A 59,041-nucleotide genomic window follows, 5' to 3' on the forward strand; every position below is an offset into this window, starting at 1 on the left:
CTACTTTGGTTTGTGGCTTTAGCTGTGGGCTCAGTCTCTACACTGCCTGGCCTGTGGGAGTACTTTCACTCCTGGATGGAAGTGGACTCGTGCAGAGTTTTGAGGTTGCTTCTGCTAGTCAGCTGAAATTATGACAGACCCAGGTCCACTGAAAGTGTTAGACCACACAAGCAGTATACACAGAACAGAAACCTACGCCAAACACAACTTGCTAGACATTTTTAAGTAAAAAATGACATTTCTTCCACCAGGGTCAAGATGCAGAAAGGCAAACTAGTTTGTAATAGTTCACTGATTTATTTAGTACTTACCCACACTAGCAGACATCATGTTTGGAAGGAGCTGGCTTTGTGAGAGATTTCAGCTGAGACCCCTCTTCCTTGAGCATCCCATGCCTGACCTGCAGTGGCTCACCTCAGTCTTCACGCCAGAAGCTCACTGGGGCTTGGTGAACACTTTTAGGACAAAAGATGCCATTGTCTATTTGCCTCCCATGGAAGAAATCCTCTTAGTCTCTCTCTCACGCGTGCACGCGCGCGCAGACACACACACACACACACACACACACACACACACACACACAATTTTAAGCGCTTGTAGACTCTTTGCTTTCCATTCAATCCCCTGTGCATTTAGGAAGATTTTCTTTTTCTTTTTACTCCAGTGGATTAATGGTAAAATTAACTCCCACAAGTAGAACAAGTCAGTAGCAGGAAATAAAATTAGCATACAAAAATCAATACCTTTTATATATAGAATTACAAGTTAGAAGATACAATGGCAGAGAAAACACCTTACTGGCAACAGTACTTTGATTGATAGATTGGGTCACAAAGTCATCTACTGTGTATGTCCCCTCCTATAATGCATCTGGTTTTAATCACATGTACACACAATTATGCAGAGCTTGGTAACAAATGCCTTTCACCTGCTGAACCATCACCACTTTTAAAACTCCCAATTGATCTGCATGTGCACACAGGGCTAAAACCCCGCTTCAACAAAAAAACAGAATTTAAAGACAGAGTAGGAGCCATACTTCAGTGGTGGGCAGTGGTCCAGAGTTGAAGGAGGGGTATTTTGTTTGAAGGGGGGGTAGTTTCTGAGCATATTAAAAATGCAAAAATGTCTATAACAAGAGGCTATTTATAGCTAGCCCGAGCAATGCAGAAAACACAAGAACTGAGGGCAACAGACCTGGGCAAGACAGGTCCACAGGTACTCGGGTTCTGAGAGGAAGTGTGGTTGAGAGGGAGGAGGATGCTCTGCTGAGTAAGTCATGGGTGGGAGGGCAAGATTAGTTGCTGAGAGGCTGAGGTTAACAGGATTTGGAATGGCTGCTTTGCAAAAACCGCTAAGAGGAAGGGCACTGGCTGAGATCCTGGACAGTAGGAACTAAATGTTACCATGATGCTGGGGTGGCTTCAGCTCCTAGTTAAAAAAGCTACCCAGAAGCTAGTTCAAAACTATCTTCTGGGCTGGAGAGATGGCTCAGAGGTTAAGAGCACTGGCTGCTCCTCCAGAGGTCCTGAGTTCAATTCCCAGTAACCACATGGTGGTTCATAACCATCTATAATAAGATATGGTGCCCTCTTCTGACTTGCAGGGATAAATGCAGACAGAACACTGTATACATAATAAAATAATAAATAAATTTTAAAAAGTTATCTTCTTTCATTCTGCAATTTTAAACATCTGAAGATTCTACAAGGATCAGAACTACCTTTCAGAGAAAGAAAATATTTGTATTATTAAAACCTTAGAAAGCTTTTCCAATTGTTTGTTAAAAGACAAAACTTGCTATGTAGTTCAACCTAGAATCTTCCTGCCTCTGCCCTGCAATTCTGGGATCACAGGCATGAGCCACCATAAAGACACCCCTTCCCCCAAAGGCAGGGCTTCCCTGTGTAACAGACCTGGCTGTCCTGCTGGAACTCGTTCCATACACTAGGCAGGCCTCAAACTCACAGAGATCCACCTGCCTCTGCCTCCCAAATGTTGGGATTACAGGCAGTGGCCGCTGCTGCCACCACCACCACCGTCGCCCGGTGCTACAGGTAGTTTTAATTAACCTTTAAGCTAGGAAAGAGGACACATGCAGAGTCTAGGGATCCAGTGCTAGGCAGTTTTCAGAACACCTTCCCGAATACAGTGAACTCCTTCATTACACATCTCTCTGGAAGGGAGAATTTGGGTTTGTGGGCTCTGGAGTAAGTCAGGACCCATCTTAATTACTATGAATAAAATCATCAAGTACAATGTCCATTTTTTACGAAAGCTTCAAATGAGCTTATCATACTCTGAAGTGCTGACGCTGTAACCCAAACAAATCAGTGGGGCATTACTGTCGGGTTTCCAGCCTTCACACCCTATTAGTTGGGTGTAAAGCAGACATGAGAATGTGGGTGGACTGATATACTGAGATTACCAACCTCAGCAGATGCTTATGATATGCCTGCTGAAGTATTGGTTCTTTTAAATTTTTTCTGAATTATATATTAAAATGTACATCACTATGCTAGAAAAATGTGTAAGGCTTTTCCTTAAACTGACTTCTGAACACATAAAACTCACAGGTGGCTGTATATAAGTACTATCTTATACTGATAACTGAAAAGTGACGGTCACTCTTGTTACACTTGGACTCCTGTGTCAAGTCACTTCCATCCTCCACTCATGGTCTCTATCACCCTTTCCCAGGCGTTTGCGAGGGAAACCCATGGGAACAAAGCCATTTTTTGAGTTTAGGCAAGGAATCACACACAAATCTGTCTTTGCCAAGGAGCCTGCTTCACTGGCAACACCTGTGCAGCCAAGGCTTCAGGCTGCATCTGGATCCCCTGCAGGGTTTGTTAGGCTTTGCTGTACCTCATTCCCAGGCACTGACTCAGTAGGTCAGACGCTGCTCCCCACGTAAGCATCTTCAACATGGTCCTCACTGCCCGGCAAAGGACCAGTCTGGGGCTCTGCTCAGAGCACCCCTTTCCTTCCCTCTGCCTAGGATGGCGCCCCTTTGTATCTCCAGTGTCAGCCTCATCTTTATACCACAGTGGAAAACTTTAGTTCCAAATCTGCTAATTTACCAAGAGATTTCCCCACATCCACGAGTATATTATCCTGCTTAAATTTACACTGTTAGGCTCCTTTTATAAAAACCTTACACTCCACACTCTTCAGCACTATTGTTCTTTTTCTTCCACATTGCCATTTCCAGGCTTTCCTCTTCTTCAGATTCTAACACAGGAGCGAATACCAAGCCATCTGTGTTTAGCACCTGAAGTCCCGCTCCTTGGCTTTGCTTCTCTTCCAAGGGGGTAGAATCACATCCTGACTATTGCTAGAAGTTGTAACTCTGCTAACTGCAGCAAAGGGAAATAAGGACATGGTGACGAGCAAAACTGGCTTGAGCAAAGGAAGAGGCTGACAAGAGTGAAATGCTTCCACTTCCCCATTGCCTAAGCTATGCCCCCAACAAGATGGCAGTCGTGTCTGCTAGAGCCAGCCGCTCCGCTCTCAGTTCAAACAAAGCTCTTAAGACACTGAAGACAGCTGCTGCTGAGGTGTATCCATAGATTCTGCCCAGGAAGGGGAGAAATAAAGCACATTGCTCAGAACCACAGCAATTATGCCAAAACAGAGCAAAGACCTTAAATGAGCCATGCATCCCCATAATTCTTTACCCAGAGCTGAAGAACCAGCTATGATCATGATGGCCTGGCAGTTCCTCCTAGTACCTACAACTCTTAGTTCTTAGTGGCTTTGTGTTAACACAGGATAACACAGAACTTCCTAGACCATGGAAGGAAATTTTGGAGAGATTGATAGAAAGGTAGATATAGATAAATGATAGGCAGATAGATAGATGAATGATAGAGATGATAGGTACATACATAGGTAGGTAGATATAGATGGACAGATCTATATATGCTCAGCAACTCTCATCCTCGAATGCAAACCTTAATAAATCCTTTTAGGACAGATAGTTAAATTACTCATTATACACATTGAACTTAAAAAAAAAAGATCTCATTCAAAGGACCAAAGATTGAGACACTTTATTTACTTTGGGTCATCTGCTGTGAGAACTGGTCTTGTTTAAGAGCCAACGCCAACGTCTCTCACTGCAACTGATCTCTAGAGAACTCAAGGCTTAACCACATGCCACTCAGGAAAACGATATTCTGTCCCTGTAAATGTAGCGTCACGAAAACAGCAATGACTTCCTTTTCCCAGCAGTTCTGACCAAAGAGCTATGCAGAGGTTTGGATACAAATGAAGCTCCTCCTTTAACTGCTGCATCTTAAAAGTAATCTCAAACCCCTTCAAACTCCTCTGCAAAGCTAACAACTTGTGAATGGACGTCATGCAAGAAGATAACACGTTTGTCTGTTTTAGAAAAAAACACAACAGTGAAATTCAGAAACATCTGTGTAGTCTGTAAGGATTTAACAGAACTCAGAACCGTGGCTCTTGGCTTCATTAACTTCTCATATCCAGTGCATCCTTAAGGTCTGTCTGGTGATCTTCAATACTGACAACAAAACAGCACCTCTCCTTGAAAAGCAGATCTTAATTTATGGCATTATCCACTGTGTCATAAAAATGTTTAAATGTAAGGTTTAAAATACAGCTGATACTAGTTAGACTCTGAAGCTGGTTGACAGAGAAATAGCAGAATAAATGGCTTCCCTAAGCATGTGTACCTTAAAACGAGCGTAATTTACAACCCTGTATTAGAAAGTATTTGTGCACTTAATATTCTATTTTCTCAGGTAAATGACTTTATTCCCATTCGTTACAGGTAGATACTATAATCTTGGCTGATCCCTGTCAAAATTATTCAGAAATGTATAGAAATTCATGACCAAGAAAAATGAAACAATCATGAAAAAACATTATTGACATGGGTCTCAGACTGATCAGGGATACCAATGAGAAACACAGATTATATAACCCAGGGCAGAATAGCATCTAAGTCTATAGTTTGTTTGGGCTTACTCATGTGCCTGAATACAATATGCAAGTCTGCCTTTGCCTCTGAAAATTGGCATGGCTTCAGAGAGATATTTAAAGTGTAAATAAATATGTATATATAAACTACTTTAAATCCCAGGTAGGAGAGGATGACCTGGCAATGGACCACAAAGGAGAGCTACGGGAATATCTTTGCACCTAACCGTGGCAGTCTCAAAAGCCATCATCATCAATGTCTGCATGAAGTTTAGGAACTGGTTTAAGTGTCATCAGTAGATCTCTTCCTTGGCCCAAGCCAGGATGTCAGAACCGTGTCCCACAGGCCACTGCAGAACTAAGTCTAGGTGAGAACGCACAACACAGCCCACTTTCATCACTGAGCCACCAAACAGTGCCACATTCCCTACCTTCTGTGGACGTAGCTGTGACACCCCATAGGACAGTCACTCCTTCCAAGAATCAGGGTGATTCTGGGGGACTGGAGGCTTCGGTGTTACCCTCCATTATATGATCTCTATCTGCATCTCCCTTCACCATTCTCTTATGGCCAGCTGGTACGTTCTCAGCCTTCCACAGAATCTATAAAACCAGCTTCAGAGTCCCCTTTCCATACAGACTCACACTCTGACCGCCTGCCCACCTCACATTAATTACACTGTGTGGAAGGGACAATTACACTTTGGGAAAACGAGGCACCTGTCTAAGGAAGAGGTGTTCGGTCCCATGTGACCAAAGCAGTGAGGGTTTAACATCAGCTCCTGTGTATTTCAGAGTAGAAGCACTCAGTTGATACAAAGTAAGAGCACCCTGTCAAGCAGGCCCCTGAATGACAGGTGCTCTTGAGAATACTTTTGGGAAATGTGGCTTTTCCCCAGCAGCTCCAGGCAGTCACATATTCCTCACTTTGACAAAGTAGCATTGACTTGAGGCACAATCGTATATACAGCTCTACATGCAGCTGAGCAGTCATAAACACGCCACACAGAGGCATGTCCCAAAGACATTTTCCTTCTCAGATAACAGAGCATTATTCTATAGAATAACGAACAGCGAAGTCCCACTCAGAATATAATTAAGCCAGGATCAGAATGCTAGAGCAAACACCAGCCACTGACTATTCTGCTGCGCACCTAAACCTCCATCTGCATTTTAGTACACCAACCTCTGAGCTTAGATGTGCCCTCTGCCAGCAGAACACAGACCATGAAGATGAGGTCAAGGACAATGCAGCTGCCAGTGATCCCTCAGTTCATGTGCAAGCCCAGTGGAAGAAGTTCCCAACCCCTCATGCTGGTGTCTCTTCTGAGGCCCCAAACTGAGAACCTGGTCGGTGTATTTTACTGGCACAGAGTAAATAAAGGCTTGATGGCAAGCCGTACTGCACAGACACATCCCGTGGAGGAATGTGTTTGGAATTGGCTGTGAATTTGGGACTTCACTGGTGATAGTTAAAAGCTCTATGCAGAAGGGATGCCAATGCTGTTACTAGAACAAAGACACAGCTGCCCAGGAGCAGCAGCTCTAGGAAAGCAGCGAGGGTGAGCAGCGGGCTAACAACAGAGTAAGGGATACAACAGAAGATGCCCCGCCCCCTCAAGGAAAACTTCTGCCCCGCTGCTTTACAGAAAAAGATTCCCCAAATGAGATCTTCTAAAAGAAAGAGCCACCGCTGCATGTGAAGAGGAGTGAGTCCTGGTGGTGCAAGGACCAGGGGTGCCAATTAAGACACCAAGGCTGTATAATATGAAGTTTCAACACCCATCAGCCACTGGGCTCTAGCTGCATCCAGAACTCTTCTCATGTGGCATTTTGAAAAACGTGGCTGGAGCTGAGGCAGTAGCTTTCTCTGCTGCAGAGGTCCCGTCTAACCACTCAGAATGGGGAGGCTTCTGGGCTGGGGTGGCTAGCTCCAACACATCTGGGTGCACTGTGTTTCACAAAAGAAGAAGGAAAGAGAGACGAGTTAGTGTAAGAAATTAGGGTAAGAGGGACATAGAAATACATTTCTTAATCTTTATATTTCATGCCCTATTCACCTAAGTGGCTTCATAAGGTTTACTAATTTCTTCATTTTAAAAAAAAAGTGGAATTTACAAAATCATTTCTCCAGAAATGAATTCAGTAGAACAGGAAAACACTAGAGCACTTTACTCACGGAGCACACATGTGCCAGGCACCGTGCTGTTGAACATCATGTACTCAGGACTCCCTACCTCACTTCCCCCACCCAGTATGTACGTGTAGTTTTAAAAATAATGTCTTACAATGTAGCCCAAGCTGGCTTCAAACTCGTGGTCTTCTTGCCTTAGCCCCTGAGCACTGGGATTATATGCATGTGCCATTACACCTGTACAATATCAAATTTCTTAACAACTGTTAGAAGTAGGCACTGTCATCCCCATTTTATGGATCAGGAAACTAGAGCGATCAAAACTAGCAATTCAAGCTCAAATACTGGGCTACATTTCCTCCTCAACATGATGATGTTAGAAGTAAACACAATAAGGAGAACAAAAGGAAATAAGCAGCATCAGGCATGGTATTCTAATCAAGTTTCTCAAGACACTCTGGACTGGACAGTCAATGAAGGTACAGAGCCGTGCTGTGTACCCAGAACACTCAGCACTCTGGACCCTGTCTACCGAATGCCAATAGCACCCACTTCACCTTTCCAAGTGCCCCTGAGTGGATCAGGACAAACCACCATTCACTCTGCCAAGGGTAAAAATATACTTAGATATAGTAAAATACAGTAGATTCCAGACTTTTCTTTTACATCCACTAAGTCTACCCAATAATATAGCCTTGGTATTTTTCTACTAGTAACTGGGTCACAAAAACAAATACAACAAAAACCACATCACAAGAATAGGAAGGACTTACACTATTTTATCTTATATCCTCAAATAAACTCAAATGTCAACTTTGTACTGGAAGTTAACATTAGAAATGCTTGAACAACATGACCCTACCTCAGCTTATATATACATTTCTTAAAAACAGTAGCTTTCAAATGTTTTGGCATCTCAACCACAGCAGCACAACACGTATCTGCACACACTTGCACAGTGGTAGTCAGTTGTTCAAGTTTAACTGAAAGGACTTCACAGAACCATCCCTATCCTTACTACATAATCAGAAACCTCAGTGACAGTCTATCCTTGAAAAGCTGTCGGCTGCTGTTGTTTTCTATGATGGTCATTGTTCAACAGCATGGAGCTCAGAGGTGATGTGGAAAGCTCTCATCATCTCCAGTGGAAGCTGTGGAAGCTCTGTGCACTGTCAGCACTAACTCCTCACCCCTTCTCCTCCCAGCCTTGGTAACCACCTCTCTACCTTCTCTTGTCATTAATTTACTATTCAGGTTGCTCATTAAAGAGGAATCATCCACTATTTGTCTTTCTGTGTCTGTCTGGCTCACTCACTGTGCCTTTATCCGAGACAGCAAGGTTCTGAGTGACACTCTATGTGTGCAAGAACCACATTTTGTTGCTCACTGGCCACTGACATCTGGGTTGTTCTACCGTGACCAATGTTGTTGCGCACACCAATATAGGAAAACCTCTGCTTTAGGGGCTGGAGAAATGGCTCAGCAGTTAAGGGTACTGGCTGTTTTTATAGAGAACTTGGGTTATTCCTGCCCCCCCACCCCCCGTGGAAGTACACAACGTTAAGTAACTCCAGTTCCAGAGTTATCCAAGACCTTCTGGCTCCTGTGGGCACTGCATGCACACGGTGTATAGACATACATGGAAGTGAAACAGCTATGCACATAAAATGATAATAATTTAATTTTTTTTTAAATTTCTGCTTTTAATTCTTTAGGTGATATAATGCAGTGCAGAGTTGGGAGATCTCATGGCCTTTTTATGATGGCTGTCTTGAGAAACTGCCATAGATGGACATTTTACATCTTACCAGAAAAGTTCAGGGATTCCAATCATGTCTATGCCAAGGTCCAGTATTGTCTGGTCTCTGAGACCACGATTAAATGAGTGTGAAGTAACCCAGAAGAATGCCTGCACCATCTTCTCCCAGAACACAGTGCTTTTGACAATGGTATAAAATAGGACACAATCCAGTACAATCACGATCACTGAGCTGTGGCACAGGCCTCCTCATACAAGGGGAAATCACGTGTGACAGTCAAACAAAGAGGATTTTTTTTCCGAGACAGGGTTTCTCTGTGGCTTTGGAGCCTGTCCTGGAACTAGCTCTTGTAGACCAGGCTGGCCTTGAACTCAAAGCGATCAGCCTGCCTCTGCCTCCCAAGTGCTAGGACTAAAGGCGGACGCCACCACCGCCGGCCAAACAAAGAGATTTTGCACAACAAAATCTCAGAAACAGAACTGGGTGAATCTTATAAAATATAAACTCTTTTGTGCAAGGTTCAGAAACATTTAAAAAAGCAGACAACATAGCCTTTAGAGATACATCTATCTGTTAAAACTTCTTTAAAGACAAAAGCGATGATCAAAACAAAACGAGACAAAAATGTACAAAAACTCTTCCCACTGAAGAGAGTGTCCCCATGGAAGAAAAATGTCCCCACTCTCTTCAGTGGGAACAGTTTTCGTACTAGCCGCATTGTTTTCTTTTACACCTTATGTATCAATATTCTTTTATAGCAATTAGATATTTTCCAAGGGGTTAGAAAAATATGGAGAATACTGCCACGACTTTAAGATAATTTTATTTAGATACATTGGAGCTAGACGCCCCATGGTCAGTTCTCTCACATTCTGATCTGTTAGTTTTGACTAACTGGAAACAGAGCTTCACTGGTAATGGCGGAGAGCGACACTTATCTGTGGGTAGAGGAAAAGTATTAAGAATGCACTGGTTACAGAGTGACAACAGTAGGTTCCTTCTAGGCTCCATGACCTCACCAGTCATGTGTAGTTATCTAGGTTGACAACACCAGGCCTTAAGACCAGTCAGACAGACAGCTGTTGGTTATTCCCAAGATATGAGCACCATTACTGCACTGCTGTGATATCTTGTAATGGTTACTATGTACAACACGACTCCTACATCTAAGGCTTAGAGACTAATGAGAAGGTGGAAGACCACAAGAGCTAGAAGACCAGGACATCTGCTGTGAGATTACAACTTCTATATAAGAGAAGGAAGCTACACCCATAAAATATCAGCAATATGGCTGCCTAAATAAGACCTGAACAATGACAACACCAACTGTCATGCCAACATGGATGGAAGCCAAAGGCCCTATCCCTAGATGAAGAACTACAAAATTAATGACTGCTGAGAGACGGATAATTAGTCTCCCCCAGGGATGAGACCCTTGAGTGGTTATCCAATAGCAAGTGATCAGTCCTAAAAACTTGTATGTATGAGCAACTCTAAATGGACTCAATTGGTTATAATATTTATATGTATTTTATTTTATTTATATTTATTTTATTTTATACATGTCACAATAATAACTAAGGAAACAACAATATGTAAAAGTAAGTGCTCAGGGGTAAAGAAGGGGAATGGTGGGAGGGAGGGAAGTAAATGATGGAGACTGAAGATGAACAAAGTGTATTATCTACAGACATGAGGTGTCATAGTGACAACCATTAGTTTCATAAATGCTAATAAAAATAAAAAAAGAAGTGAGTCTGCCCTAGTGTTAGGTGAATTTTTAGATGTTGGGAGATAGCAGTGAACAAACAGATTAAAATTCCCACCTATCTGAACATATGGCTGGCTTAGTGCTCAGAGACCATCTGTGATACAGCTTCTGAATGACGGTTGTAATCCTGGGGAATGCAAAGTTGGAAAAAGGCTTTAGGAATAGCCCAAACTATCCAGACTCTGAATGGAATCTTCAGTGGCCCCAGATCCCCTATTCTAAACACCAGGGTTTACCTTCAGGAGGAGAAGTCTGAATGTCAAGGCTCTGATGAAGAAAATCACATCAAGCACACTGGTTCAATATGAGCCTGAGTGCCTTACTTTTTTTTGAGACAGAGTTTCTCTATAGCTTTGGAGCCTGTCCTGGAACTAGATCTTATAGATTAGGCTGGCCTTGAACTCACAGAGATCCGCCTATCTCTGCCAGGATCCTGAGTGCTGGGATTAAAAGTGTGCACCGTCACCGCCTGGACTGCCTTACATTTCTTATAGCCACTTATTCTCAAGTTTTGAAGAAAACAGTCACACACCCGCCAAAAAAGAAATAACAGGGTGGCTGGAGAGATGGCTCAGAGGAATAGAGCACTGGCTGCTCTTCCAGAGGTCCTGAGTTCAAGTCCCAGCAACCACATGGTGGCTCACAACCATCTGTAATAAGATCTGGTGTCCTCTTCTGTACTGCAGGATACATGAAGGAAGAACCCTGTATACATAATAAATAAAAATCTTATTTTAAAAAAAACAAATAAAAAAAAAGAAATACATTCTTTAAGAGCCTAACACAGCTAGCTAGGTCACTTTAGCATGTGGTAGAGGCTTTCTGGAAATTCCTGTCCTGGGATACCAGTCTTAGAAAAGGTCTACACACTTACTCACTGGGATCCAGGGAGCAATACTGTGTGCTAAACCTCTGCATGCTATAAAGCCAGGGAGGGAAGGGACATGGAGACATAAACAAGAAAATAACAGTGCTATAGTTCAAGAAGGCACTACTTAAGGGCTGGAAGGGTCCTTTCCCCAGCCCTTTGTACTACTAAAGCAAACAAACAAATAAACCAAGGAAGACGTGTGTATCTCTTCCTTTCTTCACCCCCTAGCCTTGCTAAGATCTTTAAATTCAGTCAATTTCAACTCAAAACTTTCTACGGGTGGGGGAAGGGCAGAGATTTGTAGCTGCATGCTTAAGAAAGAAGCTGAATTCATCACAGTGACAGGGGAGAGTGTTGGCAGAGATCTGAGCTATTTATTCTTTTAGGAAAATCCTATAAAGAATGACACAAGGAAGCCTCTATCTGCAGTCTTGTTCATCACACTGGTGAAGAGCTGATAACAGATGTATGCAGTTGTGTGATTTAGTGCCAGGAGCTGGCCCCTGATGTGTATTAATACAGCGGCAAAGCGGGACGCACCTCTCTTCATCACTCATTTCTATAAAAGAGGTGGAATCGGAGATGGCCCGATGGTAGGCAGAGCAAGCCCATTTGTTCTCCTGACTGATGGCACAGGCTCAGGCTGTGTCCTTCACCTCCATGGGGCACTCGGGTTGTGAGCAGAAAAAAAAGAAAGTGCTCAGCGAAGCAGGGCTTAGTCAACAAGTGAAAGCCCAGGAGTGGGCTCCCGTGGAAACAGCTAATGTCTTCTTCAATACACTACATACAATTCCTGCTCTGAATGTGAAATCAGCTCTTCCCAATGGTTCTAATCTCGTCAAGCATTAAGTAGGGCTGGGGTTGTAGCTCAGAAGTAGAGCGTTTGCCAACAGACACGAGGGCCTAGGTTTGATCCCCAAAACCAGGGGGGGGGTGGAATAAGAGGAAAAAATAGGACCAAAGAGGGAAAAATAAAATAAAAGCTAAGAGAAAAGGTTTCGTTTTAATTCTTTAAATAGTACAGACTAGTTGAAGAGCCGAGTTTCAGAGTCTGGAATAATCAATCCTACTGTGCATACAAAGGACACCTGGAAGTTTAAAGGGCCAATCTAGAGCATCGGGGAAACATCTGCCCTGACCCTGGAACTAACACTTGACTTCAGAAGGTTATACCTCAGTCTGCTCATTTGTCAACGGAATAGCAAGAACTGCATCCACCCTGGACAGCTGAGGCAGAGGTGCACACAAAGTGCCTAGCTCAGAGCCTCTGCAGGTGGAAACCACTATAAAAATTCACACAATCATTAGGTCTGTGATTAAGATTGTTCAGATGAACCACCGATTAGCAGTCACCCCAGATAGAAGCTCGAAGAGGTCTATTTCAGGGTATTTGAACAATCGCACGGGGAAGGAAGGGGGTTGGGCCCACACTTGTCTGGTCTCTGCCTTCACTCAGCTAACTGACCTGAAATGTGTGATACGTAGCACAGGGTAAGTAAGTTCTGATCAAGCTCTTTAGGTCCAGAAGTGCTTTGGGTTTAGATTGGTTCGTTTCACAAATACCTGAAAGGTCACACACATGCTATTTTACTGTGCTTGCTTCTGACCGCAACTCACCCCACACAGTCAGGTAGAGAATCTACTCACACGCGCATGTCAGTACTCCAAAGTTTCATACGTTCAATTGCTTAAGATTTTGGATTTTAAATTAGGGATGTTCAATCTATAGTTTACCTAAGAAAAGTAATTTACAATAGGTTTGATACGTAATACCTTTGATAACCTTAAGTGTACAGAACTTTTACATATATATAAATGCCCATGTTACCCCTGCCTGACTTGTAATGGAGAACATTTCCAGAGACCCAGATTTTTCTGTGTCTTCTCTTGGTCACTCTCCTATCAAAGATAGTCACTATTTTAGCTTCTACTAACTGGCATGAATTTTATATAGAAACTAAAAAAGTTTAACCTGAAAATGTTTTTAATTAGACATCTCATGATGAGTAAAAATGAACACACCATTACACATAACCAATGAGAATACAATGTGCCGTATAAATCAACTAAGAAAGTGAACAGAGCCAGTTGTGGTGGTGCACGCCTTTAATCCCAGCACTTGGTGAGGCAGAGGCGGGTGGATCTCTGTGTGTTGAAGGTCAGACTGGTCTATAATCTCCACAGTGAGAGCTATATAGTGAGGCACTATCTCAAAATAGCCAAGAGAGGGAAAGAAGGAGGGAGGGACAGAGGCGACAGTGGAGAGATGATGGATCAGTGGTTAAGTGCACTGGCTACTCTTCCAAAGGTTTAGGTTCTATTTCTAGCACCCACTTGATGAATTCTAATCATTTATAACTATAGTCCTAGGAAATTCAATACCCTTTTTCTGGCTTCCATAGGCACCAGGCACACACACTGTATACAGATACACAAGCAAGTAAAACACTAATATATGTAAAATAAAAATTGCTATTTTATTTTTATTTATTTACCTTTGTTTATTTTTCAAGACAGGATTTCTGTGTTGCTCTAGCTGTCCTGAAACTCACTCTGTAGACCAGACCGGCTTTGAACACACAGAGACCAACCTGCCTCTGCCTCTTGAGTACAAGTATTAAAGGTGCCTGGCCATAAAAATTATTTTTAAAGCCGGGCGATGGTGGCGCACGCCTTTAATCCCAGCACTCGGGAGGCAGAGGCAGGAGGATCTCTGTGAGTTCGAGACCAGCCTGGTCTACAGAGCTAGTTCCAGGACAGGCTCCAAAGCCACAGAGAAACCCTGTCTCGAAAAACTAAAAAAAAAAAAAAAAAAAAAAAAAAAAAAAAAAAATTATTTTTAAAGCAGAAATTAAATGAACCCAGATAACCTCTGACTACTGAGCAAACTGCTATCCAGCTAGATGTTTATCAGCGTGGACCTCACCTGCTGTCTGTGCTACAGAGAAGGTTCACGTGACTGGGAACAGCTGGCAGGAATACAAAGGCCAAGGGAGAATGAAAATGCAGACTCCACAGTCAGAGAGAACTGGGGAAATTACTTCTCAGCATCTCAATTTCTTATGATAAGGAATACAGATCACTTATCATGATTCCATGGGAAGGTATATAAAACAATCATTTAGTGTTTAGTACACAACAGGTGCTCTACAAATGACAACTATATATAATCACCTGTCCTAGAGCTAGGTAAAGATGCTGAGGCCACAGGCTTCCGTTTCCTCTTAATGTCACGTGAACATGGTGGTCCCCAGTGTACCTTTGCCTGCCTGCAGAAACGAAAGGAGAAAGAAGATGTTTACTTTGTGGTACTTGTTGTAAGACACTGTACTGTCCAGACGAAATCTTTGACTCATATAGATGTATGGCAACAGAACAGGCATCATCTTTTGCCACTAATCACTACAGTCTCTGGACAGACTCGGAATTAAGCAAAGCCCACAATACATGGCACTCTCAACTTTTTACCAGATTTCAAAGAAGCAGATATTTAAGTTTCAATAAATATGTGTTTCATTATGTGATTTTTTTATACAATGCTTTCACATGAAAACTCTAACTGCAACTGAGCTAAATTCACTAATGAAGGGGCTGGAGAGATGGCTCAGTGGTTAAGAGCACTGACTGCTCTTCCCAGAGGACCCGGGTTCAATTCCCAGCACCCACATGGCAGCTCACAACTGTCTGAAGATCAGTTCAGTTCCAGGGGATCTGACACTTCACACCAATAAATTTAAATAAAGTTAAATAAACCATAAAAATATTTAAAAAAAAAAAAAAAAATTCACTAATGAAATACCTATTCCATATGATAATGCATCGAAAGGGTTAATGCCCTTCCTGTGAACACAGACGTTTACACAGAATCATAATAAGTTAATTCTGCTGCCACTAGACAATCTGGATTTAAAAATGTTTATTTTTTATATATAAGTGTTTTGTCTGCAAGTATATATGTATATCCTGTGTGTGCATGATGCCTGTAGAGGCTGGAGAAGGGTTCGGATCCCCTGGAACTGGAGTTCCAGACAGTTGTGAGCCACTCTGTGGATACAGCAAGTGTTCTTAACCACTGAATCAACTCTCTAGCCCTGATAATCTGGATTTGTAATATGTGTTTATATCACAAGTTAAATATTTGGTTCCTGTGACTTTCAAAGATATAAATTACGTATCAATAACATGTTTCACTGCTAGGATATTCAGTTTATTTCACAAGTAACGCACCCAAATGCTCTACCCTAGAAAACAGATTCTCTGGAAAACAACAAACTTAAGACTGAAATAGCCGACACAGTATCTTAGTTCCCCAAGTCCCTGACTTCCTCCTTTTCTGCAGTCTGGACAGACTGCCCCTGATAAAGCTGACTATCACTTTTATACAAAGCTTTCCTTGAACTCTGCAGGGATTACATGCCACGAATCATTAGCTGACTGGTGAACATACATCATGCTTCCCTAATGAGGCTTAATCTCCTTGAGATTAAGAACTGGAGTCCTGAGAGCAGGGGCCATGTTGACACTCCTTTCTTAATTATTCAATGATCTACCAACCTCAGCACAGGGAAGGAGATGGTCCTTATTAAGTATATGGCAGCCAGAACTTATAGGAATAAGAATTTTAAAAATCAAATGGTACGGCGGGCAGTAGTGATGCATGCCTTTAATCGCAGCACTCAGGAGGCAGAGGCAGGCGGATCTCTGTGAGTTTGAGGCTAGCCTGGTCTACAGAGCGAGTTCTAGGACAGGCTCCAAAGTTATACAGAGAAACCCTGTCTCTGGGAAAACAAAACAAAACAAATGGTAGAAAGAATGAACCCTAAAAAGTCGCTACAAATAGCAAATTTTATGTTATTTATATTTTGGCACAATTATAAAATAAACAGCTATAACCCATTAAAGAAACAGAAGTAGAGCTGGAGAGAAAGATCAGGAGTCAAGAGCACTTGCTATCCTTACAAAGAATCAAAGTTCTATTCCCAGTACCTACATTAGGTGTCTTACACCTGCCTGTACTTTCACCTCCATGGGATCCAGGGCCCTCTTCTGGCTTTCATGGATACCCACATATATATGTGTACATGTGCCCGCACACATGTCTGGTGTAGCAGAACACCAAAGGTACATAGGATTTCTGTCTGGATGGATGGACAAATGCCTTGATGCCAAGACTTAGGAAAAGGAAGTAACACTACAGTATTGTGTTTCTGATCCAGAGACATGTACAGGCCAGTGTTCCACCTCTCCACAAGCAAGGGCCCTAACTGGGTCATGCTCTGCCACAGGGACTTCGGGTGTGCATTAACCATCTTTTCTCTTCACTGTAAGCTTATTAAAAAACAAACACGACAGCACACATGAGGGACCTCAAAAATTCTATGAGGTAACTTCTACAGCTAAGAAATACCTTCAGTGAAGTGGCTGGATACAAAATAAACTAAAAAAAAAATTTAGTAACCCTCCTATATACAAATGACAAATGGACTGAGAAAAAAAATTAGGGAAACAACACCCTTCACAATAACCACAAATAATATAAAATATCTTGGTGTAATTCTAACCAAGCAAGTGAAAGACCTGTTTGGCAAAAACTTAAGTTTTTGAAGGAAGAAACTGAAGAAAATATCAGAAAATAGAAATATCTCCCATGCTCATGGATTGGTATGATTAACATATTAAAATGGCCATCTTACCAAAAACAATCTACAGATTCAATGAAATCTCCATCAAAATTACAACATAATTCTTTACAGAACTTGAAAGAATGATACTCAACTTCATATGAAAAAAACAAAAAAACCTAGGATAGCTAAAACAATACTGTACAATAAAAGAACTTCTGGAGGTATGAACATTCCTGATTTCAAGTTCTACTACAGAGCTATAGCAATAAAATCCGCATAGTATTGGCACATAAACAGGCAGGTGATCAATGAAACTGAATTAAAAACCCAGGCATAAATCCTCATACCTATGGACATCTGATTTTTGATAAAGAAGTCAGAAATATATAACGGAAAAAAAGAAAGCATCTTCAACAAATGGTGTTGGATGCCAGTATGTAGAAGAATGCAAATAGATCCAAATCTATCACCCTACACAAAACTAGAGTCCAAACGGATCAAAGACCTCAACATAAACCAGATACACTGAACCTAACAGAAGAGAATATGGGGACCAGCCTTGAACAAACTGGCACAGGAGAAAACTGAGCAAAACACCAACAAAACAGGCACTAAGATCAACAATTAATAAATGGTGCCTTATGAAACTGAAAAGCTTCTGTAAGGCAAAGGACACCATCAAAAGGACAAAATGGCAGCCTACAGAATGGGAAAAGATCTTTACCAACCCCACATCTCACAGAGGGTTGATTTCCAAAATATATAAAGAACTCAAAAAACTAGCTATCAACAAACCAGATAAATTCAATTCCAATAACACAATTCAAATCCAATTTCAATTAAAAAAATAGGGTACAGATCTAAACAGAGAATTCTCAACAGAGGAATCTCAAATGGCCAAGAAGCATATAAAGAAATGGTCAACATACTTATCCATCAGAGAAATACAAATCAAAATGACTCTGACATTCCATCTTACACTTGTCAGAATAGTTAAGATCAAAAACACAAGGATGTTGACCAGTCACTGCTGGCAAGATATAGAGCAAGGGAAACACTCCTCCACTGCTGGTGGGAATAAATGCAAACTTGTACAGTCACTTTGGAAACCAGCATGGTGGTTTCTCAGAAAATAGGGAAACGACCTACCTCAAGACTCAGCATATATCCAAAGGATATTCAATCATACCACAAGGACACTGGTTCAACTATGTTCATAGCAACTTCATTCGTAATAGCCAGAAACTAGAACAACCTAGATGTCCATCAACTGAAAAATAGATTTTAAAAAAAAAGTGGTACATTTACACAAAGGAGTATTACTCAGCTGTTAAAAACAATGAAATCATGAAATTTGCCAGAAAATGGATGGAACTAGAAAAGAAAAGATTATCCCGAGTGAGGTACCCCAGACCCAGAAAGACAAACATGGAATGTACTCACAGGTGGATATTAGTCATAAAATAAAGCATAACCATGTTACAATCCATGGATCCAAAGAAGCTAAGTAACAAGGGGGGAGGACTCAAGAGGAAACACAGGACTCTCACTGTGAAAGGGAAATAGAACAGACCTCACAGGTGGATGGGGGCGGGAGGCACATAGATGGTGGGGAGGGCATGGGAACAGAAAGAGGGGAAGGATGGAGGGAGAGAGTACTAGGGAAGACAACTGGAATCAGGAGCATCTTTGGGATGAGCTAGAAACTCATGTGCAATGGAAACTCTCAGGAATTTATGAGGGTAACCCCTGGCTAAGACTCCTAGCAATGGGAGATGCAGAGCCTGAACTGGCCATCTCCTATAACCGGGCAAGATTTCCAATGGAGGGACTGGGACCGCAAGCCGGCCCCATTATTTTTTGACTTATAATTTGTCTTGCCTACAAGATATGCTGGGGTAAAGGTGGCACAGAAATTATAGCAGTGATCAACCAATGACTGGTCCAGCCTGAGACCCATAGCAGGGGAGGAAGCCCATTTCTGACAATGCCAGGAGGGCCAGGACCCAGAAGCTGGATAGCCCAGAGACCTAGGATAGAACCAAACATGACCAGAAAAAAATAGTCAATAAAATGATTCTTAACAATATTCTGCTGTACTCATAGATCTGGTGCCTCATCCAATTGTCATCAGAAAGGCTTCAGCCAGCAACTGATGAGAGCAGACGCAGACACCCACAACCAAACATTAGGTGGACCTCAGGGAATCCTGTGGAAAAGGGGGAAGAAGGATTATGGGAGCCAGACGGGTAAAGGAAACCACAAGAAAATCCACAGAATCAACTACCTTGGGCTCAGAGGGGCTCATAGAGACTGCACTGCCAACCAGAGAGCTTGTGCGGGACTGACCTAGGCCCTCTGTGCATCTTACAGTTGTGTAACTTCTTCTTCTTGTAGGGCTACTAACAGAGGGAGCAGGGGCTGCCTTCCCTCCTCTTAGGTTGCCTCATCCAGCCTTAATAGAAGAGGAGGCGCCTAGTCTTACTGAAATTTGATACGCCATAGCTGGCTGATATACAAGGGGGAGGGTGCTGTCCTTTTCTGAAGAGAAAGGAGGAGTAGATGGGGAAAGGGACTGGGAGGAGAGGAGGGAGGAAGGAAGGGGAAACTGTAATCTGACTAGGAAAATAATTGATTATTTAACTTTAAAAAGATAAAAATAAAGTTTATTTCAACCAACAAACCTATCTCTGGTAAGAAAAAAAAAAACAAGCCAACAACAACAAAAAACTCACCAACTTCCTTCTCAGAGTAAGTATTGGGAGCAGTTCTTAGGCCAGGACAGTAGGGAATGGGAAGAGAGATAGGAGAGAGAGGGGCAAGGGATTCTGGGCTTCTTCCTGGCAAGGTTCACTTTTAAATCTTTTTTTCAAAAGATAACACAAAAAACATTACTTTAAAAACAGCATTTACAGCTAGGCAGTGGTGGTAGCACACACCTTTAATCCCTGAACCTGGGAGGCAGAGGCAGGTGGATCTCTGAGTTTGAGAACCACCTGGTCTACAAGTTCCAGGACAGCCAGAGCAATACAGAGACACCTTTTTCAAAAAAACTAAACAACAACAAACAAACAAAACAAACAATCCAGCATTTAGGGGACTGGAGAGATGATGGTTAAGAAGACTGGTTGCTCCTACAGAAGACAAGATTCGATTCTCAGCAACCATTTGGCAGCTCACTACCATTGGTTACTCCAATTCCAAGGAATCAGAAGCCCTCTTGAGGCCTCCACAGGTACTGCATACACAATGCACAGATACACATGCTGGCAAAAAAACCCCACACATAAAATGAACAGATTTCCTGAAAACTGCTGGCTGGCAAGTGTTAGGAGACAGATGCAGACTTTGCTGAGTGGCATTTATTTCTATCACATCCATCACTTTCCAAGCTCTGCATGCTTATGTCTGTAATATGATGAAAGGCCCAGATTGCCAACTTACTTGTCTTACATTTTCAAGGAATATGCTTTAAGTAAAAATATGAATTTGTTAATGTACCAAAATGCTTAAATTCTAACCACTTTAAATGAAAATATAGCAGTTATAAAAATACTTTTTTTAGCAAATGGAATTAAGTACCACTTATTAGAGTGTCCATTATATGTTGATAGGGGCTACTGTGGACTCACCGTAGACGTCAGAGGGGTCTACACTCTCCTGCCTCATCTCTGCCAAGCAACACAAAGACTTGAGGATAAATGCTGCTGCACTAAATGACCTAAACCTATCATTGCTGCTGCTGTTGTGAGAGACAGGGTTTCTCTGTGTAACAACCCTAATCCTTCTTCTAACTGCTACCTGGAACATCTAACTCCTTTAACTTCTGGAACTCTCTCTAGTTACAGCTGAGGAAAAAATAGAAGATTCCTAAGCAAACCAAGCAAAAAAATGTTAGGTGATCATTTTGCCTGATTATAAAGTTTGTTATTTCTCTATGAATTATTTCTTTTGACTCAATAGTTGTTTTGTGTCTTCCAACATTAGCTAAATTCTTACTGAGTGCCTACTATGTGCCACACACAGTACTAAACACTAGGAACACAGTGATGAGCAGACCTTACCTTCCAACCAAGTCTGATCTGCTTTTCTGGGAACAGAAAGTGAGTAACACAGAGACTGGAGTGTTGAGAACGAGAAGGCATGTGCTGTCCTAAGTCTCAGTATAAACATGCTTTCCCTCTTATAACACTGAAGCCCAGCCCCAAACTAGAGAACTGCTTCACAGGAGGTAGGCCAAAAACATGAGAGAGATTTTGCTCTATGCCCCTTCCTTATCAGGAGTTGAAGAAGGAACAAGGAAAGGTCAAACTATGACAAGAGGACAGCAAGACATGTTTCTCTCTTTGGTATTAGGGGCATACTGGCTTGGGTGTTCCAAGGTCCAGTGCTTGGGAAGAACATGAAAAAACGAAGGAGAAGGACCCAGAACAAGCCAGAGGAGGAGAAGCTGAGTGCTCTAACACAGGGGACCAGAAAGGGAACCCGCTGGCTCGTTTCTGGGGGGCTTGGGTTCCTCTGGAGACTGCTGGCAAGTGGACAGACAACTTCTGTTTCCTGCCCAAACAGTTCTGGGGTGTGTGTGTGTGTGTGTGTGTGTGTGTGTGTGTGTGTGTGTGTGTGTTCCAAAATAATTCAAGAGTGGATGTAAAAATATTTTAAGGGAGGAAATAAAAATAAAGAGACTGAGCTCCCACCCACATTCACTTATGGGGATCTGATTCCCGGCTTTTATGTGTTGCTTACCGGTGTGTGCTATTTTATTTTGTGACAGTCAGTCCCAGTCACTCAGAACAACAAAACATCACATCCCATTCACAGAAATGTGAGGTAAGAGTCAAGTTCACTGGCCTGCAGAGCCCCACCATAGTAAGAGAGGCAGAGGACTTACAAGACCTAACCAGAGACGTGAGCATTCCTGTGCTACAAACCGTATGTGTTGGGGAAAGGATTATCCCAGCCACTCAGGAACAAGGACAAAGTATTTGGAAGTTAGACCTGTGTGTCTAACAGGTTAAAACACCACTCCTGACTGTATGATAAATGGTTACTGGAACCATGTAAGAAGCTTTCGTAAAGTACACACATCTGGCTAAGATCTGCATTTAGTATACAGAACTGGTAAAAGTTTTATTTTGAAATGTGTTCCTAGGTAATTCTGACAGCACTGTGATAACCCAGTCAATAACAGAGGTTTAAATCTTAGGCTAGATGTTAATTAAATAAATATAGGTTTAAAATAATAAAAATATAGTTCCCAGTCTAGACACCAAGAACCCAAAGAGAGAGCCTGTCTCCTCTTGCTACATTTCATCTGCCTGGTCTCAGGACTATCTGCCTACAGGTCAGTGAGTACTTGGCACAGGCAGTTCTTTCACAGTATGAATGCTGGAATCCGTATTTCTCCTACTGGTGGCATAGTCTCCTACTGTGGATTGTGGCAGCATTTGCCACACTCACATAAAGACCAGGCCCAACACTTATATACCAGCACTAGGGAGGCAGAGACAAGTGAATTCCTACAGTTCACTGGAGGGTCGGTGAGACACCTCAATGGGTAAAGGTTCTTGTTGCCAAGGCTGATGACCTGGATTTGATCCCCAGGACCCACGTGGTGAAAAGAACCAACTCCCACAAACTGCCCTCTGACCTCAACATGAGTGCTATGGCACAGATGCCCCTCCACAAGAAATAAATGCCAAAAAAAAAAAAGTGGCAAGCATCTGAGGAAGACGCCAACAGTGATTTCTGGATTTAATGTTCAAGCAGTTAGACACACACACACGCACAAACATGCACACACACCACATAAACATGCAACCCTCCACACACAATACACCAAAGAAGGGAAAGGGTAGGAAAAAGGAATAATTATTAGTAAATAATACACTTTAAAAAATATATTCCTTCATAAGCAACCAGTAAATTCTTCTCCTGTGAAGGTGAATGGTAAGATTAACAATTAATGAAAAGAGAATTCGTTATATCCTCATATAAATACAGCATTCCTACTTTATTTTTTCTGCAGAGAATGAAGGGTCAGGTGAGCTGCCCAAACTGTGGCGTTACTTAGGAAACTGGGCGGATTACTATGTCCCAGGGGCAGGAATGTACTTTTAGGGGGAAAAAATACTTTGAGAGAAATACATGCATGTTTAATAGAACCAGTGCTGGCAAAAAAAAATAACTCAAGTGACTGCTTCTGGCTTAGAACAAAGATACTGCAAGTCGCTCAGAGGAGCAAAAGCAGTCTTTGTCTGCCAATGGCAAGCTAATCTAAGGAACAGTTCACCTTCAAACTGCTTGTCTTTAAAAGCTATGAAAAAGTTCATTTTTGGTGTTTGAAACAACAACAAAAAGAGGCATTTGTTTGCTCTATTTTCTCCTTAGTTAACACCTGAGGGATAATGGGTGTTAGTGAGCACCAAAGGTCATATAGCATATATTCTAATTATTCTCCTTAATTACAAATTCATTCACCTCAATCTTTTTTTCAACAATTTATGGAGGCTTGCCCTGTTAAAAGTCTATGCTCCAGGCACACAGGGCAGATTCGTGGTGAATGAATCAAGGAACAAGTCAAGCACTGGGTAAAATGAGGGAGAGGAAAATTACATGTGGAGAAGCAGGAAGAACCCCGTCTCACCTGTGATCGTATCTTCAGGGTCCTGGCATTTATTAAACACCTAGGTGGGGAAAGAATTTCCTTCACCGACCTGCACAGGCCTGTGACACAAAGGGGACAGACCCACTTCACAATTATACAAGGGACAACGTTCAACTAGCAAGAAGAGACCCTGACAACTCCCTGATGGCCTTCCCTTTAAGCCTAACCCTTAGCAGCCTGTGGCAAAGGGCTCACAGCATTTAAAACTGTCTCTAAGCTCTTCCCTTGGTGTGGTCAAGGCAGGATGTCACCCACAGGAGCAGAATCACCTGGCATCCGCTGGAAGATATATATTACAATGGAAGGACAAACAGAAACTGCTTTCATCACTCCACACACGCAGTAAGACGGCAGCCACCCAAGAGCCCCTGTAAACAAGCCCCTTCAAAAGAAGCAGAAGATTCAAGAACTGTGTGTATACAGCAGGAGGTTCTAACAGGCATGGACAACCTATGGATATATATGGATACCATTACAGAAAAACCCTTCCTCACACATGGCTGAAACCAAGACACTAAAGAGTTGAGCGGGGGCTACTGTGTGTCACAGCAGCCCAGACAGACAGAGGACTAATAAAAGGTTCCTTTCCCCAAGCCCTGGGGTAAAACCTGAGGCTGTTTATTATGGCTCCAAAGGTCAAAATTAATAGCATGAATTGAGTCTTCTTCTTGCTCTTTGAAACTCCTTGTCAAGTGGCATAGCCAGCTGGGCACACAACTCTGATATGCAGATCATAATGCTTGTGAACAGATAAAATGAATTACAATGAGCTAGGTCCATCATATTTCAACTCTCTAATGGGTAGGAAGGCCCCTCTTTCTACCCAAGCACTGTCCAAATGTCTCTTCTTAGAGTCAACTTGAGGCCACTTAAGGCCCTGAAATCTGTGCAGCATCTCATTAGCAAATAAGTCTGGAGCCAGCTCAAAGGTCTTAAAATTGAAATCACCCTAAGAATAGGATAGGGAAGTAACCCCAAAATAATGTTGATTGTCAGGCTGCTTAATATTTACATACATTATTTCATTTCAATCCTTGCTAGTCAAGTAAGAAAACCTTTGCACTTTTAACACGTGGAAACTGAGGAACAATGGAGGTTAAGCTTTGTCCAGGTAAACCCAAGAAACTAATCGGAGTCTACCGTACATTACTAATTCCCATGCTCTTAATGCTTTCTGCCCAACATCTCAGGAGCAATGAAAACAACGGGAGATGCTGAGACTTTTTGTTCTCTCAGTAAAATCCATGTTTATTATATGAATACATGCTTGGGAATCTGCTATCCTTACTCAGTTGAAAATAAGCTTTCACAAATGGAAAAGCTTATTTGCAAGGAAACTGGCTTATTTAGGGGAAAAAGGACACTAGAACAGTGTTTCCTGTTTCAGAACTTAGAGAATAATTGGAAATAGATGCATTTCCAAATCAGGGGGAAGGACAAAGGAATCAGAGAAATCTAAAACTGCCACAAAGCACTCAACTATGCAAGCCAATAACATGTGTCAGAGGGAAGTGACTGGTAGTCTCTACTTGCTTTCTGAAGGTAGTATGTTAAGGGTAGGTTCTTCACAATCTCATCTTGGGGAAAGCTGCCTATAGCTCTGGTCTCATTATGAATTTATCTGCAATACCACTGCCTCTAGCAGAACATCAACCACCCCATCTGGCTGTTTGCAGAGCAACGATTCTTAGTATTGCACACTACTACTTCAACAGCAAATGCCAACGTTAGCATGCTAGCAAACAAAACTAAACTAAAACAGCTGTATGGAGTTTACCCAGACAGTCAAATGTTTATGCAACCCTCCACGCCAATGAACCTCAGCCTGTGAATGAAACTTCATCAACTGTGTGCCACATGCCGTGCTAGATAACTCTTCTTCACCAGAACAGCATCTCTGGAGCTAATGGAATCCCAGTGGTCTGCCTCCATGAAGAATGATGCTCACAATACCAAAGCATGGAACCTGCGCCCGTTACACAATAGGTGCCCTATTAGGGCCAGTCATGAAACCACCAGGACTCTGGGCAACAGTTCTTAACCCTGGTTGCATAGTAGTCACCTCAGAAGCTCAAAGATCACATCAACGCCTGGGCTTTTCCCCAGACCAACAGCATTTGATCTGTGAAAGTCAGGCTCAGCATGGATGGTCATTACTCTTGTTTTTAATTTGTATGCATGTGAGTGTTCACATATGTGCTTTTCTGTGTACATTTACATCAGGTGCTCTTGTATGTGCATAGAGACTGCAGGTTGGTATTAGGCATCTTCCTCAATTGTCTTCCAACTTTTGAGACAGTCTAGGGCTCCCTGATTTGTCTAGAGTGTCTGACTAGCAAACCCCAGGAATCCTCTTGTCTCTGCCTCCCCAGTGCTGAAATTATAGATGCATACTGTGGTGCCTAGCTTAAGAAAGAGAGAGGCAGAGAGAGGCAGAGAGAGAGAGAGAAAAGAAAGGAAGAGAAAAAAAACGAGTGCTAGAAATCAAACTCAGGTCCAGTGCTTGTACAGCAAGTACTTTATCAATTAAGCCTTTTCCCTTAGTACCTATGAATACATTTCTTAAGGCTTCTCAGATGACTCCCAAGTAGTCAGGGTTGAAAACTACCACCAAACTGAAGTATTCCTAGAGAGGACCTACAAATTTATTGAATGTTATAACAACCACAAAAATCTCCCTCCTGCCCCTTTCACCTGCCAAATGACACATTTATACAGTCTTACTTTAAATTAGGTCTCATTATTTATTTGCTTATAGTGAAATGCTAAACTACAATACTTGAGGTCACTCACCACACCTTAGTGGCCTCAGCTTATTCTGAAATCCCAAGCTGTATGGTTTTGAGGTGGCCGTGTTCAGATGCTGAAGGCGAGCAGAGTGCAGACGACACTGTCCAGCAAGGAAGGAGCTCGGCTCAGATCCCTGACAGGAGGCACCCTTCAGAGCCCAGGCATGATTATCAGACTCTTTGTGCTCTTAAAGGAGAGTAATTATAGGCATGTGAAAAAAGGGAAGCACTCCCTGAGGAACTCTTCCTCACATGCTTCCCAAGAGGCATGAGGGCCATTAAAAATTCCATGATGAAGAGGAAAAACAGCCTGGGAACAGCCAGGAGGCAATACAGCAAATTAATACAGCAGCCCTCCTCAGGGAAAGCTGTGATAAAACAGGAAACACTCTCTCTTTGCAAAATAAAATTATACCACTAATGATAACACAGTCACCACACACGCGCACAAATCGTTCTAATGATGGGTGTAAAATTCCCAGTGCTGCCCAGATGCTTTGAAAGACATTTCTTCTTACTACAAATAAAACGGGACAAGGAAAAGATAAAATCTCCGTTCGAAACACTTTTTAATGCAGTCATTCAGCTGCCTCCTCTCCATCACTCTGCTCCTTACACCTCTTCTCGATGCAAGGCTTTTGCTAAATGGTCCACTCTTCTTAAAACGCACGGTTCCAGAACCTACTGTACACGTGCCCCAAAGTAGAGTTAGACAGGCCCTGCTCCAGTGACCCTGATGCATGAGGACCCCATCACTCTACAGGGTTGAGAGCTATCCCTAAGATCTCAGTGTCTCTCACGCATATTTTCTGAAACCTGCACTGAGGATACCTGCTCTGCTCATACCATAGAGTAGCACTTTCCAAATCTTCTTGTGTTTTTCACTGGGTGAAAACTGCGAAGGAGCAGGAGAGAGTATACATACAACACACACAGAATGTGCATACTTGTGGTACTAGGCCAAACAGAGATACAATTTAAAACAAAGAAAAATTTTAAGGATAAAATAATGAATGCTAACTCAAACATTTTTCCCCCAACTTCAAAGAAACTATCCAGCTTACTAATTTACGACTGCTACCTAAAGACAAGACAAAGACAACTAGTAATCACCACCATCCTCTCTTTTGCTTCTAGCAAGAGTTCAAAACAACAGCAGCACTCCCCTGAGCTGCGGGCACTAGAAGTTTTCTTAATGTTTCCAGGGGCAGCAATACATGCCAGTCAAGAGAGCAACAATAACAACAGAATAACAGGGTGCATAAGTGTCATGAATCGAGTTCTGGGTACTGGCCACAGGAGGGCTTCTAATGGAAGAAGACAGCAATGCTGATGTTGCCTTAAGTACAGTTCAGGTAGCAGACATGGAGGAAGGAGAGCAGAGGAATCCACTCTGTGCACTGGATTTATGTGGTACTGTTCATCTGTCTTCCCACAGAACATGCATAACTACTACTTTATTATCAAGACAAAACAGAGGCATGTTCTTCTTTGGACTGCGATCTAGAAAACCTCCCATGGGCCTGCATTAGGAGCCCCACCTCTGTGTGTTGGGGTGGGGGGAAGCTTTATCATAGCTGTCAGTTTCCATATCTGACTTTCTTTAGAGAGCTTCAGTTCTAAACTAAAAGCCTTGCACACAGTAGGGAGTCAACAAATGCTGAATGAATGAATGATAAACACACAGCATGATACTGGAGTAAAGGCCTACAGTGGAAGTTTGTATCACCTCCCAATTCCACATTCTTAGCAACACTAAGATCTAGCAGTAGGTTATGCTCATTATCCAACTCTTTGTAACTATGTCCAAGGAACAGCTACTTCTTTGTGCAGCTACAGCACAAGTCTATGAGCTCACTTACTTAAGAGCTGACTAATAAAAAAGTATCAGAAGCTGGGTGGAGTGCCATATCCTTTAATCCCAGCACTTGTGAGGCAGAGGCATCTGTGAGTTCAGGACCAGGCTGGTCTACATAGTTCCAGGACAATCTACACAGTGAAAGTGGTAGCCTGTCTCAGAAAACAAAACAAACAAAAAACAAAATAAAAGGCATCAGGACCTTGGGAAAGAAATTCTTCATGCTACTAAAAATAAGAAGACTATTAGCTGTTCTATGCACAATAACACTGCTAAGAAATACTATCATCAAACCATACCCACTTCCTTGTCACCTGAATTAAGAGAATCCATAATGAGAAATGTGTTATATACATAAAGAAAACCTAACAAGTGCCAGGTGCACATGCTGAGATTTATCAGGGAATTAGACAAGGTTTCTACACCCTAGAGAAGACAATGGGGTAGGGGTAGAATTTTAAATAAATTAGTTCACATATTCACTACAGACAACGGTAAGAATTAGGGAGGAAACAAACAGAGTAACCAGATGGTGCTGCAGATGACCCCTTAGTTATCCAGGGGTTCAAAGAGGATTCCAGGCAATGAGAACGAGAGCAAAGGTCCAAGGCAGGAAAGGCTACCATTTTTAAAGAAGAAAATGAAGCTCCCTAATACTGTTAATCTTTCCGCTCAGAGAATGGACGGAACTGTATGAAAGGAAGCTGGCCATGTTGGCAGAAATCAGATTATGCAGGGCTTTGCAGGTCATGGCAAGGGACATTAATAATGTTCTTTGAAGATGGGCTTTTAGAAGCAGAAATAATGCAAAATATGGGCCAGAAGACATATAAATTCCTCCACCCTCAGCCTGTTTCTGCATCTGTGAAACATCAACTCACCTCTGAAGGATCAAATCAGATCCTGTGCACATATACTATATAATCTCAAGGGTTAAGAAGAAGAACACAGCATTTTCTAAAAGAAAATAATCGCTACTGGGAGTCAATTACCTGGCAGAGCAGTGTGCAGGGGAACACCTTCGATGAGAAGAGTCAGCAAGAACATCCAGGGAGTAAAGGGGGGAGAGAGGATTAAACTGTAGGGATAAATCAGACTGTTTTAGTACGGCTTCACTGAAAGAGACCTGATTCCAAAGAGCAGCCTACATGCTCTCTTTGACTATGTCCAACCCTTCTACCATAAGCATTGGTATCATTCAATAAAGTTGTACATTTCTAGCCTTATGTCCATGATGTCCCAGCATATAGCAGACAAAACTATTTCATATCAAACAAACTGTTAAGCAATAATCACTTAAATGGCAAAATACAGTACTTCTTAATGGATAGTCCAGGAACTTACACCTAGTGATTATCCACTAACTATCAGCCTTTTCCCAAGAGGACTAGCATGACATTGCCCTTCCAAGGACACCCCAGCACACAGCGTAAGTACAGTGCAAACAGAAGGTGCCTAGACTTGAAATGCCGAGCTAACTGAATCACACTGATTTGCTTATGTTCAGAAGTTGCATCACCTCTGAATTTTGCTAGCCTTCTCTCGAGGGCCATCTTACCTGTCTTATGGGTTACTGGCAGTGCTAACTCAGGTACTGCTTTTCAGGTCATAAAGTAATTTCAGTTTCTCACCTATTGACCCTAAAAGGTGACTGAGAGGGTGAGAGTGCAGCACATATGTTAGCATACCATCCTTAGCAGCAAAATTACAAAGCCAAACAGGAGGCTGAAGATCAAACAGGGTACTGTGCACAAAGCACCTCACTTTATGTTTGCTAGCCTTCTTTGTGCTTTTCCTGCAAACAGTCCTTTGAAAAATGGGTACCTTAAGGACTTAAGTCTGAAAGAACTTGAGTGGTAACTTCAAACATAGTTTAAAAAACAAAAACAGAAACAGAAACTTAGCTAGTCCACACAGCTTTGCAACTTCAGGAAAATAGTAGAAACCCATGATGCATTGTTCCTCACTTAAGGAATGTGGAGCAAATGATGGGCGGAAGTCCTGCCTTTGCATGCTCTGAAGCAAATACAATCCACACTCTAGTTTAACAGTCCCCAAATCTCTTGCATGCCACCTCATGACCCGTTCTTTATCTGCCTACCACCTGCATTACACCAATTTCTTAAACTCAGCTTTATCCTGTTTCCACAAGATAAGTCTGACACAGTTACATTTTTTTCTAATGCATTTATTAATATATAACTTAAAATACATAAATTAAAACCATCTCATAAACACACACTGGTTTTATCTTCCACTGTTCTAGTTAATTGTGAAACAAAAACTTCCCAGTGAACTTTGCAAATATAAACTGTGTAACATAATAAAATGCTAAGTAGCCCCAAAATAACCAACCAGTCAACCAAAGAGCAAGAGGAAGCCTGAGAAATTTTGCCCATCAGTTTTCATCAATTTCACAGCTAAGAACTACCCTCACCTCTAAGCTGAAAGGGTTTCAAACATATATAAACCTAACAAGAACGACCATGAGTCACTTTTAAATCACAGACCCACTCAAGGTCTGAGTATATTAAGGCCTCCACAAAGGAAAAGGAAAAGACAAAGAGGAAAGGCTCTAAGGCCGTGATCACTTCCCCAGAAGGAGCTCAACCTCTGCATCCTGTGCTCAGAAGTCACAGCACAGGATTCGCACGGCAAACTAAACCAGAGACATGAGACTCACTTTACATTTTTAATCAAAGTTCAAAACTAAAGGAATGGACTCAAGGGTTAAGAGCAAACACTGCTCTTCCAGAAGACTCGAGTTTGGTTCTCATTAGCACTCATGTCAGGCAGCTCCCAACTGTCTGTAACTCCAGCTCCAGCAGATCGGACGCCCTCTGGCCTCTGAAGGCACCTGCGCTTACATGTACATATATCCACATGGACACATAAGTGTGTTACTACTAAGAAGCTGACAAATGCAGCTGAATCTAATCTAATCTAACTGGCCACAGTTCTTACAGGTGAGCAAGGGCAGTCTTGGAACACAGCTCTCAAAAAAGTCAAGAGTGATCGGGAAGTGATCTTACTCACCTCATGTGCACAAGCAGAAATGGGAGGAAAATCAGAAGCCAATGCCTTATTCTTTCTAAAGAAAAGGAAATTGAATGATAAAAGATGACCCAAAAAAGTTATCTTACCTGCTTTCGTTCTCTTTTTCCAGCTGATGGTAACCAGAAACTAAAGAGAGAATAACAGGAAAGAAAACAATGAAAGAAGTGATAGGAAAAGTATGAGGGAAGAAGGTAAAAGGTGGGATACTCAAGTGAAGACAAAGAAGGAACTGGGCAGGAAGCAGCTGAAGAAGGACACCCGTGTGAACGAGTCTCCTGAAGTGACTCTTCAGTGGAGAAGGCAGACAAGGGACAGTCAACTAAGACAACAGCCTTATCTCAGCTATGCAGTGAGAAAAAGACGTTAGATATGTACAGGACTGCCCTTGGGCACTGACCATAATGATTAAGGAATAAATTATACAAGTTCTTTAACATATACAAATATGGGGAACTTATTATTACATGGGTAGTTGTATATGATATGTGTGCAGGAGTGTAAGTTCACAGGAGCACGTGTGTGGAGGTCAGAGGTTAATGGCTGATGTCTTCCTGGCTTACTCTCCACTTCATTTATTGAGGCAAGGTCTCTCACTGAACCTAGAGTTCCCTGGGATCTACTTCTCAAGTGCTGATATTACAAGCAGGCCTACCACATCTGCCTGCTTCTTCATGTGGGTGTTGGGGATCCCAACTCTGGTCCTTATGATTGATCCCTGAGCCATCTCTCCAGCCCCAACATGTATGTATTTACTCAGCAGATATTCAAATTTTTGCCAAGGAAGACCCACAGGAAGGCAAAGCACACAGCAAAGCCAACCGTTTAGGAGACGAAGCAAGGCAAATGATTCCTGTGTAGCTACAGTCATGCTTCCGACTGCATTCACCATAGTAACAGGGACAGAAATAGTTCTCCTTAAAGAGGTCTGAAGGAGAACAGAAGCAATCAGACATTTGGAATGACCATTAAAAAAATTAGGAGAGAAAAATGCATTTAAATTATTGTATCTAGCCGGGCGGTGGTGGCGCACGCCTTTAATCCCAGCACTCGGGAGGCAGAGGCAGGCGGATCTCTGTGAGTTCGAGACCAGCCTGGTCTACAGAGCTAGTTCCAGGACAGGCTCCAAAACCACAGAGAAACCCTGACTCAAAAAACCAAAAAAAGAAAAAAAATTATTGTATCTAGTGGTGGACTCATAGTACCTAGAAATATAACAGGGAACAAAGTAAAAAAAAAAAAAAACTCTAGAAAGGAGAAAGAAATAACTGTCATCTTAAAAAATTTCTAATTATCGTGTGTGCCACAGTACACTTGGGAGGGTCAGAGAACAACTCTGTGGAGTTGGTTCTTCCCTTCCACCTTAGCGTAGGTCTGGGGATTAAACAACAACAGGTGGCAAGCACTTTTAGCCACAAGCCATCTTGCTGGCCTGACTTCATCCATCTTAACTGTGAGGAAATATCAATCTTTAAGATCCCCTCTTTTGGCTCTGAAGTCTAATAGAAAGATTGCTTTATAAAAAGCCTTCTCTACCGCTTTCTCCAAGGACCAGGCTAGGACAGCCAGCAGGCATTTAGGCACTTACTCTTTCTGGCCAGGGTCACTGATGATATGGCTTATCCTCTCAGTTCCTAGACTGCTTAGGCTGGTCTCCTAAAAGGATAAGAACAAGAGTGTCGTCAAACCACAGAAGCAAATATATACATTTTAAGCTGTCGCCAAGCTTAATTTTTTTCTAACTATCCCAGCCAATAAGGTTGTGTCAATCTTAAAATCCAACAGCAACTATTTTTTTTAATGTGAGTCCATCTTAGAAGAATCATCTATTATCTAGCTAGTTTCTGCTGACTCAAAACGACTTAAAAAGCCATTATAAATACTGTTTGTTGGACTTGGGATTCTTTCCTATTTTAAATTTAGTTTTGTATAAGCGTGTGTGCCGGTACATGTGTGGGCAGGCAGTAAGCGTGTGCATGAATGGCTGAGGTGCTATTCTTCAGGCATTGTCTACATTGTTTTGAGACAGTCTCTTGTGGCCTGAGCTTACCAAGCAGACTAGGCTGTCTGATCAGTGAGCCTCAGATACCTTCCTGCCTCCTCCTCCCCAGGACTGGGATTACAAGCATGCCACCGCACCTGAGGTTTTTTCCCACATGGTTCTGGGAAACACACTCAAGTACTCTGCAAGCACTTTGCCAGCTTGAGCTTTCTCTCCAGTAGTTTATTTTTTAATTAATACATAAGTGAAATATAAATATAACAAGTAATGTTTTAGCATGTGTATGTGTTGTTTACTGTTTAGATGTGTATGCAATTTTAATATAGTAATACTTCCTGGAGTACTAATATAATAATTATAACAATGGAACAAAAATATTTCCTAGAGTACTAGAGTATAAAGAAGCAGAAAAACCTTTTTGGAAGATTCAACACCATTTATTTATTTATCTATGAGGCACGGTTTCACTGTGTGGCTAATGCTGGTCTCCAGCTCCTGCTCCAGCTTCCTGAGTGTTGAGATTGGAGGTATGTGTCACCACACTCAGCAACAGGACCAGTTTTTAGCAGAAGAGCACACTAAGCTCCATGAACTATTTGACTGAGGCTCAACAAGCACCAAGAACAAACACTGACTGAACCCTCACTGAATATCTGCTGAATGCATGTCTATGTGTTAAAGAACTTGTGCTACAAACAAAATAAGCAGCCTGGCTAGATACACACGGTTCAGTGGTAGAGGGCTTGCCTAGCATGCACGAGGCTATGACACCACAAAGCACCACAACAAACAAAACCCACAAAGATTACCACTGTGTTCCGTCCCTTGAACATTATTTTAAAGTAAAAGCAGAAGGCTGTATAAACTGATTCTTAAATCCAGGGCTCTCAGGACTGCAGTGTGAAAGCATACCGGGAACACCACAGCAAACCAGACATCTCCACTGGAGGGTGGCAGAAGGCACTCACCCTTCCCTAAGGAGCACATACAATAATATCTGTCATAGCAACCTGCACAGAAACAACAGTCACACACAAGAGGAAGTGCTAAGGCGAGAGGACACAAGTCACAGGCATGAGTGTCGGTGCTACTCAAACACATCTGTATCCCGGCATTTGTACTCGACTATGTGTATGCGTTAGCTTGAAGAATAGGAAACACACCTGAACAGAACCACCAGCTTTAGAAAAATTACTCTGAGGTCAGATTCTGAAGATGGGTGGTGCTAAGGGGAAGGTCACACGTTACATTCTTCGTATTTTTCACCTCTGGCTATGCCTCCAGATCAGACACAGAAGGTAGAGAGGCCAGGGGAAAGATGGGTGAATAATGAGCTATTTGTTATAGCAGAAAAATTATTAACTTAAAATGCCATAATAGTTAAATTTATAGTTTATTACTGTGTAAATTACAAGCAGTACTTTGTGTAATTAGCAGCTCGCTGGCAAGGAGCTGCGAATGAAACTCATTATTTATGATCATTGTTTAGAGGAGAAGAGAGGGACTGGAGAGGGGCATGGAGAACAGAGAGATGACCTCTGCTAGAAATGACAGCTCTCCCTTTAAGGTGATGAGGACCAATTTAAAAAGTACATCTTACCCTATTCACTTGAGATCATTAGCTCTTGTCCAATAAACCCTAGGTTCCTCTCAAGCACACTCAAGAGAGCCTTCAGGATGAACTAACTCACATCCACGGAAGCAGAAAGCGCTTCCTTTGTTGAGCTTAAAGAAAGGCAGCAGGTGGTGGGGAGAACATTACTTTACCTATCAATGGGAGGGGAAAGTAAAACCTCACTGTCTACTCTCAAGCTTCTGTCTTCCTTAACCCCATCTACACAGAAGCTCCCTGTCAAGAGTGAGCTCCCCAATCCTACAACAAGGGTATTGGTCCATGGTCTATACATGGAGTAAGCCAAAACGAACATGGTGGGATTCTTCCAGTGATCCAATGTCTCTCTAGTTAGAGACTGGAATTGGAATTTAAAGATAAGAAATAAGAATCTGGCTGGAGAGATAGCTCAGTAGGTAAAGGCACTTGCTACCAAGTCTGATGATCTGAGTTCAGTTCCCAGGATCCATATGACTGAAGGAGAGAAGTGATTCCTGCAAACTGTCTTCTGAGGTAAACACACACAAAGTCATTAACCTCACCTCTTGGACCACCCCATGCCAAAAACTTCAGAAAATAGCTCTCTGGGTAGAATACAACACAAAGTAGTAGCCAGATGATTGTGACCGACAACCACACACACGGCTTGACAAACATTGTAGCAGGCATTCTAAATGTTTGACCAACTCTTCCTTATTACCATCTTCCCTGCCTGGCTAGGGAACCTTTGCCTTAGCCTATTTCTCAATCTCTGGAATACAATTTGAATCAAAAGCTAGGTGCATGCCTATAATACTAGACTTCAATAAGTTAGACAGAACACTTTCAAGTTGAAGGTCAATCTGGGACACAAAGTAAGTACCAGGACAGTCTGGACTTCATATGGAGACACTGTCTCCAAAAGGTTAAAAAATAAAAATAAATTTAGTTTAAAAAGAATAAAGTTACCATAGGTTCAAGTCTCTATTCTGCTACTTGGATGCAAAAAAATGCCACACATTTCTTACTTCTTTGAACCTAAGCTTTCTTTGTGGGCTGAAGGAAGAGTTAGGAAGAATCGATGGCCCTGGCAAGCACAGAACTGAAGAAAAGCAGGTGTCCCGGGGGCCAGGGAAGAGCTCTTAGACTACTGTGAAGCAGGCTTAGTGCTATTTGATGTGTAAGGGAATAGATGTACTCATTTGGTTCTGTTTGTTGTTGTTTAGCTTTCTCCTTTTAAATCAATTCTAGAATAAAAAGTCAAATGAGGAGAAAAATACATTCCTGAATTCAGGAGTTATAAAGAAGCCAAAAGAGATTTTCAAAACTTATACAATAATATAGGGTTAATCACAAGTGCAGACGAGAGAGATCAAATCAGCGGTCTATACGCAACAGAGGCGGCAGTAAGTACTTGGTCAGAACTTTTACGAGGATAAAGTGTTTATCTTTCATGTTTGAATCCATTCAAATCCCACATAACGTTCATTCACCCTTCTTAACTCCCAGAACATTTCAGTTGGTTTCATTAACTCCAGAGAGTCCTGTGATGCCTTCAATGTCAGTAGGGCATGCAAATCCTATGGGGACTACCACCTTCCCACAGCACTGGAGAAACCATGAGATCTGTCACCTTCCCTGCCAGCCTTCTCCGCCCCTTCCTGAGGCACCGAGCTGCAGCTCCTGGCAACCGATTCAGACGAGCATGGTATCCTGTGGAAAGAAAAGGGCCTCAGTTGTTGAACGTACAAGATCCATAAGCACAGATGTTCTAACACACTGGAGCCCTTACCTCAGCATCTTCACAAGGTTTACTGTGCCCATATCTTTGTCCTGAGCAGTATGATCACAGGTGTACCACTGAGAGCAACAAACATCAACAAATACCAGATAACTGGCTAAATGGTTGATTGCTACTCCCTGAGAGTCCTACATTTACAGAGCTAAATAAATTATAAAACAGTCTTGTTCATTGTCACACATCTTAGGCAATGGCCCAGACATTCCAAAAAGTGAAATGACTTGGTCACCATATGGAGTTAACTAAAGAGAAGTGTCACCACACTTCTGTCTCCTGTTATGGGTCCTTTCCACCCAATTCTGCTCCTTCAGAACTTAAACGAAGCAAAGGAACAGACACGCATTTGTGTCAAAGTACACAATAATAGGATCATTAAAACAAATACATTTAAAGAAGTATTTTAAAGCCATCCACTTAAAAATGCCATAATTTCTTGCATGTGAATGCTCCTTGTAAGAACCGATCTTTCAAACCTCCAACGAGCATTCCGGAAGTATTGTGTCAGCTTTGGAGCAGGATATGCTATGACGTGACTGATGCCAGGCTTCCTAAATGTGTCCCCAGAGTCCACATGCTTTGACCTAGTGGGAGAACCCTGAGCCAACTCTTCAGTTCAGAGAGCGATGCACTGTCAGAGGCAGGCAAGTGACTGAGCAGGGCATGCTGAGTCTTCACAAAGAGAACCATAAAGTCATGACCTTGACTTTCATCTCTCCAAACTCACCTCTTTGAGCTGGCCGGGAAGGTAAAAGGAATGTGGGATCTGAGAATTTATCCAGTCCAGAGTCCATTCTTTCTACTTCAGTGCAGTGATCAGGAGCCCACTTGGGCAGAAGGTTATGGACAGTGAATCCGGGGACACATTCTCCTTCATAAAACCAATCACTTTGCTCATCATCCCCTAAAGGAAACAGATCATGTCCTGAGCTGTCATGTTAAAATCCAAACACCAGGAGGGTTTCTTAATGCTATAGTTATTATACTGTCAAATAAACCAAAGCACAAAAGAACCTGTCCAGTCCCTCTTGACACACATTAAGATAAAAACTAAGGCACCAACCTAGTTCCACATGAATGCTGGACTATTTTTCACCTCTTAAATAGTAAAATCTAAGATCAAGCCTTCCAGCCCTTCAGAATCCATGTGGAAAACTCAAAAGTATGTTTTTCTCTCCAGAAAACCCCAAGCTCTAACTTACAGCGAGGCAACTCACACCCAAAAGTCAGGGTGAAGCTAGCAAATGAACAGAATTTGAACTCAGAACCTGACAAAGGCCAAGTGTTTTCCATAAAAAACAAACTGCCTTCCTTACCATTACCCATCATTTAGATAAACAGAGTTCAAAGCAATGTTTCTCAATTCAAAAATCACTGGGGAATTTTCATATATTTATATTTTATCATAATAGATCAGTAAAGAATTTATGCCTGAAGGAAGGGGAAAGGGGAAAAAATGTATAGCTCAATTTTAAAAAATTATGCCCATACTTTGTTTTGGTTGCTATCTCTTTGATAGGACAGAAAATCATTTTGAACTAGAAATCCAAGCTACCAGGAAAAAACTAACCAGAGAAACAAGCAATAAAGCTCTCTAAGACTTTTCAAAAGGGCCACATTGCTCATTAATGGTAAGGTCCCAACTAACCCATATATCAAACTCTTGGTTTGAACTTCCAATTACCTACCATAACAACAGCTCAATTTCTACTAGAGTGTACTCCTGCCAACAAGACAGGAATAAAGAGGCATCTTCATGTCTGCTACCTCATCCCCTTTCCAAACCACAAGAACAAAGTAAACTATTACAACAGCATCTAAGGTTCATGAGGCCTTCAACCTCCAACATATGTATATGTGTACACACAAACACACACACACCAGGTTCCACATGCCAAACACATGAAGCCACTAACACAGAGAATAACGACTCTTAAAATTAATTAAAATTAATGTGGAAATCCCAAGGTGGTCAATGGACCATACATTCTACAAATAATAGCTATTACTACCAAGTACCAAAGGACATGCTCTTTGGTGTATACTGGTGTCTCACTGCAAACAGTTGACTTGGAAACAGGGGTTCTCAAACTCCAGCAAGCATCAGAAGCACCAGAGGCGCTTGTGAAAACCAGGATGTTGGGGAAGTGAGGAGATGACAAAAGATGGGAAGGAAGATACATGTCAGGTGACATCCAGACCGCTGGGCCCTATCTACCAAAGTTTCTGATCTGAACCAAATACTAGTAAGTTCCCTCGTGAAGCTGAGCAGGTCTGGGGAGCACAATCTGAGAACAATGTGCCTCACCAGGCAGAGACACAGGTGGACTCAGAACAGGCACTGGTAAACATGGCCAGCTTCTACACACTATGACATGCTCGTTCCATTCCCATCAAGAAGCATTTCTCAAGACATGACTGCAACAGATAAACTCATTAGATTATGTTTTCTGACAATGAATTAATGCAGAATGGGAATTCACTCATGATCCAATAATAAATTTTTTAAAAAAGGACTTGTAGCTGGGCATGGTGCCACACTCCTTTAATCCCAGCACTCAGAAGGCAGAAGCAGGAGTATCTCTTGTGAGTTTGAAGACAGCCTGGTTTACATAGTTAGTTCCAAGACAGCCAGGACTATGCAGAGAGATCAAGCCTCAAAACCAAATAGATAGATAGAAATATGGATGGATGGATGGATGGATAGATGGATGGATGGATGGAATGAATGAATGGGAAAGAGAGGGAAGAGAGAGGGAGGGAGGCAGGGAGTGGGGGACTGGCTGAGGTAGAAGAGGTTTTGTGAGACTGTGAGATAAAATCCTGCCATCTTGCTTCTCTCTGCCACCCTCTCCTAGAGGCAGCCTTGGCTGTTTGATCCCAATAAACCTTTTGTCTACACAGAGTAGTCTAGTTTGGGGGCTTCACTGCACCCTCTCTTACACTTACCTAGGCTTATCAACTTAATTGGGACTCTTGTATTCCAGGCAATGTATAAGGGGGCATGGTTAGAAATAATTCCTGGGGCCAAGAAGATGGCTCAGTTTTAGGATGACTTACTGTGATTAGTACCTAGGTTCGGTTCCAAGCACCTACATGGCAGCTCACAACCATCCACCATTCTAGTTCCAGGGGATCTTATGAGTTTTCTGACATATTCAGGATCATGAGCCCTCATGGTGCACATACATATGCTCAGACACACACATATGCAAAACATAAAAAATAAATATTTAAGAATACTAATCCCCAGCTGTGGAATGCTTCAATGGAAAGCATATAACACAATAGGTGATTTTAAAAAGCAGAGGCTGGAGAGATGCTTATTAGTTTGGAGCACTTGATGCTCTTGCAGAGGACCTGGGGTCAGTTGCCAATACCCACATGGGGACACATAACCATCCATAACTCCAGTTCCCAGGATTCAATGCCTTTCTTCTGACCTAAGAGATTACCAGGCATACACATGGTACACATTACATACATGCAGGCAAAAACACTTATATACTAAAATTTAAAAACATCTAAAACAAACAAAATCAAAAGGCAACACACACACACACACACACACGTAAAGGCTATCAGTCAGGGTACCTCCAGGAAAAAATATGCACATTTAAGTGACTTTTTAAGACACTTATTAAATATTCTTTCAGGACACTACAGGGTTATCCATATGACTCTATCATAATCTTCAGGCATTCAAACTTAAATAAGGCAAAAGTTATTCCTCAGTAAAAAGAACATATCAACCCTTCCCAAAAGAATGATGTATGAGAATATTACTGGTTAAAAGTAAGAGAAACTTTCACAAGTTCCAGCCTTAAGAATTACTTCAGGGCCTGTAAAAACTACAGACTCCAGGGACCAACTCCAAACCCATCTGATTTTGAGCAGCTCAGGGAATCTGAACTGTCCACAGTTCCCCAAGTGGGTCTCACACACCACCAATAAGTCACTCCACAGTTACTGAACTGAATCAATCACTGAGACAAAGTCCCAAAGCTGGAACCAAGATTACTGTGCCAGAACTGGAGAAAAAGCTCAGAGTTAAGAATGTGTACTGCTCTTCCGAAGGACCAGAGTTTGGTTTCCAATACCCATATCAGATAGCTCACAACCTGTAACTCCAGCTCTAAGGGGATCTGGCACCCTCTTCTGGGCTCCACAGGTGACTGCGCTTACTTGCACATACCCACACTCAGACACACATGTATACACATAATTTAAATTAAAAAATAATAAGTCTTTAAAAACACTTCTACACTTTTACCAAGATTACCTTGCCGTCCTTCATCATTGGTGAAGAGCCCTGTGTCGCTGCTGCTGCATACACTGCTAGTTTCACTAGGAAAAAAAATACAAGAGAACTCAGCTATTCCAGTCAAAAACCATTTCAAATGGAAACATCCCAATAGTCTCTCTAACTTCACTTCAGCCCATTCTGTCAATCTGGTATGTAAATTTCACGTAGAAGACACAGGTAAAGTTTACTTATCTCCCCTCCAAAGGTAAGAGAAGAATGCTAAAACTCTTGCATATGAAACTAGTTTCAATACATTTAGAGTTACTGTTATAAAAGGTCATAGGAAGCAGCAACCAATAGCTTATTCTCCTTTTCTTTCTTCTTCTGGTATGACCTATGAGGTATGGAGATGAGTGCAGAAGCCCTCAAATGGTTTCTACAGTTTAAAGTGGTTGGGAAAAGAACTCCAAAAATGAGTATATTCTGACATTTAGAAATTACACAGAATTCAAATCTCAATGTACATAAATAAAGTTTTATTGGAATGCAGCTATGCTCATTCATTTATGTATCATCTGGGGCTTACCGACTACAAAGGTAAGCAGATGCACCAGAGAATGGAGAGCCTACAAAGTCTTCAGATACTGCCTGTGTGCTCATTAAAGAAAAAGCATGTGGATCCCTGTATTGTAAGTTCTACCCTACGGTGAGTATGTTCCCATTGTTTTAATGTCAAAAAAATTAAAAGAGGTGTTTCATTGTAAGGTCTATCAAGATTCTACTAATTCAAGTCACCAGCAACACTACAACATACAATGCTTCTATGATTATTTTTACATGGAATATATTTTATCCTTATATTCTAAATTAAAAGGGCAGGCTCTAAAGATATCTGTTGATCAAAAAATATGATAAATATTTTCTCCTACTGTGTCAACAGCATTTTAAGAGAATATTCTTGAAATAACTTGAACTGAACTTATCTAAGAGTTTCCCATATGGAGTTTGTAATGACAATGATGTCATAAAAACATCATCAGGACTCTAAAACTATGACCAAGGGAGGTATGTATAGTCTTGATTTAAAACATTATGTCTATAGAACAGTTATTCCATAAAACTATCATTATTCTACCAATGTGGAAATCAGTGTATTATGACAGCATTTTCTAATTCTGTGTAATCTCTCAAGAGTAATTTGCGTTATGAAACAGTAAGTACATGTTAAAAAAGAAAACAAAACATTGTTAGCTGGGTGGTGGCAGCAGCATGCTCTTCAATTCCAGCACTCAGGGAGCAGAGGCAGGCAGATTTCAGTGAGTTTGAGGCCGGCCGGGCTACAAAGAGAAACCCTGTCTTGAAAAACCAAATAGAAAAGAAAGAAATTATTTCCTAAAGATTTATATTATTTATCATGTGTACAATGTTCTGCCTGCCTGCATATATGACTGCAAACCAGAAGAGGGCACCAGATCTTATTACAGATGGTTGTGAGCAACCATATGGTTGCTGGGAAATGAACTTGGGTCCTTTAGAAGAACAAGACAGTGCTCTTACCTACTCAGCTATCTCTCCAGGACTCAAAAAGAAAACTGTTAGTACAATTTGCTAAGAAAGAAAAAAAAAAGTGGGAGCTGCAAAGCATGCTTGCACACAAGAACTAAGAAGCAAGAGCAAGAATGAAGTCCTTGCTAGAAAGGCAAATATGTCCCTTCTGAATTAGGGCCAAAGGTAGCCAGCCCTACAGCCCTTCTCACTCATTTCTTGCTCAGAGATTGTTTTTTTTTAATTAGATTTATTTTATTTTATGTATATGGATGTTCTGCCTGCATGTATGTGCCTGAAACCCTCAGAGATTAGCAGAGCGTGTCAGATTCTCTGGAACCACAGTTATGGACGGTTGTTAAGTCACCCTGTGGGCACTGGGAACCAAACTCTGGTCCTCTTGCAAGACAAAGTGTTCTTAACTGTTGAGCCATCTCTCCAGCTCTGAGATTATGACTCCTAACAAATCAAGACTGTAAGATTTCTGAATAATTTAATCAACTATAAAATGTTAAATTAACACTCATTGGAAACTAACTCATAAGAGGCTAGAGATGTAGCTGAATGGGGAGAAAGCTTGTCTCGCATACATAAAACCCTGGGTTCAATCCCCAGCCCTGCACAGACCAGGTGAAGGAATGTACACGCACAATCTCAGCACTTGGAAGAGCAGGGAGGAGGACCAGAAATTCAAAGTCATCCTCTTAGATAGCTGAGTTCAAGACACCCTATCTGAAACAAACAAACAAAAAACCAGTAAGAAACAAGGGGTGAGGGAGGGAAGGTACCGGTGGGCAGACAGACCAACAGGTAGGCAGGCTGCCCGGCTGACAGCTTTTGTTTTGTTTTGTTTTGGAGACAGGGTCTCTCTACACAGCCCTGTCCTGAACTCGCTCTATAGACCAGGCTGTCATGGAACTCAAAGAGATCCTCCCGCCTCTGCCTCCCTAGTGCTGGGTTAAAGATGTTCACCACCACACTGATACCTTTCAGTAAAAACAATTTTCTTTTAGCACCTTTGTAGACAAGCTCAAGAATGCAAGATGTCAGGCTCCTGCATATTCTTTCCCACTGCCAAGCCCTAAATGTTTTTCTAACTTTGTCAGGAGCCTTCTGACTGGACAAGGAAAAAAAGCTGTATCTCTTTTCTGCTCAGAGAAACTGATCGCACCTCTGTAGCATCCATCTCACATGTGGTCCTCTGAAGCTCAATAGGAAGACAGAATCTAGCCTCCGAATCTTCAGATAAAAAGGAAAATTAGCCTACAAAGAGCAGATAATGCAATGCCCAACCAATTAAAGAGACAGCATCTCGAGCAGCCTCCGTACCTCCTGGTTTTTGCTCAGGAATTGTCCTGTCCTGCCCTCTCTCATGGGCTTATGAGATCCAAACCTACCAACGTACACACAAACTCTTCCTAGGCTCGCTCTAAAATAATGGAGAGAACTACATTACTTTGTACAAAAATCCCTCAATCCAATCCTAAAGTAGGAAAACAAAAATGTTTCTAATAGGAAAGTAAAAGACTCTCTCCCCATTAGCCCAGTTATATGTTTACCAGACACTGCTGGTGCCTGCACCAAGCCTAGCAAGAATCATCTCAATGGCAATTTAAATGATGCACTTGATAAATCCTCAGGGTCAAAATAACAGGAGAGGAATACAAAGAATTAGGAGAGTGCTTTCCAAAGACAAATATATTTTTTAAAAAATATTTATTTATTTATCATTGTATACAATATTCTTTCTGTGTGTATGCCTGAAGGCCAGAAGAGGGCACCAGACCTCATTACAGATGGTTGTGAGCCACCATGTCGTTGCTGGGAATTGAACTCAGGACCTTTGGAAGAGCAGGCAATGCTCTTAACCTCTGAGCCATCTCTCCAGCCCTAAAGACAAATATCTTTCAATTAATAAGTGATAGCATAGTCTAGAGTTTAGCCTTACAACACTAGGAAAAGCATCCCCTTTTAACAGCTGAAAAATGTCAAAAAGAGTCGGGGGGGCGGGTAAAAGGAAATTTAGTGGAGTCTAAGAACAACTTGGAGAAGGTGAGTTCTCTGGTTCACTTATTTATTTGTGTATGTGTGTACATACACTTATATGGTGGTCAACAGGACAACTTCTGGGAGTTGCTTCTTGTCTTCCACCATGTGGGACCCAGAGATTGGACCCAGAGATTGAACTCTGGTTGTCAACCTTGGTAGCAAGCACCCCTACCCACTGAACCATCTAGCTAGCCCTATGGGTTGTCTCCTTTCACTCTGTGTGATCCAGGGATAGAACTCAGATCATAGGCTTAGCAGCAAGCACCTTCACCCACTGAACTGTCTAACTGACCCCATACTTCTCTACAATGCTTTCCACTTAAAAAATATTTCCATATTTCACTGAGCAACATGATCACCATTTTAAATGAGACACAAAATTAGAGCCTGGAGTTTGGACCACCAGCTGTATTATCTAATTACTACAGCATTATTGGAAAAGCAACTGAAGCACAACCAAATGAAATAACACAAGTGTAAAGAAAGCCAGCGTGGCCAGCACCTCCCACCTATTAGAATGAAAAGAAGGTGGTTGGCGCACACACACATCACTTACAAGTAGCACTTTGCTTTATCACACATCATCCAGCACACATACCCAAGCTTCCCACCAGAACTTCTTTGTAATTAGAGGCTCTCTCAGTGGAGCAGATGATTAGGCACATATTCACATCCACATAAGCATGGATCACAGGAATGAGCCCCATAAACTGCCCCCACACTTCGTCTACTATAACCATCTCAGTCCATCACTTAACAGTTCAGCATTATATCCTCAGAAGTGACTCAATGGCTTCTGTCTCTAAAGTGTTCTCTCCAAATTCCGAAAATGAATTGTATGTACTTTTACAAGACTAAAGGTTATAATTTCAAGTGAGTCTAAGGTCTCGGTTTTAAAACTATGGTATCTTTATTTTATAGGAAAAACCAATTGTTTGGGTTTTTTTTTTTGATTTTCTCAGTTTGAAATTCATGCTTATTAGAGAAGGCCGAGCCAATGAAGTGAAAACCCAATTTCAGTAGAGAAACATCTTCAGCAGTCATTCTCAACTAGAGGCAATTTTGCATCCCTCTCAGGGTCATTTAGCAACGCCTCCAATTTTCTCCCTCCTATACTGGGGACAGAAGCCTGGGCCTCACCACTGAATGTACATACACCACCGCAGCCCTTGGAAGCATTTTTCATAATAATGGCATTTGAGTGGAGAGAGAGAAGTACACTGGTGCTTGCTGACCAGACAGCCTAACTGAACACCAGTGTCAGTGACAGACCAAAGGCTAAGGAGGGCAATGATAAAGAAGATACCAACGTCCTCTTCTGGGCTCCACACCCAGCTGTGCACATCTGAGTGCACACATTCACACAATACACCACACACACACACACACTTGAACTATAAAGTTAGCATGCAGGTTTGTTGTCCCCATTTATTAGCCAAGAAGCTGAAGACATTATCTCTTACATATAATTTTTATATATTTAAAACTAAACAGAAATTTATGGCTCTTATGATTATTACAATAAGAAAAGCTTTTAGGTTAATTTTTCAAATTTCATAATAATGTATTTAACAAAAACTTTAAAAATATTTTAGAAGCACTGACCCAATTCACCCCTACTCTTCCCCTCTATTTCCTACCATGCTTCTGGGTAGAGGTAGAGACTATGTAACTGCAGGTCATCATGAGCCTGAATCCATCTAGATGGTACAACAAATGCAGCCAGCAACCTAGCCAGTTCACGTGAAAGGGACTAGGACAATTGTGTAGTTTGCTGGGTACACTAGGCTGTGGCTGAGCTCAGAGAAGCCCACCCATCCTTTAAAACATTGTCTACCTATTTGTAGCATTAATACCAATTCACCTTTAGTTGGGTAAGGGTTCATTTTTAAGGGACCTACATTTCTGAAACTTTCTTTTTAAACAAATCTTACTTTTTACACGTGTATGAGTGTTTTGCCTGTATGTATGTCTGTGTATTATGCATATGCTGGTGTATGTAGAGGCCAGTAGTGGGTGTCAGATGTTACTGGTATTGGAGTTACAGGTGGTTGTGAGCTAGCATGTTGGTGCTGGGAATCCAACCTGGGTCCTCTCAAAGAGCAGCAGTGTTTTTAACCAATGAGCCCTCTCTCCAGCCCCTATTTCTGAAGCTTTTTGTTGCCTTTCCGCATAAAATTTATCTTTTCTATATGTAAGAAGAAAATAAAGCTTTTCTCCTCTAAATTTTGCCAGCAAATGCAGCCTCTCACATTTATCACCGGGGATGAATGCAATGGTATTTTCATCCCTTTTAGGATCTGTCTTCATACCTGGTCCAACCAGACTGCCAATGCAGAACTTAAAACGCACTACCAGGACTGTATGGGGAGAGAATTGTTTTCTTTAGTTATCAATTTTAAACTCAGGTTTAATTTTTTTTTCCATTCAGTAATTTTTTCCCCCATCAGTTGTATCTCTTAAGCCCTTCTTTGCCAATGTCTTGGTTCTTCACTGGGAGAATACATGCACTGACTGGGCTCTGATTTCTTACCCTCCAGACCTGATGTCCTCTCTCACCATCTGCATTCTGAGAAGACTCGAAGTTTTCCATATCATCAATTCTGTCCTTCACTTTGTAATTACAATTATACCTTAAATTTCCTTGTACGTTTTTCTCCCCAATACTGGTTGTCTGAATACTCACCTTCCAATTCTGTTTCCTATTTTAAAATGATTCTATTTGTATCCTGGTGAACACTTCCTATAATATTCTTCTAATTGTCACTGCAGTTTTTAAAGGTTTGTTCCTCCCCTGAACTTTGAGAACAATGTGCCCCTTTCCATCATTCTACAGAGTGTGTTCAAAAGCCTCTTTTTCTTTTAGTGAACATGTCCCAAATTATTTGTAATATTTCTCCTTTAAATAAATGAAACTGGACAGAATTTAATTCAATTCCTCTGACCTCATGTTCTAGCATGCTTTTAGTCATAAATCACTGTATAAAATTCTACATTTCATTATGATATCTTTATAACTGTATACTACATACAGAGCTCCTAATCACCCCTCCCACAGGCTTTTCCTTCCATGCTGGGCCCCTGCCCTTTCCTCTTCCCAAATGGCTGCTCCACAGCTTTCAAGTCCTTTTGTTCGTTTCTTTGTTTTGTTTGTTTGTTGAAAAAGGATTTCTCTGTAGCTTTAGAGCCTGTCCTGAAACTAGCTCCTGTAGACCAGGCTGGTCTCGAACTCACAGAGATGCGCCTGCCTCCCAAGTGCTGGGATTAAAGGCATGTACCACCGCCACCCGGCTCAAGTCCTTTCTAAAATGTCTAGATTACATATAAGAGAGAATACATGTGATACTTGTTTTTCCGAGCCTAGCTGACTTCATTCAGCATGATCTCTGGTACCAGCCATTTTCCTGCAATGATATGATTTCATTATTCTTAATAGCTAAATAATATTCCATTGTGTCTGCAAACAGTATCTTCTTTACAGCTAGGCTGAGTCTGTAACGTGACTACTGTGAAAAGTGTCACAACAAACATGGGCATAAAGTATCTCTGTCCTGGGCTGGCATGAATTCCTTCAGGTAGATAAGCAGGAATAGCATAGCTGGATCATTAATTTTCTTAGAAGCCTCCATACTGATTTCCATTGTGCCTGCATTAATTTACATTCCAAGACAGTATAAGTGTCCCCCAACCCCATCCTCGCCAGCATTTGCTATTGTTTGACTTCTTGCTGACAGCCATTCTGACTGAGGTAAAAACTGAGTGAATGTCAATGTAGTTTTGATTTGCATTTGCCTGATGGCTAAGGATAATGAACATTTTTTCACATATTTATTGAGAGTTTGTACTTTTAGAACTGTCTGCTCAAACAATATGCCCATTTACTGCTTGGATTATTTGTTTTGGTGTTTACTTTTCTGAGTTCTCTGTAGACTCTGGGTATTACTGGGAAGAACAGTTGGCAGATTTCCTCCCATCCTGGAGGCTCTCTTTATTCTGATAACTATTGCTTTTGCTGTGCAGCAGATTTTTAATTCCATGTAATCTTATTTGTCAAGTTGGGGATTGTTTCCAGTTATTCAAAGGTCACTGGTTACTATCTGTCCAAGAAAATATACATATATGGCCTCAGGCCCATTCTCCTTTGCCTGACCCACCCCTCACCAAGAGGCGCGAGGAGGCCTTGACATAATTCCCAGGGTTACTGGGTTTTCAACTCACACAGGTCTCCTAGACTGACACTGGATCACCTCCCTACCCTCACTACCTGACTCTCACCCCAACCCACACCAGCAATTTGTAACAAACTGAGGCATAGGAAACATGACAGTCTAGAATGCACTACAAAGAGGATCTTTCTCCTTTTCTGGCCATGCAATACTAAACTGTATGCTTGAAGGCTCAACTTCCCCTGACTGCCTCCTACACACAAACACCAAACACACTAAGAGAACCAGACTTCCCTATTCACAGAAAACTGAAAGATATAGGTTGGAAGTGAAGGAGGAAGTTAACACACCACCTGAGACGTTCTGGCCATATTTGCATTTCTGAACCCAGGGTTGCCTGGGGAGAATGCACACAAGGTCTTGCATTTTCAGGTCAGACAAGATTACATTTCACAATATACCAGCCTGCAGCAGAGGAAACCTGGCTGATAGGTTAGCTCTCATCCTGGTTTCAGGTTAATGTGAGTGTGCAAACGTTTCATTTTTTCCTGTTGTTTTCAGCTTCTATTACATTTGCTTGATGACTGATTGGGGGTGGGGGGAGTTATGAGTGTCACAGGGCATGTATGGAGGTCAGAGGACAACTTGTGGGGAACTGGTTCTTTCCTTCCACCACATGAGTCCTGGAGATCCAACTCACGTTCTCAGGCTTGACGGCAAGCAGCTTCACACATTGAGGCTTCTCACTAGTGCAGATGTCTGATTTTTCCTAAGTATTATAGTAGATAGTTGAAGTTGTTTATTAGATGCCTTTTAAAATACAAATTCACAGAATTCCTAACAGCAGGCAGACTAAGAAGCACAGGCTCTCCAGGGGTCCTTAAAGAAGTGCTCCAGCTTATTTCTCTCAGCTCTGGGATAATGGTAATGGACACAAAGTCCATGCTGGAATCCCTAATTGTTGCAGTAACCTAGAACTCAGGACTCAATGAAATGATCCACTTCATTTTCATTTTCTGCTCTATAATTATATATATATTTACTGTTTAGATCTGTACTTTCTCGCAAAGCTCTTTTTGGAAGGGAGGCTCTAAGAGACAGACCTTCAAATACAGTCATATCACGTGTGCCTCCCTAAGTGTCTTGGGACTGTTTCTGAGGATGCACTATCAGAACAGACTAAGTCTATATAGCAGTCTGTGCTAGTCTTCCAATACCTTTCAGTGAATGCTGTCAATAGCTGCAGAGGTAAGTATTTACTTGGTCGGCATCTCTGTTTACAGAAAAGAAAAACAGAACTTCCAACACTACATATTTTCTTTCCACTGCCCCAGTAACCCCTGATTAATGGCCCCCAGTTGCAAAGGAGACTACTTACCTTAACCATGAAATAATGAATGCTATTGATCTAACAAGCTACTGCTATAGAATGTTATTGATCACCCAATCTTTGGTTAAAATGGTCCTCATTTAGCAATTTCACTGTCACAAACACCTGGTGCAAAGCACACTCATAATTAAAGAATTTGGGGCAGTTCAAGGGAGAGGTGATGGACAGAGATCTCAGCTTCCTCCCATTTATTCTCGCTTCTGAGCTATTGTTTGTGTCAGAAAGGATATTGATTTTCTATAAAAATAAGAAAACAAGAGGCACCAAGGGGCTGCAGAAGGTCAGCATGGGCTGGGGAAGGAGGGGACAGGCCTAGTACTCCATCTCTGTCACTTGCCTTCCAAGAAAAGGGACTATTTTCTTTCTGTGAGACTGGCCTCTAATCCATCACCTGAGGAAGGCTCTTGATGAGACCGATCTGCTCATAGGAGAACTAAACTGTATGTAAGAGCTACATATACATACACGGCACTGCTGAAGAGCAGAGAGCACCAGCTACGCTCATCACTTAGGGACAAGTGATCCTCGGAAAATCTGAACGAAGTAATGATATTTGAAAGAACTAATTTTACAAGATTTGTAAAATCTCAGAGTGTTTACTCCCATAAATACACAGAAAACATTACAGTAATAACTTGATCTTTACAAAGCATGAATAAAGTTATTATGTAACACCCATTTCTAAACCCTCACAAGTCTTAGCTGGAACGCAACTGAAGAACAGAACAGAGAAAGAAAAGCAGAAAGAAACAGCAGCAAGGCTTTAAACTGTTAGCAATTTTTAATTGCTAGCAATAAGCAAATTTAAGTAAACTAGAAATAAAGCCAATTAACATACACGTTACCAAATCCAAAGCACTTAATACATCATTTCTTAAAACACTACCCACAGACTAGGCTAAGGTTAATAATCAACTTCTTATCTCAGTAATTTTACAAGGTGGATCAAGGTTAGTAAGTTTACAGGGCTGATGGTGAGAACCCTCAACATGACTGACAGGAAGTAAAGTTCAACACTTTGATCTTATGTGACTGAAACATGGCACAGCCAGGTAGCTTCATTAAATAGCAGCCACAGGGATTCTTGAAAGGACTTCTTTTAAAGCAGAAGGTAGGATAATTTTGACATAATCAACTTGCCAACAGGGAGTAATACACAAATCATAACTATTTTCTATTTGCAGTCTAATGTTAGCCCTGCTTATAAAATGGGCCTTGGGTGAGGCTCAGTTTCAGAGTACCTACCCACCATGTACAAAGCTCTGAGTTCAACCCCCAATACTAAAGTGAAACAAATTAGAAGCCACAAGCCTGTAATTCTAACATTTAGGAAGCTGAGGCAGGAAGATTGCAAGATGCAAGTCATCCTGAGGTAAAGACCCTATCTTAAATAATATAGTAATAATGAGTAAAAATAAGTAATAATGAAGAGCAGCTTGAAAATTGAAAACTTTTATTCTACTTCAATGATGAGGAAAGTTTGGACATATTCTGATGCCAGAAAATAAGAAGCACCCGTCTCTCAACAGAATGTGTTTAGGGGAAAAATACAAGGGCATTTCTATTTGTAACAACAGATAAATGGAGACAAGTCAAGAAGTGATTTAACATTCCTTTAAAAATTTGATTCTCTTTATTCATTTTTAAAAACAGAGTATCGTATAGCCCAGGCTGGTCTCAAACTCATTGAGTAGCTGAGACTGGTCTTGAACTCCTGGTCTTCCTGTCTCTACTTCTTAAATACTGGGACTAAAGAATGCGCCACCATGCCTTATAATTCAATTACACATTTCAAAGACTTTTTCTCAGTGTGTGTCCATTACTATTGCCATAAACCCATCACCTAGTTTCCCTGTATTTTAAAAGAAATTTGGAAATATAAATGGATAAATGAAGGTGGAATTATTTAGTTTGGCCGGAATCAGGGAGAGAAATCTCCTAGGGTTTCCATACCTTCCTGTAACAGCGTCACCATGCTAACTTAACAGTGAGGTAAGTTGTCCAGACTGTGAGATATCTTCCTGTAAAGCAAGCACCTCTTCTGGTCACTACTAGGATTTCAGCCTCTCCCTGCTTCAGCATGGGACTCCTGGGAAAAGTTTTAACTTTTGGGTCCATTGTTTCAATAATCTTAACAGTGGGCAGTGAGAGCACAAGGGAGCCTTTTAAGGTGTGTATGTGAGTGTGTGTGTCCAGAAAATCGTATTGGATCTCCTTAGAGTTGGAATTACAGGTACGTAACCCAGTGTGGGTGCTAAGAACTGATCTCAAGGCTTTTTGACAAGTACTCTTAACTGCTGAGCCCTTTATCTAGCCTCCAAGAGGGTCTCCTTTTAGAATCCCCCCTCCAGCCACTGTTCACATAGGATCAATATCACACTGCCACTCCACCCACTATTCCCTCAGTGATAACAACTCTGGCATCCCTATCTCTGCAAGTGTCTGAAGTCCTGGCTAGGGGGAAAGCCCACGGAGGAGAGTCAGTTCTCTTCAGTGTGAAAAGAAGAATTTCATGAGAACTTTTGTTGACTTCAGTTTCTCCTGGTTCTCAGATTAGAACCTAGAGCCTGACAGCCTGGGATAGAAAGCTAGAAGACAGATGCATCACTGCTGGACCACAGGCCCAGGCCCTGTGCTTGGAGCTGTGCTTAGAGAAGACAGCTGACAGTCTCTAGCACACACAGTATCTTCAAGTTTAACAAGAAATTCCAGGGAAGAAAAAGACACAAGCAACAATCTAAAGGGCCATCTTAAGTCTGCATTCTCAGTTCTAAGAGTCTAAGATGTCAATGCCTGATCTTACAGTACCTTGAATGCAGAAACATGTTTCAGAATCATAAAGGCTACATGTTGGCTAAGCAATTCTTGTTTGATTAAAAATAGTATGAGTATGAGGGAAGAATACCTTTATAATCCAAAAACTACATATAAATTAGATAAACAGGACTCAGAATCAAACTTAGAAGAAAATTACAAGAGTCAAATTGTAAGCCTACTTCAAAACAGCTGAACACACTGGCAAAATAGAGTTAGTAAGAAAAAGTTTCAAAGTTAAATTCAAAGGCATTCAGAAAAGGAGGAAGCACACAGACCTCCATGGCTTGTATTGTTACCAACACAGCCTTGCCTTGGTGGATCTAAGCTTTGTGCCTTTGAGGGTGGGAATTTCAGAAGAACAAGGTCATAAGAAAGGTTATTTGTGCTACACTGTAAAACATAACAGGTAGCCAAACCTGGTGAAATATGAGTTTGGAAATCAGTTTGACTCTGTCTGAGCACTAGGTGACCCTGGCAAATTACTCAAACTCTAAACCTAGTTTTCTCTTCTAAAAATACAAATAATGAGGTTCTACCATAATTGTAAGGAATAAATAAAACTATTCAGCAGACACGCAGTACAGTGCCTACCATACAGAGTATTTAACAAACCTGCAGTGCTCACCCCACCTAACGGCCACCCCTGACAGCATCCGAGTGGACACAGGAAGAAGGTTAGCAACATGGCAGAGCTGCTAAACATCCTGCAGTGTGTCACAAAGAACTGCAACAGACACCAAAGGCATCCTCACGGAGAGGTAACATTTTAGCTCTAGTAATAATATTCAGGTATCAGGCTGCCAAGTATCCATGTTTGCAGGGTGATCTGACATGGAGAGAAGTGAGTTACCAAAACTACACTGACATTTTAAACATGCAACCACCAGAGAACTTTATCATGTGATACAAGATTAAAAGGACTCACGGTGTTATTTTCAAACCACACTATATATGCACACAACTTAAATGTCTGCCATCGGGAAACACTCAAGGACTGATCAAGATAGCTCAGTGAGTAGGTTAAAGCACCTGTTGCCAAGGCTGATGACCTGAGTTTGATTACACACAGATACATACACAAACTCACTCAGTCACTCACCCACTCAGAGGCAGGCAGGTAGGCAGGCACTAAAGAAGCCATGAGATGGCTCAGTGGGTAAAGTGCTCACTGAGTATGCATGAGGACTTGAACGTGGATCCATAACATCCACATAAAAGCCAGGAGCGGCAGTGCATGTCTATAATCTTACTGTGAGAGCTGAGACAGGTGGATTCCCAGGGCTTGCTGACCACCCAGTCAAGCCACTTGGTGAGCTCTGGCTTAGTGACAATTTCCACAAACAAGGTGAAAAGAAAGAGGAAAACATAACCATTCACTTTGGGCCTCCACAGGCACATGCATACATGTACACAAACACACACACACAAACTAAGAAATGCATGCAATACAGTCAAACTATAACTAGCAGAAAACAGAATTATAGCCCCAAAGTATAGAAAGTCATGATTCTCATTCTCTCTCTCTATCTCTTTTGAGATAGGGATTCTCTTATCAGTCCTGAAACTTTGTAGGCCTGGAATTCACAGAGATCCATCTGCCTTTGCCTCCTGAGTGCTGGGATTAACGGTGTGGGCCGATTCTTAAAGAGCAAACCTAGCTTGCATCTGTTTACAAACTGCCTAGACCTGGCACCCTGTGCTTTCTCTGTCATAGCTGTCAACACCAGCTCTTGCTGATACTTTGATTCTAAATAGCAGCAGCTTTGTATGAACCGAACAATATAAAAAACAGCAAATTATTTTTTAAGACAAATTCCTGGTTTAAAATACATGTTTGAAATTATTTTTAGGCTTAAACTGTTTGTTACACACAGCCTTCTTGACATAGAGAAACAGATTTGCGAATGGTACTTTGCAAAGCAGCTGACTCCAGGCAGCCAGCCTACAAAGGCAACACTAGCATGGCCTGCTTAGAAGAGAGTGGAACTCATTGCAGGCCTGGGATTGCACTCCAGGGAGAATTCACCAGGGAGACCTTTGCTTTAGGAGGGGCGCTCTCACCATTCTGACATGTTCTCATCAGAGCCCTGCTTCGCTTCCTCCGCTTCACACTCCATCCTCTCTTTCCTTCCTGTTCTGCTTAGGAAAGTCCTGTTTTCTGTGGCCTCGCACAGCCCATGCCCTGATGAGGTCCAGGGAGTGTTCTCCTTCCAGCGGGACAAACGCTGCTTCTTGGCAGACTTGAACCTGCAGCCTCTCTCGTAGCTCCAATCTGACACCTTCAGCTTCTGCTGAAGGCTGGCGGCCACCTCTGACGTCACTCTCTTCACCTTCCGCCGGCGCCTGAGGGGTCGGCAAGGCGCGTTTTCGGTAAAGGAGTCAGATTCATGCCAAGAGTGTGGCTTACTTCTAATGATGGCACTGAGAGCTGGGTGCCGTTTGCTCACCACTGTATCATCAGAGTCACTAAAATTGGTGGGCGGAGCCACTTCTCGGCAGTCCTTGGTGGCTTCATCCAGACTTGACTCCGAGGCTTCACTGAAGCAGCAGGCATGCTCTGCCAGGTGAGAAAAGTCAGACCTGCGTTTCCGGCCTCTGCGCTTCCGAAGCTGCCGTCTCTGCTGCCTGGGGCTCAGGGCCATCTCCTCCCACAGCTCACCAAGCTTACTCTGCTCAGATGTCTGCTCCAAGGCTGAAGCTAAGTCATGTACCAGCTCATCCATGAGGCCACATCTGCCAGAAAGAAGAAGAAGAAGAAAAGCTTGAAGAGCCTGGTGTTTCCAGTAATTTTATAAAGCACATAATGGCACTGTGGCTCCCTGCCAGGCTATGGGAAATAGACTCCTTTTATCCACTGCAATCACCACTGTTTCCAACATCCATGCACCCGAAAGCCACACACATAAGGCGTCTGGCCCTCGTTTCGTTACATACCTGAAACCGACATATCCAATGGCTCACTAGATGATAATTGGGACATTAACAAAAACAAACAAAGCTGCTTCTTTCCTCCAATTAAATGTGTGCCTTGATTGCCTGAACATGAGAAAGTGTCTCACCAGAGAGGGGCAGCTCATCACACGACTTCAACACTATGGTAGGGAGAGCTAAGGGAGGACTGGACAGAATCCAGTCACAATGGAAGGCCAGGCAGTGGTCTGGGATACCCGCAAAAGATGCTTGCGGGAAGGAGGAGACAAAGATCTGAGTGGCGGCTATCAGGAAGGCTTTGCAGGGTTCATAAAGAATCTGTGGTTACCCAAGTAGGTACTCAGAAAGAGGGAAAAAAGAAAGCCTACATCTGGTACTACCATGGTACCAACCGCCACCTGGAAGTTACCAGATACAGAACGCCATAGAATATGGCACTGATCTTTTTATTATGATTATCATTTTAGCATAGTACTTAAGACTACTCATGTCGGTCACCCCAATTATGTGCCTTAGAGCCAATCACACTAAAGCAGGACAGGATGAAACTAAAACGGGTATGCAGGGCGACGTCTCTGAGACTTCTGGCCAGCAGAAGCAACACTTCCAAGGCATGAGTGGTAGAGGCAATTTTCAAATTTTCACTTTCAAAAGGAACGTCTAATACCATCTGTACAACACCTAAATTTTGTATACTAAAACAGCTCTTTCTCCCCAGCTCTTGTTAAGCCCAGAGTACATCTCGGCCATAATCAGAGTTTAAAGCTGAGCTCAGACCATATATCCCTTCATACAATTTACATTTTGCAAAGGACTTTCTATAAAAACGGTTCCCACGGGGTCCCTATGTCAACAAATTCAGAGGCAGGGAGAGTTTCCCGGTTTATGGGTCACGTCTGCAAGAGCAATGGGGCCACCTAGCTCCAAAAAACTATCACTCAAACACACTTCCTCAAGTGTCAAAAGCCTTGCACATAAAAAGATCATTTCTGCTCAGCAATCGGTAATAGCTTAAAACGCTAGGAATGGGATTTGGAAAGCAAGTGTCCCTAAACTCAAAGTAGAGAAACACGAGGGAACAGCAGCAAATCTAAGTCTCTAACAAAGAACTACGGCTTTGAAACTCAAGCAGAACTGCACAAACTTTAACGTGGAACAAGTGTACTAAACGAAGTGTCCTCAGATGCTGGCGCAGAAGTCTTGCGTCTCACGGTGGACAGAGAAAGCGAGCCCTGGCACACCCACACCTCCAGGCTTACTTTCAGGAGCCTATCCTGAGACACCCTGGTCTGAGTCACTCGGAACGCTGGTGGGCCACAAGCAGCCAAGACTAGCTTAGTCTCCCATCAGTGACGGGAGGAGGGGAGACAAGAGGCAACTTCTCATTTGGACTTACCCGAGACAGGGGGTCAGCTGTCTAGGGCAGAAACTGTCTCAAATCTGGTCCTAGTGACTGGGTTCCCACAGCGAAGGGGTGGAGGGGAGGGGGTGTCACGGTACCGCCACCGAGGTGAGAAAAGCCGTGTTTCGGAGGGCTCTCCACCATGCCCAGCACGTCCCCAAGGGCCAGGGAGACCCCTGTTCGGGATACCAAGCCTGAGCTCTCGCTGTCGCCCACCAAAGACCCAGCGAGAGCGGAGGGGACTGTCGCCGCGGAGGCCGCCCGACCCTCAGCGCCCAGGATGAGGAGCCGCGTCTAGGGCAGCAAGGCCCCGCCACCCTCGATCACTCGCCGCAGCCCCGCAGTGCCCTGGGCCACCCCGCTGCAACCCGGAGCCCGCCAGGCGCGGCCCTGCCTCACGGACATCCTTCCCCTCACCGGCTGCCGCAGCGGCTCGCACCCGGCGCCTCCTTCGGGGCTGAAGCTTCTAGTCCGGGTTTCCCTCTCTGACCTCATTTCCGGTCTGGGCCGGAGAGGTGGGGCTGCAACGGTAAGGGAGGGGCGGGCTCTAAGAGAGGACACACGCCCTCCCTGTACTTCCGCCCTGCGGAACGCCCACTTCCGCTCTGCGGTGGGCGGGCCACCTGGAAACTAGGAAGTGGAGTAGGAGGGAAAGGAGGGCAGAGACCACACATCTCTCTTAGGTTGCTGACATTAAGGAGAAGTAGGTCACCTGCCTTCTTATTGTTACTCAAGACGTATAAAAGTGTACGTGGCTTGAGCAAAAAACAAGCCATACTGCATTATCACTCAAAGCATAAAAGAAATACTAATACTCTAATCCTAAGTGAACGAAAAAGTTAGTAAGTAAAGATAAATTTCCTGTAAAAGACATATGCTCTCTTGACGCAGAACCCCTGTTTCCTCTCGAGCTGTGCATAGCAGCTTCCTTCCGAATAACGCAGTACTGAAAGGAGCCCAAAAGGAAGCAGCTTTACGGAGGGGAGCCTGGCAAACATTACCTGGCTAGGATCACAGTTAACATCAACAGTTCTGTTGGTAGCACATGAGCTTGGTATCTAATGTGAATGACACGTTATGGTGCTTTCCTTCCAAAAACCCATAACCCCAGTCTAATCTCTAGAAAGAAAGGAAGGGGAGAGAGAGAGAGGGTGGAAGGGAGAGAAAGAGGGTGGGAGGGAGGGAGGGAGAGAGAAAACCAGTTTAAAAAAAAAAGTATCAGCACCCCCCCCCCCAAAGACCAAGTTCTCAGCACCAACGAGATTTTTTTGTCCCAGAAAGACAAATAAGAGACAAAGATGCCTGGTGGTGGTGGTGCACACCTTTAATCCTAGCACTTGGGAGGCAGAGGCAGGTGGATCTCTGAGTTCTAGGCCAGCCTGGTCTACAGAGCTAGTTCCAGGACAGGCACCAAAGCTACAGAGAAACCCTGTCTTGAAAAAAAAACAAAAACAAAAAAAAGAGAGACAAAGATAGGAGATAGAGGACAGGGGAAAGGGGGAAGGGAACAACGGAAAGGGGGCGGATATTTGTCCCAGAGGGACAAAGGACTGCTCTGGATAGAGGGGAGACAGACGTGGCCCATAGTCAAATGTTGGTTTATAAAGGTGAGATGGGAAACTCCGT

The 59,041-nt window shown here is 42.3% G+C and overlaps 1 protein-coding gene across 13 annotated transcripts; it reads right to left on the reverse strand.

The window, feature by feature from the left end:
- Positions 1-4,029: 4,029 nt before the first annotated feature.
- Positions 4,030-57,924, reverse strand: Gpatch2l (G-patch domain containing 2 like). Of its 13 annotated transcripts, none has more exons than XM_075948668.1 (10): positions 57,833-57,913; positions 55,144-55,815; positions 41,152-41,216; positions 37,597-37,773; positions 36,705-36,784; positions 33,067-33,134; positions 31,461-31,515; positions 29,417-29,502; positions 14,661-14,755; positions 4,030-6,901 (listed from the first exon to the last, which is right to left on the reverse strand). In XM_075948668.1, the coding sequence occupies exons 2-10, from the start codon at positions 55,803-55,805 to the stop codon at positions 6,750-6,752; spliced, it is 1,440 nt and encodes a 479-aa protein (XP_075804783.1). In that variant the 5' UTR covers positions 55,806-55,815; positions 57,833-57,913; the 3' UTR covers positions 4,030-6,749. The 13 variants fall into 13 exon arrangements, 12 of the variants coding, with proteins under 12 accessions (XP_075804783.1, XP_075804786.1, XP_075804787.1 ...); XM_075948671.1 differs by lacking the exon at positions 31,461-31,515 and adding an exon at positions 31,568-31,607; XM_075948672.1 differs by lacking the exon at positions 31,461-31,515 and adding an exon at positions 31,568-31,607 and having other exon boundaries at positions 57,410-57,888.
- Between the last annotated feature and the right edge of the window lie 1,117 nt (positions 57,925-59,041).

The sequence above is a fragment of the Microtus pennsylvanicus genome, chromosome 14 (assembly GCF_037038515.1).
Source record: "Microtus pennsylvanicus isolate mMicPen1 chromosome 14, mMicPen1.hap1, whole genome shotgun sequence".
Taxonomy (NCBI): domain Eukaryota; kingdom Metazoa; phylum Chordata; class Mammalia; order Rodentia; family Cricetidae; genus Microtus; species Microtus pennsylvanicus.

Excerpts from the sequence above, each read along its gene's own strand:
- Gpatch2l (XM_075948668.1), bottom strand. The coding sequence starts at position 55,805 with ATGGATGAGCTGGTACATGACTTAGCTTCAGCCTTGGAGCAGACATCT. Across the intron at positions 41,217-55,143 it reads GATGAGAACATGTCAGAATG|TGAAACTAGCAGTGTATGCA; the intron begins GTGAGAGCGCCC and ends TTTTTTTCCTAG. Across the intron at positions 6,902-14,660 it reads TTTACCTAGCTCTAGGACAG|TGCACCCAGATGTGTTGGAG; the intron begins GTGATTATATAT and ends TGTGAAACACAG.